Raw genomic sequence first — 72,089 nt, 5'->3', positions numbered from 1 at the left:
CTCCCTATGCATTAAATTTATTTGATTTTTTAAAAACTATGTGCATCTATTACATTGTTTTTTTTAATTAAGGTAAAAATAAATGTACATAAATAAAATAGCCTGGTTACTATTATATCACTTTGTTTTTTTCATTGCAAGTGCCATTATCTCAAATTAATTAATTTATTTATTTATGTGTTTATTTGTTTATTGTCTGTTTCCCACTACAATGTAAGGTCCATGAGGGGGAGAATTTGTTTCAATGACCTCATACCTGCCATGACAAACAGTGTATCCCAGCACCTGCAAGGTCTTATGTACATTGTGACTCTCAATAAATATTTGTTAATTGAGTACATTTCACTTGCCTAAGGGAGAAGTTTTTTCTTTTTGGTTGGGAATGGTTACATGCATTCATTTGGAAAGGGTATTTTAATGAAATATTTTGTTCAAGTTGGGTTCAGTTTGCATATTAAGATACTATTGCTATTACCTGTGCACACAGAATGGTTCTTTGATACAACTGAGAAACTGTCAACATATAGAGCTTATAACAAACTTGTCAAATAGTATCTATATCCATTTCAGCATGCCAATGGTAAGGTTCATATCAAAGTGAAAATTGAAAGCAAACAATGTTGATTTGGTTTTGACAGCTAATATATGAGTTCTGCTGTTTAGGCAGTGGTGAACTGTGTGGAATTGCTGATGCTGGAAGTGAAACCAGAATATCAGGATGCTCTAGGCTGGTTTGCAGCACAGTGAAAATGCGAGAATAAGAGGTAAGAACAGTTGCCTAGAGACTCCAAGCAGGACATGAAGTTAAAAGGAAGCAGTTAGTGCGAGTGGTTTAGAATTAGAGCTTTGGAAAATAACAGTTTTCATTGACTAAGTGCCTACTATGTGTCTATAACCCTTATAGAAAGAACTAACATGGCTATTGTTTCCCCATTTTACAAATGAGTAAGCTGAAGATCAGGGGGCTAAATGACTTACCAATGCCATATAGCTATATAAAAAGTAGAGCAATGACTTAAACTACATTTTTCAAATCCCGAAACGGACATGCTTTCCACTGCGCCACACTGTCTTCTTTGTGATGATACACTCCATTTATTTCTGTGATTCCTGGTGCCAAGTTTAGGGCCTGGGCCCAGCATCCTAATGGAATCATGCCTAGCTGAACAATAAAGGCTTCTGCTACCAGTGGAAGAGCTACCTATGTGAAGTGTCCAAGCCCAGCTGGGCCCAAGGTTTCCTGACTAAGCAAGTTTCAAGCCCGGTGTTCACTGAACCTCCTCACCCTGACTTCCTTTTCCAACATTCCCTGCAGCTCGCCTCTGCCTCTGTTCACTGGGGAAAGCATCTGCCGGGTGCCAATAAGAAAGCTACTCTGGCCATAGCATGAGGGGAAGAGGCAGCTCAGCAACACCACTGCTGAGAGTTTGGGCAAGCTTAGGCAGTGTATTCTGAAGAACTGAAGTGTGCAGCCCACAGAGAGAAGTGGATAAAATGCAAAATTGAAGAGGAGGATAAGTGTAAGAGGAAAATCTCCCTGACAGAGATGAATTAGTTATAGGACTAACTCCCCAAGGGAAGAGATGTGGCTCCATTCCCCAACGCCCACACAGAAAACATGTTAAAAGAGGACAAGCTTTCCACCACTGAGTTTTATGAAGATAAATGAAGCACTTTTAAGTGGAGGAAGAAATAAAGATGGAGAGACAGAGCTGACTAAGGCACCGCAAAGACAGAGGAATGGCGGTGTGTGGCCCTCATGCTGAAGGGGGGAAACATTTCTTCCAACTGGGAGATGCAGAGCTGAGCTGTTCAGACTTTTGAATTCTGAGTTCAGGGTCTCTGCCACTTGCCGATAGTATGAACCTGAGCAAATTAGTTAGTTTTTCTAAGCTACAAAGTAGGAATAATTCCCTATTTTATTGGCTATATTTCACTATAAAATAGGGATAATACCATTGCAAAGGGTTCCTGTGAGAACTGAATGAGATAACTCATGTAAAAACAGTGCCTACCCTATAGTAAGCATTCAGTTCATGACAGTAAGTTTTGGGTCATAGCTTTGTGTGGAGAGGGAATATAGTTGCGTCATTACTATCTAGGTCAGATTATGGGGACAATTACTCTCTTTAAACTTAACAGTAATGCCTCCTTGATTTGATTATTTGCTGTATTGCTAGCTCACACCCTCACTACTGATTTGGGCTTTCAGCTCACAGGAAAGCTGAGCGCGAATATGATAGGTTCCACCTCAACTCTTAGGTGAGCTTGCCAAAGAGCAGCCTAACCCATGTCAGTACTCCATACCACTCTGAGGATAATGCCACCTCCCTGTTGATGAGTGTTGTGCACAGAAGTAATAATAACACTGTACCTTATTCGATCTTTTGCAGTTTACACAATACTCTTATTGGGGAAGAGCTACTGTCTTCATTTTACAGCTGAGGAAACAGAGACTTAGGAGGTAAAGCATCTTGATTAAAGTGACAGAGATTATTGGTTGGGGGATCAGGGATCCACACCAAGCTACCTGGATTCCAAATCTAGAGCTGTTTTATAAGGCATTGTAAGGGATGTGAACAGGTAGCAGATTAAAAAGCTAGTTGCTTCCAATCATAAAAACATTGAATTTTAGAGCACGATGGAGCTTTCAGCTTACCCAATACTTTGTTTTTTTACTGTGTCCAGGGAATCCAGTAGGAGGTGAGGAGAGCCAAGCAGAAAGTTGGGATTGTGTGCAGCTCATCTTTTATCAATTAAATTTACAGCATTACAATTTAAATAAATGCTTAAAACATTAAGACCTTTCTTAGAAAAAAAGAGGAACATTTGAAACACTTAATGTAGTTCAACTCTTTCATTTCTCCAAGAAGGATATTGAGGCCCAGTCAACTTAAGAAACTTGTCAAAATCTCACAATTAGTTGGGGACAAAGCTGGAACAAGCACAGAGACCTAGTTACCTACATATTTAATAAGCATGCTACCAATGTTTCCAGATATATGTTCTCATTCTCCAAATATTTTCCTTTGATTACCTCAGGCAAGTAACTTACTTATGACAATCAAATCACTGAGGAGAAATTATCCCTGGGGATAGTCCCTCCTGATGATTCACTAAACGATGTTGGATCAGTTCATTGTTCTCTGAACCCTCAGCTATTCCACAGGTAAAATGCTATGATAATTCCTGTGTAGGCAACACTTGGAGGGGGAAGGGGGAGTGGCTGTTAGGATGACTATGTAAAAGAGAACATGTGGGGGTTCACAGGATTCTTCCAGGGAAGGAGACTCTCAGCAAGTTCAGGATCTTATTATTTACAAATGCCTCCCAAGTGTGTCATTGCTTCTAAGCTGATTTCTACAATTTATCAGCCTTGTTTATTTGTTGTTCCTCATTAAAGAAGGCAATATAGTTTATTTTTGTAACCATACCAAGTACTACCTGTTTATGAAATAGCCTCAAAGACTTCTTATCACATTGGTTTACTGAAATTTTATGATCTCTTACTACCTGCTTGTGGAAAGTAAATATTTTAAAGCTAAACACTTTTCATACTAGATAAGTTATCATTACAAGGTTCAGCCAGAGCCTGATCCAGATAAGGTTAACGGACTTGTGTGCAGGTTACAGAGTTGGAACCCTCCCACCCAACTGGCAGTTTCTCTTCCTTCAACAAGGAATACTAAGAAATAGCTTTCTTGACCTTCAGGTTAACCTCAAAAGCAGCCTAATTTACTTGTGACTTTGGCAAAGTTCTTAGTCTCTCTGAGCTATTTTCTCACTTGTAAAAGGCAGATATTTGCCTTCCCTTTCTACCTTAGAGGGCTGTCAAGGATCAAAAAAGAGAACACAGGGTGGGTGGCATGACTTTAAAACTGTGAAGTGTATGCTAAATGTGTAAAATATTACAATTATTTATAATGTGCATTTTAACTAAATTATCTCAACTTGTTAAAAATACCCACTTGGAATGATCAACTACTCAGGTTGAGGAAAGATGTTTCAATTTATGTTGATTTCTATGAAAAAATCAAGTGGCAATTGAAAAGGGCAAAGTTAAAACTAGGGAGTTACTTTCTTAACTGACAGTATCACAAACAAGAAGTATTTTTATATTTTCAATTAAGAATATTTTAAATTAAAGAAAGAAATTAAATAGACCTTTATCCAAAATTCTATTCTGAATACCCCAAATTTCTAACTTTATCTCTTAGAGAACAGCATTTCAACTCATACCCATGTTGTTACTTCTAAAAATCTGGACCTTGTTTCCATTATGCAGACAAGCCAGCCACAGAAGCCAACCAATATTTTAAGACTGCAATGTTTACTAATGGATGTCTGGCTAGAAACAGTGTTGGCAGAATTCAGGTAGAGGAATTTACTCCCACTAATGATGTGGAACAGTGCTGCATAATCATGTCCACTTGTATTAAGTCTACCCAAGACTGTCATGATTTGCAGTGGAACCAGAAACAAGCACCCCCCAAAGCCCTTGGATTGTCCTGAAAGACGTACAGACTAACAGAGACCAGAGGGGAGGGGGTAGGGGGAGAAGGGGAGAAAGAAGAGGAAGGGCCTAGTCAAGGAACTAGTATAAATGACCCATGGACATGGACAACTAAATGGGATTGACTGGGGGAGGGCAGTGGGTGGGACAAGGGAGAACAATGGGAGAAAAATAGGACAACTGTAATAGAACAGCAATTAGAAGAAAAAAGAAAAAAAAAGAACTGCTCAGACCCTCCCAAAGTCATCATCAGAGTCATTTATTTCATTGAGGCCTTCTTTACAAAAATGACTTCAGAGTACAGTGGATATCAGACTCTTGCAGAATACTTAGATACATTAATACAGTATAGCCTATATATGGACCATCCCAAGTCAGGAAAAATCAGATTTTTCCTTAGAAATCACATGAAGTACTTTCCTTGCACATGTACTAACAGATCCCCAAGGTAGACGGATACTCAATCCGTCCTCCCACCCCCTGCCCCAAGAAACCTATTGCCAGTTATACATTATCATTTTCATCCCTAGCTGTACCTGGAACTGGAAGCATCAAAAGTTATTCCTCAGTAAGGAAGAAGGACAGTGACATTCATGTCAACTGTCTGAACATTGTTACTGAATCAATTTTCTGGGGGAGAGTAATTTCTGTCTATTAAAAAAGACAGATTCCAAACTTATCATGTGGGAAGTCATCTGATATGTAATAAATTTGAGTCATACACATAGCCCTAAAAATGAAAATTAATAAGGAGTTAGGCAAGAAGCATGAATAACAGCAATTCTTTAAAATGGAAGAATAAAGGAACAGCTGTTGATGCATATTAGTATTACTCAGTAGTAAAATGTCAAGAAACTGTCATCAGATTTCTCTCCCTTTTACCTAGTTTCTAGACCTCTGAGGAATTTTCATTCCATTTTCTGAAATTGGATGCTACTTCAAAGATTTTAGAAGTAAACCATGAAATAAAGATACTAAAGAAGCCTAAATTTTTGCAGATTATTGTTAAATAATATCTTTATCCTATATTAATGATCTAACCACAACATTTGTCAAATATCCCAAAGATATAACTTTAGAAATATCCAGCCCTGGCTGATGTGGCTCAGTGGATTGAGCGCCAGCCTGAAAACCAAAGGGTCACAGGTTCAATTCCCAGTCAGGGCATATGCCTGGGTTGCAGGCCAGGTCTCCAGCCAGGTCCCCAGCTGGGGGCATGTGAGAGGTAACAGTACATTGATGTTTCTCTCTCTCTCTTTCTCCCTCTCTTCACGTCTCTCTAAAAATAATAAATAAATAAAATCTTTAAAAAAATAAAAAAAAGAAAGAAAGAAATATCCAGTATTATCTGAAACCAAATCTGGTTAATTCAAATGTATTATTAGAACTTGGTTCTGGGGTAAGAAAAGGTCCTACATCTCTCCCTTTCCCCCTCCTTTTCTCCTTCCTCCCTTATAACCTTTCTTCCTTCTATTCACCCTTTGTTTTCTCTACTCTTATGGCCTGATCGTCTCCTTATCTATGTCTAGGGCAACATTTCAGTGGAGGGGTACCTCAGGAAACTGTGCTTACATGCTGAGCAGTAGCATTCAGACAAAGATGCATTTGCGCCCTGGCTGGTGTGGCTCAGTGGATTGAGCACCAGCCTGTGAACCAAAGGGTCGCCAGTTTGATTCCCAGTCAGGGCACATGCCTGGGTTATGGGACAGGGCCCCAGTTGGGGGTGCACGAGAGGCAACCACACATTGATGCTTCTCTCCCTCTTTCCCTCTCTCTAAAAATAAAAGAATAAAATCTTAAAAAACAAAACAACTTTATTAAAAAACAAAAAAGATGCATCTGCGAGGCATGAGACTGCTGTCCCTGTATCTCCCATACATCCTCTGACAAGAGGTCTGTGCCTCAGTGTTGAAGCAGATGTACTTAAAGATTACCCCTTTACTTTTTAACATCATCAAAGTTAAATTGTACCCTTTACTTTCCAACATTGTCAATGTTGATACAAACCTTTTAATTTTTAACATTTTAAAAGTTAATATAAACTCCATTAATGCTTCTCAGCTGATCAAACACAGGAATGACCACTATGAACTAGATGCATCTACTTTTTCCAGTGGATAGCCCAGTAAACTTTGTTTCAGTGATGATATTGTCAACAGTCATGATATCTACCCTTATTCATAGTATTTTTCATATAAAAAATACTATCATCCTCAGTACCTCATTTGAGATTCTCCTTGGACTGCTGCCCACCAATCCAGTGCCTCTGCCATCACCTGACTCCCCTCCATGCTGCTGCCTCCACCCCCTGGAGGGTCATACTCTGTGCATCAACTCCTTCCTTTGTTCTTCCTAGTATAGTTAACACAGGCTATTATGTGTTATCCTAGGACTGCCATAATAAAGTACCACAAACGGAGTGGCTTAAACAGCAAAAAATTGTCTGAAAGTTCTGGAAACCAGAAATCTGAAATCAAGGTGTTGGCAGGGTTGTTCCTTCTGAGAGCTACGAGGAAAGAATCTGTACCAGGCTTTTCTCCTTGACTTGTAGATGGCAGTGTGCTTTCCCTGTCTCTTGACATTGTCTTCCCTTTATGCATGTCTCTGGATGCAAATTGCCCCTCTTACAAGGACACAAATCATATTGGATTAGGACCTACCCTAATGATCTTATTTTAACTTGATTGCTTCTGTAAAGACTTTATCTTTAAATAAAGTGACGTTCTGAGATACTATATGTTAGGATTCAACATATATTTTTTAAGGGGACATAATTCAACCTATAGCACTAAGGCTTAAAAATAACACATGGATAATGCAGATAGAAAAGGAAAACAAACTGAATCTCAAGTGTCATTGTGTGGAATCCACTGGCTAAACCTGGTACAGGATCTGATTCTCTTGCTCCTCATGTCCAAACTGCTATCATGTTTCTGGGCCCTATTAACCATATGGGTAGAAATCTTGTTAGGCATATCTTTCACTCTCTGTGATGGTTAATTTTATGTGTCAACTTGACTGGGCTACAGGGTGCCCAGATATTCAGTCAGACATCATTCTGAGTGCTTCTGTGAAGGCATTTTGGAAGAGGTTAACATTTAAGTCAGTAGACTTTGTAAAGCAGATTGCTGTCTATAATGTGGGTGGGCCTCATCCAATCATTTGAAGACCTGAATAGAACACAAGGCTAATCCTTCCCTGAGTAACAGAGAGTTCTCCTGCCTAACAGTTCTAAACCTGGAACATCAGCTCTTCCTAGTTCTACAGCAGCTTCCAGCTTTAAGACTTGAACTGGAACTTTGACTATAGAATGTACACACACACTATTGGTTCTGTTTCTCTGGAGAACCCTGACTGATATACTCCCCAAGACCAAGTCTTATATAATAAATAAAAATCACGCGCGCACGCGCACACACACACACATATACAAAGATCCCTTCAGGATTGCAACCTATCTGTTACAGAGCCAGCTCTTTATCTTACTAAATACCCAACTCCCCTAATCTAAAGCCTTTACATCTGGATTATTCACCCAAGTTTTCAGTCATCTGTGTGACTGAAAATACTCCCCCATTGGTATCTACAAGAATAATGCAAGAGCCTGCCCCCAAATACAAAATTCAGCTGCCAATCTTTGTGCAATCATGAACTGAGAAATTTGAGACCCAAACAAGAGCTCTGTGCTATGTGCACAAAACTTCTCTTGTGTTCTTTGCATACATTTCAAATCATTGAGGACTTGCTCAAGTTCTCATCTGATTTCATCTAGGGTTTTTCATGCATCTTGACCAGTGATTTTCAACATTTTTAATTTCATGACCCACACAAACTAATTATTAAAATTCTGTGACACACACAAAACATATTTTTTGCCAATCTGACAAAAAATAGGTATAATTTTGATTCATCCACACCGGATGGCTATTGTTGTGTTGGCTGTCGTCATTTTTTTAGTTGACAAGCTAAAGGAAATGAGGTCACTGCCCCTGACTAAATAGTCAGGTATTGCATGTTTTAAAATTTCTTGCAGCACACTGGTTGAAAATAGCTGAACTAGACAATTCCCTTATCAACTATCTTTTATAGCTTAATATTGTATATGTGTGGCTCTATAAAGAATTAGCCTTGTGCCCTGGCTGGTGTGGCTCAGTGTATTGAGCACCGGCCTGTGAACCAAAGGGTCGCTGGCTTGATTCCCAGTCAGAGCACATGCCTGGGTTGTGGGCCAGGTCCCTAGTTGGGGGTGCTCAAGAGGTAAACACACATCGCTGTTTCGCTCCCTCTCCTTCTTCCTCCCTTCCCCTCTTTCTAAAAAAAATAAATAAAATCTTAAAAAAAAAAAAAAAAAAGAATTAGCCTTGTCCAATTAGGATTCAGCACAAAACACTCCAAAGTTTAAAGAGATCAGAGCTGAACCAAATCAGACTTTTGAAAAGGTGTCTCTGGGCTGGAAGGGGACAAACAACATTCCCTGATGCTATCACTTGACTTTCATCTTTATTCTGGGTTTCTGTTTTCCAGATTCTCACTGTCACAGCATCACCTGCTCACGCCTCACCCAAAGCTGTGTGGCTCCCTTTCAAAATTTCAGTGTGGACAAAAATGTTTTCTGCTGGCATAACTGAGACAGGCTGGTATTTTAAAGACAGCTTTACTAAACATGAGGGAAAACAGAAAAGAAATAATTACAGAAAACATACACGGTATAAAAATAGCCAAGTTTCCAACTGCAGGTTTCTGCTTCTAAAAATTCCATTAGAAGTGGAAGAGCTTTACTGGACCTCAGTCTCCTTTGCCCTTACTCAACCACAGCCCTTAATTTTGCTGTGTCCTGTCTGAACGACTTCTCTCCCGCCTCCAACACCTCATCTATTCCTGAGCCCTGTAATATTGAGCTGCTACCTTGATTTTTCTGAACCCGTATCTCAAAGAAAAAAAAATACCAGTTAACTTACTTTTAAAACATTCATTCTCCCAATAAAAATATCCCAGACTCCCAAACATCTGCCAAAATACTGCTTACAAGAGATTTTCAAGTTTTGGTATTGAAGATCCACAGGGTTTTAAGCATTAGCTCTTCTTAATACTGATGTTAAACTTGCATAAACCAAAGTATACTGTAGGGGATCATCTCTGGGATAATGAATATTCTTTATAGTGGCAAGTTGGATTCTGTGGTTAAATAAATTTGAAGAATATTGTGTTCAACTAAGTTTCACAGTTTTCTCCACCGCATAATTTCTTAAATCTTTTCATGCTGTTAGCATTTATTGAGCACCTATTATGTGCCAGGAACTACTCTAGGTACTGAGAAAACCCTGGTGAAGAGTGAACAAGATGGATAAGTTACCTGCCCTGCCATCATAGAATTTACTTTCTGGGTATGGTACACACACACACACACACACACACAATAGTGAGCAAGCAAACAAGATTTCAAATAATAGTAAGGACTGTGATGTCCTTGAGAGGTGATATTATAGGGGGAAACTGGAGGTGGGGAAAACCAAGGAGCAGAGAGAACAATGAATCCACAGACTTCACAGGAAAAAGCTTAGCATGCTGTAGGAAGAGAAAATAGCTGAGAAACTGAGAGGGACATTGCATGTAATGAGGTATGATCTTAGAGGCCTCGGTAAGAAGTAAGATTTGATTGTTGGTGCAATGGAAAGCACATTGCAGGGTTTTAAGCCTTGGCACAATCTAATTTACAATTTGAAAAAAAAATCATCTTGGCTGCTGGGTAGAGAATGGAATTTAGAGGCCAAGGTGACAAGTGGAAACCCGTTAGGAGGCTCTTGTAGTAGTCCACCTGAGAGATAATGATGGGGTTGTCAATGCGATAGATGTGGATGACATCCACACGGTCTTGAGTAGAAACAACAGGGCTTTCTGATGTGTTAATGTGGGAAATAGGGACCAAAGAGAAGACAGTGATGACTTCTAGCTCATGAGGTTGAGCTATTAATTACATGGCAGTGTTATCAACTGAGCTGGGATAGACTAAGGAAGCAAAGGCTTTAAAAAGTAAAGGAAATCAAGATTGTTTTATCCATATTAAATTCAAGGTACATATTACATATGTAAGAGGTGCTACCATATAGATAGATCTTATATATCTGAGTCTGGAGCTCAGGAGAAAGGTGTGAGATATAAATTGGACAATCATTAGACTACATATGGCATTTAAAGTCACAGAACTGGATGAGATCACTAGGGAGAGTGTAGAGAGAAGCTGAGGCCCGAAGCCAAGTCCTGAGGAACTTCAAATTTAGAAATTTGTTACAGAGGAAAAGCCAGCAGAGAAGACTTCTGACATGTTTGTGTCCTATTAATGACTATAAGAGGCAATACAGAAGGTGGAGTTTCCCAAGCTTATTTGACCTTAATCCTTTTGTCAAATAACATCTCCCAGGGATAGAGTTCTAAGGAAAATATTTTGGAAAATACTGTTCATAACCTTCTAGCTATGCTCCATTGTGGCATAATATATTAACTTCTAAGATGACATAGGCAAGACTTCTCCTTCTAAGCAGAGAGGTATTGCAGTAAAAGCCCAAGCAACTGTTAAACAAAACACTGACCTGATGATCCAGGCCAAAAAATATACCTACAGGAAGCACACGTGTGCCAAACGCAGTGAGAAGGAAAGGAGAGCTGTTCCACCATCGCCTCACTGAGCCAAATGCAATATAAAAAAAAGGCAGTTTTAGCCTTTTTGTTAATAATGTAAAGCCTTTTACGTGTGCCACCATCGCTTCACAGAGCCAAAGCTCATACACTGGCAGTTTTTAGCCTTTTTACATTAGTAATAGTTATTCTGGTGGAGGAGCAAGATTGAAAGTCTGAGGAGAGACACAGGGTGTAAATGCTCATGTGTGTGTGTGTGTGTGTTAGAGAGAGAGAGAGAAGGAGGGAGAGAGAATGTAACTTTTTCAGGATACTAGCGTTTGGATGTTTCTACACATATATACTATATGGGAATATCATTCTCTGGAAAGAGTTCATTTAGATAAAAATATTTTTCTTTCTAGTTAGGTTTTTGTTTTTTGTTTTTGCTTTTGTTATAAAGAACAAAAACTCAGGTATATTATTGGAATCAGAGATAACTCTAAGAACAGGTTTCATTCTAGGACACTTTCAGTTTTTTCCTTTTTCTCTCTTTTTCTTTCTCTCTCTCCCTCCTCTGTCCCCTTCCCTCTCATACATATATACCCACACCCACACACAGGTTCAGGGGCCATATAGTTTTTCTCTCTAGTATCTCTGAGACCTCTCGCTTTTTACAGTTATGTACCAAGAAATCATAATAAAATCCTCTACATTTGCATACCATAATCTAAGTGGAGCACACATGTGATGGACTAAATGTGTTTCTGTACAATTCTTACATTGAAATCCTAGTCCTCAATGTGATGATATTAGGAAGTGGGGTGTTGGGAGATACTTTGGTCATGAGGGTGGAGCCATCAAGATTGAAGTAAATGCTCTTATAAGGAGAGACACAAGCTCTCTCTCTCTCTCTCTCTCTCTCTCTCCCCCCCCCCCCCCCCCGCCCCATGTGTGGTGAATACAAGAAGAAAACAGATATCAGTGGATCTATGACTGGGAAGAGTTCACTCATCAGACACCAGATCTGCAGGGGCCTTGATCTTGTACTTCTTGCCTCCAGAACTGTGAGAAATAAATATTTGTTGTTTAAGCCACCCAGTCAGTCTATAATATTCTCTTATAACAGCCCAAACTGACTAAGACAATACATTAAGTCTTAGAGGTTTCTTTTATAAATGAGGAGACCAAGGCCCAGGGAGGAGAGACATAACCCAGTGGAAGGAGCCTTAGATGGCTTTGATAAATCTGAATTCTACTCTTGTGTGACTATAGATAGGGAAGTGGCTTGATCTGGGCCTCTAATTTCTCTTCTGCAAGGGGAGGAGGTTGGATAGGGGTAAGTGATTTTCAAGATGCATTTTTCAGTACTTACAGTCTGAGTTCATGATTTTGAGATGAAGGGACTTGGCTGAGGTCATAGAGTTAGGTGGTTCATGACACAGTGGGAACCACATCTTCTATCACCTGGTCCAGTGTTTTTGTTTTGTTTCACTATGCCACAACATATTTCCAGTATAATTTTTTTTTTTTTTTTTTTACGTCAAACCATTTTTTGCATCTATTTGGATTGCTGGGAAAACACTGCAAGAAGACAGCAGCATTGTGCAGGCAAAACAGTAAAAACATTGAAAACAATGAGACCTAGATTTGGATCTAGGTCTACTTTCAGCTTTGTGGCCTTGGAGCAGTTACTGACCAACCCTCTCTCAGCCAGTTTTAGCACCTTTTCTTTTTTTAAGAATTTATTTATTAATTTTAGAGAGAGGGGAAGGAAGGGAGAAGGAAAGGGAGTGAAACTTTAGGATATAAAAGTAGTTGCCCCTTTCCATAAGGATTTCCTTCTTGTCTAAGACTAAATAATATTTTATTGGATGTACATATCACCTTTTCTTTATCCATTCATCTGTCAATGGACATTTAGGTTACTTCTGTGTCTTGACTACTGTAAATAATGCTGCAATGAACATGAGAGTATAGATATCTTTTTGAGATCCTGATTTCAATTCCTTTGGATATACTCATATAGCCAGAAGTAGTACTGTTGTATCATATGCTAGTCTTAATTTACATTTTTACCAACAGCATACCAGGGTTCCTTTTTTTCTTCATAACCTCACCAACATTTATTATCTTTAGCTTTTTTGAAAAAATAAAAGTACAAACTTTGAGCTTGTATTTAAAAAATCAAAGTACTATGCTTAAATTAATAGTATCTTTAGATTTTTTGATAATAGCCACCCTAACAGGTATGAAGTGATATCCCATTATGGTTTGATTTGCATTTCCCTGATGATTAGTGATGTTGAGTACCTTTTCATATACCTTTTGGTCATTTGTATCTCTTCTTTGAGAAGTCTATTCTGCTCCTTTTTTTATCTTCTAGGAAATTTATGGTTTCAAATCACCCATTTTGAGTTGATTTATGTGGTATAAGATAAGGGTCCAATCCCATCCTTTTGCATGTGAATATCCAGTTTTCCTAATACCCCCCAATAAGGTCTTAAGCTCACAGGCTTGAGATTTTAGTTATGTCATATTATTTATAACCTAAGTCAAGGCTCTTGTAATCTGATCCATTTTTTTGCTGTACAAACTTCCTTCTCCAGCTTTTTCCCCCATAGAGACCATGTGCTCCTCTGCCTCTAATTATTATTGATTTCTTCTGTATTTGTCTTTTCTCATTATCATGCCATTGACAGGAAGAGTGGTTGGCCTCTTCTTATATGGGCACTAATCCCATTCATGAAGGTTCTGCCTTCATTACCTAATTATCTATCTCCCAAAGGCCCTACCTGCTAATACAATCACTTCAGGGATTAGAATTTCCACATATGAATTTTGGGAAGAGGCAAATATTCAGTCCATAGCATATTCCATCTCACATTTTACATCTCTTTCCCTCTTAATTATTTGGGGTGATAAGGAATTACAGCAAAGAGTTCATGAACCAAAATGAGGATAAGGCATGTGATGGCTTCATTTTCTGTATAAGTAATATTTATTCACGCAAGCATTTTAGTTCAATCCTTCTTGTTGAAAGCCTTTTCAAAACATTAATCCATACTTCTCCTTTGGAAATCACATAGTCTGAATATACTTGAATCTTTCTTGGTGATTGAAGACCTTGCCATGCCTTAGGCTTATAATTCAGAACTTGAATTCAAATTATTTAATTACTTGGATAAATATGCAGAAGGTGCAAAACTCAATTGGAATATGTTGAACGCAAGAAACTTTCTAAAAGTCTGTTGTTTGTTCTACATTGAAATCTTTAACAATTTTTATGTGGTTCAGACTTCAAATACTGTAAACATTCCATTTATAGATGAGGATCATGGATACTGTGTTCTGGTTAAAAAAATAATCGACAGATTTTTTTTTAATGCCTATTTTCTTGAAGGATCTGAACCAAGCATCATTTTGAAAATTAGGAAACATAAAGATAAGTTTGAGGCCTTAAGAAACATATTCTCATTGGGGATGCAAAACATAAACTCATAAAGATGTAATTACAGCAAGAGCCAAATAAATGAGAGTGCTCTTCATGAAGAAATCAGTACTTGAAATGTAATTATAGTAAGATTTGGGCCAGCAGTACTCAGTGGTAGGAAGAATGTTTGATAGGGAAGGGTCTTTAAAGTAGAGGGAATAGTTCCAATAAATACCCAGGGATGGGAAAACTTGGGATATATGTAAAGGACCATAAGTTTTCCATTTCAGAGATAATTAGGGCTAACACAAGATATTTAGTTGGGATTTCCAGTCAAGATGGAGGTGTTGGTAGACACACTTTGTCTCTTTGCACAGTCATAAGAAGGATCACAACTAACCTCAAAACAAACAAACAAAACCCCAGAACTTCCAGAAAATTGAACTCTATAGAAGTCTGACAACCAATGATTTAAAGGAGCCATATTCATCCAGACAGGTAGGAGGGACAGAGATGGGAGTGGGGGCCTAGAGGACACAGCATGCTGGTGGCAAATTGGCAGCAAGGCATCTGTGGTGGCAGGTGGAACGGACAGTCCCACATTCATGTTTGGTGAATAAAAATCAGGAGGGATGCCTTGGGAGTGAGTGAGTGCAGCCCCAGGCCAGAATGTGCAGCCCAGGATTCCAGTGCTGTGAAAATAAAGCCTCATTACTTCTGACTGTGAAAACCAGTAGGGGTTGGGGTGGTGGAAGAAACTGTTGATGTCTCAGGAGAGTCTGTTTAAAGGGCCTGCATAGTCCTAGAACATATGCAAACCCACCCAGTCTGGGAACCACCACCAGGGCAACAGCCACATGGTGCCAGTTGCATATAGGAGTAGGGTGAAGTGACTGGAAATGGGGTGAGCACCTAGCAAACCTCCAGAAGCCAGGCAGTGGCATTGTACACTTTCCGACCCCTCCCCTACATACAGAACCACAAAGTGGTGAAGCGGGTTGCCCTGCCCTGCTGAATACCTATGGCTCTGCCCCATACAGCTTAACAGGTTCCCTACAACAGGGAGTCAAAAGAGCTCTACCTAACAAACAGAAACAAATACAGGAAGGCTTCCAAATTGAGGCAATAAATAAATATGGAACAAATGAAACAACAGAAAAAAAACAGAAAGAAAAAATAAACAAAACGGAGATAGCCAACCTATCAGGTACAGAGTTCAAAACACTGGTGATAGGAATGCTCAGAGACCTCATTGAGTATGACAAACATATAAGGGAAGAAATTAAGGCTACACTAAGTAAAATAAAGAAAATCCACAGAGAATCTATAGTGGAGGGAAGGAAACGAGGGTTCAAGTAAAAGATTTAGAATATGAGGAATAAATAAACATTCGACTAGAACAGAATGAAGAAACAAGAATTCAAAAAACAAGGAGAGAATAAGAAGACTTTGGGATATCTCTAAAAGTGCCAACATCTGAATCAGAGGGATGCCAGAAGGAGAAGAAGAGCAAGAAATTGAAAAATTATATGAAAAAATAATTAAAGAAAACTTTCCTAATTTTCCAAATGAAATAGACATACAAGTCCAGGATACACATAGAGTCCCAAACAAGCTAGACACAAAGAGGACCACACCAAGACATGTCATAATTAAAATACCAAAAGTTAAAGATAAAGAGAGAATCTTTAAAGCAGCCAGAGAAAATAAGAGAGTTACCTACAAAGGAATTCCCATAAGACTATCAGCTGGTTTCTCAAAAGAAACTTTGCAGGCCAGAGGGACTGGCAGGAAGTATTCAACGTAATGAAAAGCAAGTACCTACAACCTAGATTACTCTATCCAGCCAAGCTATCATTTAGAATGGAAGGGCAGATAAAGTGCTTTCCAGACAAGGTAAAGCTAACGGAGTTCATCATCACCAAGCCCTTATTATATGAAATGTTGAAGGGACTTATTTAAGAAAAAAAAGAACATCAAAACTATGAACATTAAAATGACAACAAACTCACAATTATCAACAACTAAATCTAAAAAGCAAAAACAAAAAGAAACTAAGCAAACAACTAGAACAGGAACAGAACCATAGATACAGAGATCATGTGAAGGGTTATCAGTGTGGAGGGGGAAGAAGGAGAATGGGGGAAAAGTTACAGGGATTAAGAGGCATAATTCATAGGTACAAAATAGACAGGGGAATGCTAGAATAGTAAAGGAAATGGAAAAGCCAGAGAACTTATATGCATGACCCATGGACATGAATTAAGGTGCAGGATTGCTAGAGGGAAGGTGGGTCTGGGTGGAGTGGGGCAAAGGAGGAAAAATTGGGACAACTGTAATAGCATAATCAGTAAAATATATTTTAAAAAATATGTAGTTGGGACATTTCTAGTTTTGATAATATGTACTGAATATTCAGATTCTTGAAAAGTACTATACAGTACATTCTTTTGTAAATCAGTTTATCTCTGTGGGCTGACAATCTATAGGTCATAAGAAAATTTATAGGGTTTCCAATCTGCTTATTTAGAGGCCGAGACCCATCTCTTAGACACCAGGGATATACAGTTCACCAGACAGCCGTACCAAGTTCTAGTCCCTTTGTAGAAAACAACCTTTGGATTGGTCTGCAGGATTGGTCCTGGGTTTGGATCCCCCTCCTTAAACATCTCAAGCCAGCAGTGTGGAGGAGGGAGAGAAACAGGTTTCTCTAAACTTCCTGCTTGCCTCACCTGCCCCTGGCTGCCAGGCCAGCCCTGTGCCACTCCTATCCCACACTGACTCCTTAGAAACAAGCTCACTTTCCTCAGAGGGTAAGATGGCCTTCACCTACAGTCAATGGACTTATACTCTCCTTCTTTGTGAAAGTGGACAATGAGAGAAAGAAGGGGAAAGTATGTGAGGGATGACTTAGCTTCGTGGAAGCCATCACTCCCAGCAGAGGTAAAAAAGCCTGACATAGCAATGTGTATTCCACATTGAAGTATCTAGACAGAGAGCCCCTTGTTAAAAATTGCTAGATGGATAATCTCATGAACATGTCCATGAATTGATTAATTCTGATAAGGAGGGAAAAGAAAGGTTGATACGATTCTCAAACTCATCAAGTAAAGCACATCTACACTGCACCAAATAATTTGGCTTTTTTGCTTCATAAGGAAACAGACATGAAGAGGGCATTTGGTGTTACTCCTTGTCTAGGGCTAAGGTTCCCTTCTATTTTTGTTGTAGTCTTTCAATATCTGGCCTCTTTGTTCCTGCCCTTCACCTTTGATCACAATGCAAAACTGCTTTCCATATAGTGAAAAGCTCCTTTCCTAACAAAGCACAGGGCCAGAGTGGTAGAATTGGAAGGGAATTTAGGTGCATTAAATTCACCCTTCTGGCTTTTGAGATAAGGAAAATGAGACCCAGAAAGATAAAGTGGTCTTGTCGAGTGTAGGGATGGAAGCAAGTGCTGGAAGTTTATAAGATCGTTTATATAGTATTTGACAGTTTTATGGAGTTCCGTCACACATGGCATCTCATGAAAACCTGTGATGCAGGTGGCATTATGATGTCCATTTTACAGGTGAGGAAACTGAGACCCAGAGAATTCTCCTGGAAGGTGAAAGAGCACATATCTTTTCATCAGGGAAATTGCCCATGACAAAGCCTAGTGACACTGAAGTGTTAAACTTTTCTAAACTTTTCTCTGAAGGGCTAGGCATTCAAAGATGAATAAGATATTGCTTGTGCACTCACATCTGCTCGGGGAAGGTTGTCAGTGTCCCCCAAAGCCACACTCAGGGCACCCTAATGCTGTCCAAAAATTACTTGAACCCTAGAGGAACTGAGTCCCATGTAGTCATTTAATTTTCTCTGAACATGGCTATGCGGAAACTTTGGGAAAGGCCAGCTCTTCTGCAGAGGAGTCTACGTTTTAAACAGCACAAAACTTAGAGTCTCTGTAATATGAAAAGTAAGTACATAAGTTGGTTCAAGATTACAGAAGTATTTAGTGTTTACTTGGAAATAGAGGTGGGGTGGGGATGATCTAGGGGTTTTCAGGCCTCTTATATTTTACTTTCTTTTTTTTTTTAATTAGAACTCACTTCTGTCACCCTCTCTTTTCAGGGTGACACTGACAAGCATATACTCTTTTCTCCCCCTTTTATGTGGGCAACAACTAGATCATACTTCCATGGATGGTGAAAAATTATTTGGAACCTCTGTACTGGCTGCAGACTAAATCCAGTCTGCTGCCTGTTTTTGTAGGCTCGTGAGTTAAGAATAGTTTTATATTGTTAAGTGGCTGGGAAAAAATTAAAAGAAGAATAATGTTTCATGTCATGTGAATATAATATTCAACTTAAATTTCAATGTCAATAAATAAAATTTTACTGGAACATAGCCACTTTTATTATTTATACCTTATTTATTGCTGATTGTGTGCTACAACAGTAGTGTTTAGGAGTTGTAACAGAGACTATATGGCCCACAGAGCCTAAAATATTTACTATCCAGCCCTTAATAGAAAACCATTGCCAACCCATCTCAGAGCACTGACCATACTGCATGAGAATTGGTTCTATTCGTATCTATCTTCTGAGCTCAACTTTGAGCCTTTGAAAGACTCCAATAAAATGAGGCTTTATTCTTGACTGGCACTCTGTAAGTGTTTGTAAGATGAAAGGGAAAATGATGTGTGTTTGGGCAAGTCAATTCTCCTTTCTGGGCCTCAGTGTCCCTTTTTGTGCAATGAGAGAGCAGGCTAAGGTGAACATGGTCTCTTCCAGCTCCAACATTCTATATTTTCTATTAAAGTTACTGTAGCCAGAAATAAATATCACATTCAGTTCACTGAATCTTTTTTTTCTCCAGCTGTGGGTTTTCTCTTAGTGGCCTTCTGACTGTTGGTTCGTTTCCCAGGTCTGCAGTATTATGAAGGGATGACCTTGCTAGCTATCTTTACTGGAGGATATGATGTTAGTGTGTGCATTTCATGTAGTATGAAAATTTATTATAAATCAATAACTTCCTTTCTTCATGTCTGCCTGCCTGGTATAAGTCTAATAACATGAACACTTTTCTCAGAGCCTGGTCACCATTAAGAATCTGCACATGTGGAGTCCAGAGACTTCACTCTGGATTTATGGTCACCCCCCACATCCATCAGGATGCATGCACATGGCCCAGAAAACAGCCATCTGCTCTTGCTTAGAAAATCTCACTACTTAGAAAGCCATGGCATTTTCAAACCACATGGATATAAAGTTCTCCTCCAAACCTCATAAATGCATAGGGCCTTGCTCTCGTGTGCTGTTTGGTAAGACACCTTCGTGGCACAAGGATATGGCCTGATGTCTATCAATGGGATTTGATTTAAATCATTAGCCTGCACTCTTTCCTCCTAGAAGGGTTGTTGTCTCTCCCCACCCCCATGAATGTTAAGGGGACAGAATCTTAGAATTAAGGCACATGTGACATTGTAGGAAACAAGGAAATAGTGACTCCCAAACCAGTAGAAAATCATTAGTAACAAAGAGCAAATGTAATTAAAGGGTCTTAAGGGCAAATGTAATTAGAGGGTCTCAAGGGAAAATGTAATCAAAGGATCTCTGAGAAGGGAGTTGACAGCATTAACATATTTACAAATCACAATAGGGGCATTTAGATAATCGTGTTAGATTGTAACTCCGGAATAACCAGTAATGGAGAAACTTGGGAGAAGGAGAGCTGTGGGGGAGCTAATCACATTACTATAAAACCAGTTTTCTTTGTCTACTTGGCGCGCACATTCTCCTGGCTGAGGGTGCGTCTGACTCTGCAGACTCATGAATAAACGCCTCGCTTTGCTGCTCAAGTCCTGTGTCCTGGTTTTTATTGTGAACATTTCTCACAACATGAAGAAATGTGTTTGCATGTAAATTTGGCCTGATGAAGGTTTTCTAAGCTAAAGCCAAGACCAACCCTCATACAATAGGTGAAATTTGTTCTCCGGACTCTTCTGTTCCCTTTTATACTCATTCCTCCAGGTTTCTAACACTATCCACTCTCTGTCCTGGGCCTCCGCTATGATGCATCAGGAATGGGAAACACTTTTCAATGAAAGGTATTGAGGGAATGTGGAAAAGTATAAAGCACTTCGAATCAAACCAGTCTGAGACCCAGTTCCTCCACTCATTGGTTCAGCCTCAGTTTCTAAGGCCCAGAAGGTATGATCACTCAATACCCAGAGATATCAAGGAGGGTTTAACTGAGGAAGTAACTTCTGAACAGAGTCTTTGAAAAGAGTCATAGTCCTCCAAAGCAAAGAAGGAAAGTGTGTTCTATCAGAAGAAATTGTGTACCTAAGGGCACAGGCCAGAAAGAGCCTGACACAGGTAAGGGACCAGCAAGAAGTTCTGCATGGAAAAACACCAGATGCTTGGTGAACCGGGGGGAGGAAAAGGGAGGGGAATCGGGGCAGTGTCCAGGGAGGGATCTGAAGAGATAAGCTAAATCAGCTTGCTTTGAAGGAATCTACATAGGCTGATAAGACATATAGGTAAATAGGAGGGGATTGTCACCCAGTTTGGCAGGCGAAGCTTGGGTTACCCCTGCAGTGATGCCCCCTGCTCCCACCCATACCGCTGCTGCTGCTGCTGCCCCGTCACTCCTGGGCTGCACAATGAGCACAGTGACCACAAGTGACTGCCTCTTCGAAGCTGTCCTTGTCAAAGATTCTGGTGTTGGAAAGAGCAATTTCCTGTCTTGATTTACTCAAAACAAGTTTAATCTCAAACTGAGAGTATCACTGGAGGAAAGTTTACAACAAGAAGCACACAGGTTGATGGGAAAACAATAGAGGTACAGATGTGAACAAGGCAGGGCAAGAGTGATACCAAGCTATAACATAAGCTTACTATCGTGGAGCTATAGATGCCTTTCTGGTTTATGACAGCAATTTTGAACCTTTTTCATCTTATGGCATATGTAAACTAATTACTAAAATTCTGTGACACACCAAAAAAAATGTTACTTTCTGCCTGACCAAAAAAAATAGGTATAATTTTGATTCATTCACATCAAAAGCTATTGTTGTATTGGCTGTTGCCATTTTTTTATTTGACAGTTTAAGGGAAAAGAGATCAGTGACCCTGACTAAATAGTCAGGTATTGCATGTTTTAAAAATTCTTGCAGCACAAAGATTGAAATCGCTGGTTTAGGACACTGTTAAACATCTCAGATGTGAAAATGTAGAACAATGGCTGAAAGAACTGAGAGATCATGCTGATAGTAACACTGTTACCATGCTTTGGGGAAATAAGTGATTTGTGTTATCTCAGGGCAGTTCCTGGAGATGAAGCAAGACCTTTTGCAGAAAAGAATGACTTGTCATTCATTGAGCCATCAGCTCTAGTCTCTACAAAAGTGGAAGCTGCTTTTTAGACAATTCTGACAGAGCTATATCTCACTGTTTCCCAGAAGCAAATGTCAGGAGGAAGTGAAAATGACGTCTCTAAGCAACAATGTGGTTCCTATTCATGTTCCACCAACCACTGAAAATAAGCCAAAGGTGCAATGGTTTCAAAACATATAAGACATTTCTGTTCTCCCCTAGAAGGCTGTGTGTAGGCCATTTCCCAGGAAGGAGATTTAAATACATTTGCAATTCTTATAGTCACTTTTGTGTTTTACTACTTCCTCATACTTAACAAATTTTCCATGTTTTAAGTCTTTCGATTTTAGCTTTTCTTCATGCTATGATTTTACCAGCCTTAGCCTAATAAACTGAATGTTTGGATTCCTCATTTCTTATTTACTTTTCTACATGGAAGCCTGTTACCATAGGCATAATAGGACTTGGTCACTTGAAGCTCCAACCTGTTGGTTTTGATTAATTCGAACTAAGAAGACTTTAGAAATAAGCTATCATTTTGCCACACAGCAGCTTATAATGAGCAGCTTATAATTCATACACTCTTCTCTCAGTGCAGAGCTTGAAATTTTTCCATTATTCTGGAAATCACTTTCTAAAATGCCTTCACGGGTTATGGAGTTCAGTAAATTTTGTTTTTTAACTTTTGTAAGCATCAAAGTTGATTCAAAGAGGGGGCATTTTTTTCTGGACAAGGATTATCTTAATAAACACAAAAGACTGTTTAAAATGACATACATAAATAATTATAACACATGATAGAATGCCCCAGTGCTTTCAGATGATCAAAGGAAGTGCAGGGCAGCTCAGAAAAGAGAGAGAGATGATTTCCCACTGGAGGTTAGAGACTATACTGATGAGTCAGGCAGGGTTAGAATTGGTCCTTTTGAACTTTGGGCATTCAAGTAGAAGTTTAAAATCTGCATTATAATTACCCAATCGTGTTCTTTTGAATATCTTTAACTTAATGGGCCATATCTTAAATCTCAATGCACCACTCAGTAGGGGGCCCATTCCAATGATGTAATGCGCCTGTGTTGTTCTGCACTCAGTGCCTAGAACCCCAGGTAGGTGCAAATAAATATTTGGGGAATCAGTATTCTAAATGATGGCAACCACATACTGTAGATATTTTCAAAGTGTTTAAAAAATATTCTGTCTCTGTCCTGGCTGGTGTGGCTCAGCTGGTTGGAGCGTTGTTCCATAAACCAGAAGGACAAGGGTTCTATTCCCAGTCAGGCACATGCCTGAGTTGCAGGGTTGGTCCCCCAGTCACGGGTACATGAAAGGCAAGAAAGCAATGTTTCTCTATCACATCAATGTTTCTCTCCTTTTCTCTCTCGTGCCCTTCCCCTCTCTCTAGAATCAATAAATGAGTCCTCAGGTGAGGATTTAAAATAAAAAATAAAAAATAATTCTGTTCCTTTGTTGCCATTAGTACAACTCTATTTGTCATGCGTCTGGAGTTCTGGCTTTAAAAATATGATAACAGAACCCACAGACACAACATAGAAGCTTCATTCTCATCTTCTAAAACCCTCCCCATGCCAGCTGGAGTTTTTGTGAGGGAGGCGGGAAGGGAATGTGGTTTTGTGGAGAGCACACCATTTCTGGGCTGGAAGCCTCAGCCACACCCTTCTGCATGGTTGGCTGCCCGTGTGGTCTCAGAGCAGGGCAGTCCCTTCATCTTGTGCTTTGCTGTCTGAACACAGGCTCTGGGAGTCTTGGATGAAAATGGAAAGTATTAACATCTTGGAAATGATGTTGTTGGGGTGCTTGTGGCCTTGTTTCAGTCTTTCCAAACTAGTTTCTGGCTCTGTTGGAAGGGGAAAACTTCCACATCTGCAGAGATGAAAGAGTATGTTGTTTCACAGATTTAGCATCTGCCCAACACCTCTGGAATGTAACATTTGATGTGCTTAATTATCACTGTCAAGTGGATCATCAGTGAAAATGATCAACCCATTCCATTTTTTTCTTCCTTCCTTTCTTTTCTTTCTTCTTTCTTCTTTCCTTCCTTCCTTCCTTTCTTTCCTTTCTTCTTTCTTCCTTCCTTCCTTCCTTCCTTTCTTTGTCATTCCATTTCATTTAGTTATAGTTTAAATGTCAAAACTACTAGGTGCACATAAGTTTTGTTTTTGTTTTTTTTTTTTGAGTTGAGGAAGGGGCTTGCATTATATTCTGACTTTTCACAGACTACCTTTATCTCTATGTGAAATTTTTGGATCCCATCTGTATGTAGAAAACAATAGAGAAGGCTGCTTTTCTAAATGGTTTCATTATCCTCCCATTACCCCAAATAAAAACTTTTAGAATTATCTCCTCCATTCTTGAGTTCTCCTAATTCTACCCCCCAAATTATTCTCACAAGTAGCTCCTCTTGTCTGGCACCTTAATTGAGTCTCTCTGTCTAGGTCATTCCAACAGCCTCTTAACTGTCTCCCTGATTCCAAGATCTCCCATCAGACCAGCCTTTGCACTGCTCTCTGAACCAACACTTAAACGATGACACTCTGCTTCTCTAAAGCTGCAGACGGCTCCTCATCACACAGGGAATAAAATACAAATGCTTGGCATGCTATTCAAGACCATGTTGAGTCTTGACAATGCTTTAGCAGCCAAACTTTGGAAGTAAAAAATAAACAGAAGGATAATAAATTTATAAAATAAACTAGATATATTACATAAAAGCTGTTCTCCAAAAATATCACTGCAAAAATAATGTGTTGGGGTGTGTGTGTGTGTATACATACAGATAGTTGTGTATACACACATGCACAGTGTTATAAGTGGTTATTAGCGTTTCTAAGCAAGCCCACAAAAGTCTATTCAATATATAATTCTAAACAAACTATTGTGCATGTGCAATTTTTTAAATTACAGAGTGATGCCAATAAATAAAATAGGAAAACCATTAACATTCAAAATTATTTTAAAATAAATATATCTTGACTACTGGCCCTTGAAATGACAAGATGGGCAAACAACTCCATTTGCCTTAATAGCTTGCCCTTTTACTACAAAGCTAACATTTACTAGTGCTTATAATATGCCAGGTCATGTTTTAAGACCTTTACAAACATTAGCATTAAATTATTTGATCTCACAACAACCTTATAAAATAGATATTATTTTTCCCCACTTAACAAGAAAACTGAGGCACAGGGAAGTTACATAACTTGTCCAAGGTTAGACAGGGAGCTGTAAAGGTGGGATTTGAATTGGGGCATCTTGGTTCCAAAGTTTTCACTCTAAATGACAACCTTAGGTTAAGAACCACTGGAGAGTTATTGGGAAGAGTCAGGGCCAATTAATAGTGGAGATGCATAAGAAGTGATAGGAAGTGTCTAAAGCTGTCAGCAAGAGACTGGGGACAAAGCTGGGTAGTCAGGATTGGGTACTGGGAATATGATGTTTTGCTGAGGTCATTTTGATGCTAGTGATATTTCGACATTCACGCTCAATTCATTTCTTTAAAGCAGTGGTTCTCAACCTCCTAATGCCGCGACCCTTTAATACAGTTCCTCATGTTGTGGTGACCCCCAACCATAAAATTATTTTCATTGCTACTTCATAACTGTAATTTTGCTACTGTTATGAATCATAATTAGCCCTGGCTGGTTTGGCTCAGTGGATTGAGCGTTGGCCTGCGAGCTAAGTGTCGCTGGTTCGATCTTCCAGTCAGGGCACATCAGAGAAGGAAAACTCTGACTCCAAAAAACCTCCGCTGCCTTGTGGCATACCTCTTCAGGGGAAAGGCTAAGGGAGTAAACCCCGACAGAAAATCCGGAGCCGGAGTCCCTAAGGCGGTTTGACGTTGTAGTCAACACCGGCAACTCCTGCGGCGCACCTGAAGCCAAGCTGTATTGACTCCGTCTTTCCCTTGGATCCTTCAGCTGCGAAGAGGGGGGGGGTCTGCTGCATGGGCAACAGCAGACCCTCCATATCACCCTGCCCAGGCTCTGTAGCTTCAGCTTCACTGGAGAGGACACTCCAGCATCATCGCAAGATGTCGATTCAACACGGGAGGAGACAGATACCGTGTCACTCCCAAGTCGGACTGCACAGCCATTCTCGGCGGTGCAGATAGACTCTTAAGAAGCTACACCATCGTCTCTCGAGACGGACGGCTGCCGACGACGACGACGATGAATCATAATGTAAATATCTGATACACAGAATGTATTTTCATTGTTACAAATTGAACATAATTAAAGCATCGTGATTAATCACAAAAACAATATGTAATTATATATGTGTTTTCCGATGGTCTTAGGCAACCCCTGTGAAAGGGTCGTTCAACCCACAAAGGGGTCACTACCCACAGGTTGAGAATCGCTGCTTTAAAGAATAAAGCATTAAGTTTTTTAGTTAAAAAATAATCATATACTTGAAACCAATATAATTTTATTAACCAGTGTCACCCCAATAAATTCAATAACAATTTTTAAAAGATAAGGAATTTTATCAGACAAAATAAGATTATTTCGTGTTGACAAAAGGCCATTCATTAAGAAGACATACCAGTGCTAAATATGTTTGCATCTAATTAAAAAGGTTCAAAATGAAAATTTAAAAATCATCAGATACTTCGTGCAGAAGAAACTCTCCTTAATGTCAGGTTAAAGGGGGGGTCTTGTGGGGGATTCAAAAATGGGACTGGAGCCAGAGATGTGGTGAGAGATGGTGAAGCTTAGATGCTTAGAAATGGGGTGTTACATTACTTCTTCATTTTCTTTAGGCTATTGGCTTGATCTTTAGGGTCACAGAATGTCCATGGTGTCAAAATGGTCAAAACAAAATGTTCTGCTTCAAAGAGGGGCTTGCAGGAGGAAGAGGTTAAGCAGAGAGTGCTAACCACAGCCTGTCTTAGGCAGAAGCAGAAGGAAACATCAATCCGAGTAAAGCAAGAAAAGTTGCTTTCTGTTCTGGTTGTTAGAAAGGGCAAAGAATCAAAACACCACTTTAGCAATGGATGAGTTTATAAAATTGCAGGAAGTGTTTCAAGACCTAAAAGATAAGACACATTTTGGAATCATCTTCATGCAGTATCTTTTTGTTGTGGTGTATTTCCCATCTGTAAATTGGGATTATTTGACAAGGTGACATCACCTCTGGTATTATCCATGGATCAAGACAGTTCAAGTATTGTGAGAAGATGGGATACAGAACCAGACTCAAACCCAAACTCCACAACTTGCTGGCTGTGTGTCTTCAGACAAATCTCAACTTCTCTGAATCTGTTCTTTCATTGATTAGGAGGAAATAATAATACTACCTAAATCTTGGGGCTGTGTGGGCCTTAAATTGTGCCTCTACTAGTCAGCATTCAGCAAATATGCATCAAATGACAAGAGTGGTTAGTGGGATTATAGTTGAGTCTTTATTTTTCTTTACTGAATTTCTTAAATTTTCTACCATGAGCATATATTGTTTTGGTAATTAGAAACAAAAATAATAAAAGTTATTCTCTACACAGCGATATTCAGAAGATGCCGTGGGGTGCTGGTTGTTGTCTACACCCCGCGTGGCTTTCCTGGGGTCAGCTCACTGTACCAGGCCGCCGGCACTTAATGAGACCGAGAGCAGTGGTAGCTCAGTGCCACGGGAGCTCTGTTCTCTCTATCACACATTGATTTCTGTCCTGCCATTCCCTCAGTCTGCCACTCAGCTGGATGTTCCCAGCCACCCCCAGTCCTCAGGGAGTTCCATTATTTTATCCTTCTATTTGCATTCATTCAGCACCAAGGCCTGGAAGCACCAAGAGGCTGCAGGAGTCAAGTCTGCTTTTGATTTCTGGAAACCAGGGAGAGTGTGGGCAAGTGCATTAAACGAAACAAAGCTCTAGCAGGAAACCAGCTTCTAATCCTGAAGCTTCCCCTGGTTCTCTTCTTTTTCTTTATAAGTTTAGGTTTGTGGGTCCCAGAACTGCCTTGGTAAAAAAGAAAAGATGAATATAGGGAGTTAAATCTGAGTTTCACCATCCCTGAAGCATTTCCAGCACCAGGAAGTATAACCAGGGGGACTCTGTCACATCTGAGTTATCAGCACTGCCCACCCTTTCATGCAAGGGGCCCACGCATGATCACTCAAGGAGGTAAGGAAGAGCCAAAGGGCCAGGGTCTTTCTGAGTGCGTGGGCTCCTGGGAGCACAAAGTGTGGTTCATTAGCTTCCTCTCAAAGCCACTCCTGCTTGCTTGTTCCTGTATCAGTACACATCGCTGCCATCCACCCAGCTGCCTAAGTCAGAAATCTAGGAGTTGTTCTTGACCACTTCCTCTCCTTCACATCGCACATTCATTATAGATGCAGTCTTACTCTACTCCTTTAAAATGACCCATGTAGCTACCAACTTCCACTGTTACCAACTAGTTGAGACAATCATGCTCTCCTGCCTCTATCACAGCTATTCCCCAACAAGGACATTGGTTTGAATGCCATGTAGCCCCAGATGACAGCTAGCGAGGATAAGGAACATGTAAGGGTCACACAGGCAGTGAGGGACAGACAGATCCAGAAGAAAATCCAGGCTTTCCGGCCCCAAGTCTAATACTACTCCTGGACACCAACCTGCTCCATTTGTTCCTTTATTTGCTGTATTGCATTGAGACCCCAATAGTGCCAGTCACAGCACTAGACACAGTCATGGTCCCCCTCTGGGGTTACTCCAACATGGGGTGGCTCCCATGTTGGATAATGGTTTTCTGCCTATTAATTTATGTCCCCATCATTCCTGCAGATAGAGGAGGGCATCTCTCAGGCCCCTGCCTGTCCTCTCAGTCCAGTATTCCACGAGTTGACTTTTGTGTGGCCTACTTGCAAACAGTTTCTGATCTATTGAGGCCAACAGAAAATGTACACATCAAGGCAAAGACTCGATGTGAGTCCAACGTTCAAAACACAAATAAGCAGAAATAGTCCCTCTGGACCAAACTTATAATCTACACAGGAAAGGGGGACAGGAAAGTTGATCCGGTTCAGTTTTCATTACTAGCACAGTTCATACCTTCTTGGGACATTGATGCTCAGAGCAGGAGAAGTTGGTTCCCCACCGTACCCAAGATTGCAACGGATTCATTTAGAGCATGTTAATAAGTGCAAACTATGTGCCAAGCACAGTGATGGGTGCTGGGAACACAGTGTTGTTTCACGTAGACAGAAATCCTGCCCTAGAGGACCTTAGAAACTAATGGAATCTGACCTCATCTACAACTTAATTTCCTTTTAAATACGTTTATTTCTGGATACCATCTTTACAAATTTCAAATGTAGGATTGTAGAATCATAGATTTTAGGGGACATCAAGAAGATACTCATTCAGCCCTTTGCCTTTCCCCCATTTGCCAATGTTTAAATCCCTTTTATAATACCTTTGTCAAGTGATCGTGTAATCTTACTATGGACATCTTCAAAAACAGGGTATTTACTGCCTCCAAGGTGGCATATTCTATGTTTAATCCACAGAAGGAGTTAGAATGTTCTTCCCTGTGTTGAACCAAAACTGGTTTCCCTAAAACTTGCACTGTGTTCTTCCCCCTCAGCCTCCATAGGTCAGGACAGTCTTTCTGCTCTGAGTCGGCCCTGGGCTATGTGAGGATGCTTATGTCCCCCAAGCATTCTATTCCCCAGACCAAACATCTCCACTTGATTCCACCTTTCCTCATAAACATGGTTTCAGGCTCCTTCTCTAGTCAAATGGCCAACAGAGTGACTCCCTCCCACTCTGTGAAAGCATAAACAGAATCTTCACGTAAACAAGATTATTCTCTTTGGTTCTCCCATATTACACTCCAAGATTATGTGATCATGGAGCAAATTTCTCCCACCCCTGCAACACCCCATTACCTAATTCTGTAGCTTTGAAACAAGCAAGTCAACTTTATTGTTCACAAACTTGAACTAATAATATTGAGCTTTCAGGGTTGCCCTGAGTATTTAGAGATAATAAATTTTGAATTAAATATTTCAACAATATTAATGGAATACCCATTATTACACCCATGTATTGGACACTGTTCTGGGCTTTGGGTAGGATGTAGTTCTGAAGATGATGGATAAGGCCTCCACCTTTATGGAGCTTAAAGCCTGAAGATGGAATATAAGCATCTATTCGAGGATCATAGAGTTTGAATTGAAGCCCAAGAGTTCCCATGACCTAAACTGGAAGCTTAAAAATGGTACCCACTGTTATGATTATCATCATGATGAACATAGATACAACCATATTAATACCAATGAAGCCTTTAGGTGTTATAATTTCTTTATGAGAATAATGCTTTTAAAAACAGAGGAAAAATCATGGTGGTATTTCTGATGAATAATAACTATTATATCACAAATTGTCTCATTTCCTCCTCCTAGAAACCCCATATTTCCCATAAATCAAGGAGTTTTATAATATATGAGCTGAGTTAGCTTTTATACAGTAGTCGTTTATTTAAATCTGGATTACTGGGAAACTGGGGCCATCAGAACCTCCATGTCAACCATGGGCAAGAGCAGCAAGATGCTGCAGCCCATCGACTACAGGGTGAGGTGCATCCTGCAAGATGGTCATGCCTTCATTGGCTCCTTCAAGGCTTTTGACAATTGTATAAATTTGATCCTATGTGATTGTGATGAATCCAGGAAGATCAAGCCAAAGAACTCAAAACAAGCAGAAAGAGAAGAGAAGCATGTCCTTGATTTGGTGCCTCTTCCAGGTGAGAACCTGGTCTCAATGACAGTAGAAGATCCTCTTCTCAAAGATACTGGTATTGCCCTAGTGCCACTTACTGAAGATGCTGGAGGCCCAGGGATTGGCAAGGCTGCTGGCAAAGGAATCCCAGCTGGTGTTCCCATGCTCCAGTCTCCTGCAGGACTTGCTGAGCCAGTTTGTGGGGTTGGTGGGCCATTCCAACAGGTGATAACTCCACAAGGAACAGGCACTGTTGTAGCTGCTGCCACAGTCAGTATTGCAGGGGCCTCTATCCAGTACCCACCTGACAGTGGGGGTCCTCCTCTACCTATGGCCCAAGGGACACACCCTCCAGACACAATGGGCCCACTACCTGGTATGAGGCCTCCCGTGAGTCCTCCATTGGGGACCTCCCTGGATGAGGAACTCCCATGGGCACGCCTCCTCCAGGAATGCCAGGCCTTCTTTGACCCATGGCCACAGTTATAGAAATAGCTCCACAGATGCATGTGCCCAGTTTCCCAAGGCCACATTACCACAGACCTGTTTGGTAGGCCATCTGAATCTCACCAGATTGCTTACCTTGGTCCTTCTCAGATCCCTGCCTATTTCCTGAAAGACTATACATAATTCTTTTATTTCCTTGTGGCCCGTGAAACAAATTTATAATAAACTCTTAATAGGATATTATAAATACAAAAAATAAATAAATAAAATAAACCTGTATTAATTCCCTAAACTGGTCAAATCAAACAAGAGGTTCTAGTGCAGAACAGCAGCTGCATCAAGGAAGGTGCCAGCTCCCTTCCTCCTTCGATCTGCTGGAGCAGTTGTTCTGTCCATAGAGTTGTCTTCAGCCATCACCTTACTCAGCATGCTGTGGGCCACATGATGTGCTTCCAACATCCAGGAGGCTTTTGGCTTTTCGAAAAGATGTGTCTTGGCTTCCTTATTATTTCACATCACAATTTGCTCAGTGTTTGGTCAAAGAACTGGTAAAAATGAAAGAGTTATTTACTGAAAAATACACATCTTTGCTCAGTTTGAAACCACAGACCTTCCTGTTTCTGTTACCATCAGATAATCCACCTTCTTGGGTGGGGTGTGATGAAACCACCACCTAACATCTCCTAGGAGAGGGGAGTGACCACAGAGTGTCATCATCTGTGTCAGAAAAGGGGCAAATGCATCAGTAAATGAGTGAGTCAAAAACCGTGGTACATTCACACAATGGAATACTACGCAGCAGAAAGAAAGAAGAAACCCCTACCTTTTGCAACAGCTTGGATGGAACTGGAGAGTATTTTGCTAAGTGAAATGAGCCAGGCGGTGAAAGACAAATACCATATGATCTCACCTATAACAGAAACTAATGAACAAAACAAACTAACAAGCACCATAGAACCAGAGGCTTGGAAACAAGGAACAGACTGACAGTGACCAGAGGGGAGGGAGGAGGAGGAGGATAGAGGGAAGAAGGGGAAGGTTTGGTTAAGCAACTGGTATAAATGACCCCTGGACATGAACAACAGGGTGGGGATTAACTGGGGGGGGGGGCAATAGAGAACAATGGGGGAAAAGGTGGGACAACTGTAATACAACAACAATAAAAAAATGAATTTAAAAAGTGATAAAAAGAAAAAAAAGGGGCAAATGTTTAGCAGGAAGGACTTAATGTACACATATCTGAGAAGACACTCCATGTCCACCATCATGCGAAATGAAAGTTAAGATCTCTTTCATTAAGCCTCCTCCACTGACCCTCTATGCTGAAAAGATTTTTAAATACTATCTATGTCTTGGTGTATTGATAATAATGAGATTTATAGTGATTAATATTTATTACCTACAATTAGCCCAACATGGTGTTTGGTAGGTACTTTATCTCAGTCTTCACAACAATCTTCTGGGGTAAGCATTATTCTCTTTTCTCACATGAGAAAATTGGTTTAGAGAGAACAAGTGGCTTGCTCGGGGTAGTTTAGTAAGTACAAGTGCCAGGATTTAGGCCCCGTCCAGGGCCCATGATCTTTTAAGCCCCTTACTCCACCACCCTGTACACATGAAGCCCAGTTCAGAATAGAGGGCATCCCATGCTCAGGCCATTCTTCCTCCTCTACTTGCTCAGTCCCTTCCACTGTTTGTGTTCTTTTCTATCTCCTTCATAGTATTTAGTTTCCTCTGAGGGAAAGATAATCTATTCATCTTTGTATTCCTCCCCAGAAAACAGAATACAGTCGTCGGCAGCCGTCCGTCTCGAGAGACGATGGTGTAGCTTCTTAAGAGTCTATCTGCACCGCCGAGAATGGCTGTGCAGTCCGACTTGGGAGTGACACGGTATCTGTCTCCTCCCGTGTTGAATCGACATCTTGCGATGACGCTGGAGTGTCCTCTCCAGTGAAGCTGAAGCTACAGAGCCTGGGCAGGGTGATATGGAGGGTCTGCTGTTGCCCATGCAGCAGACCCCCCCCCTCTTCGCAGCTGAAGGGTCCAAGGGAAAGACGGAGTCAATACAGCTTGGCTTCAGGTGCGCCGCAGGAGTTGCCGGTGTTGACTACAACGTCAAACCGCCTTAGGGACTCCGGCTCCGGATTTTCTGTCGGGGTTTACTCCCTTAGCCTTTCCCCTGAAGAGGTATGCCGCAAGGCAGCGGAGGTTTTTTGGAGTCAGAGTTTTCGTTCTCTGATGTGCCCTGACTGGAAGATCAAACCAGCAACACTTAGGTCGCAGGCCGACGCTCAATCCACTGAGCCAAACCAGCCAGGTCTATTCATCTTTGTATTCCTCCCCAGAAAACAGAATACAGTAAGGTCTCAGTAAGTGCACAAACCAAAATATAATGTTATGGCTAGAATCTCTTTTTAAAAAAGATTTTATTTATTTTTAGAGAGAGGGGAAAGGAGGGAGAAAGAAAGGGTGAGCAATATTGGTGTGAGAGAGAAACATCAATCGGTTGCCTCTTGCATGCACCCCAACTGGGAGTGAGACCCACAAGCCAGGAATGTGCCCTGATTGGGAATCGAACCCATGACTTTTAGCTTTGCAGGACAATACCCAACCAACTAAGCCACATTGGACAGGGCTATGCCTAGAATTTCTGACTTTGGCTTCAAAATTACAGAAAGGCTCCTGTTTTAAAATTAATGATGAATCAAATCATTTATATAGCTGATGTAATAGCAGCCATGAAATGACTGAACAGTAAAACTTCCTTTTTCTGCAGCTCCAAATCATACATTAATTTGTTGTCCAAAGCTAGAGAGAATAAAATTTTTCCTCATGGTGCAGAGTGCATGGGAGGAGAGATCTCCCCTTTATATGTTTGGCTTCACTGGGAGCAGTTGCAGACTGAGAGGCAGAGTGCCTGGCATTTGCACTTAACACTCTGATACCCGAAAGCCATCATTCCAAGCAGAATGGAAGAAAAAATGAAACAAACAGGTGTATAGGGATCAACAAGCCAGGAAAGAAGGCAGACTGAAACAGTAATAACACTTCTTTACATTTACAGAGCATTTCCTATGTTCCAGGTACTTACTTGCATTATTTGTTTTAATCTTACAACAGTCTGAGGGGTAGGTACATTTTAAAGATGTACAAATGAAGCTTAGAGAAGTTAGGTAGGGAAGTTGCCCAAGGCCTCCTTGTTGGTAAATGTAGAGATGAGAGAATTGAACCCAAGTTTCTTTGGCTCCAAAGTCTAAGCTCTTAACCATTAATGCTAATCATTAACTATTCTTGCCTAACCATTATATATGTTCCTTGGTGAGCAAGGACTAGAGGTTAAATACTAGAAACACACTGCATTTTATTTGTTGTCTTTTATTTATTTTTATGTAAAAACTAAATGTATAGTTCTAGTCTTGTAAGATGAATGTTATTCTAAATTAATCTTTTAGTTATCAATATAAGCCTGGGCTAATAACCATCTCTAGATAACATACAGGGACATCTGGACTCAGTGTCTCCAAACTGACTACTTTATTCAAGATACTGATACCCAGAGTGGGTGGACCTGATAAGCAGCAGCTGTTACCAACTTGAGCCTGATGAAAATGCTGCTTGTTTCACTTGTATTTGTGGAGTGAATTATGGTCTATCAGCCAAAACACATATATTATTTCAGTTGATCCTCTAAGGAAAATTATGAGGTAGGTAAGGTAAATAATACTTCTACCACACAATTGAGGAGACTCACCCAGAATTAGAAACCTACTAAGTGGTAGAACTGAGACTCCAGTTCAGGTCCTGAGGATCTCAACTCCAAACAAATAAACATCTAGTGCTTTTAATCCCTCAATAATGCAGATGTTAACTGTGTTCAAGACTTGACTATACCACACATCTCTGTCAAGTAAGGCTCTCTACCTCTCAGAATTGTGACACTAGAGAAAATAATGTAGGTAAAACCCCTTCAATAAAGTAGAGAACAAAATAGATGCACATTCTGCCTGTCTCATAGACCTTATAGTCTTGAGTTAGAAGGCGGGAAGTGAAAAACAAACATTCAGTAATTACACACTTAATGGTCAAGTACAATAATAAGTGTTATAAAAGAAGAATACAAAGCACTATGCAAGCATACAATAGGTTGAGCTAGCCTCCTGTGAGGATGAGGGAAAGTTTCCCAGGCAGTGACAGCCAAGCTCAGATCTGAAGAAGGAGTGGCAATTAACCAGGTGACTGAAATGAGGTGGGAGGTGTGTGTGGGGGTCATCCTCGATGAGGAAGCCTGGTGCCCTTGAGGAACAATGAAATAACTGTGTAGAGTTCCAGGAAGAATGATGTGGAAAAATGCTAGTGAGGTAGGCAGCTCCAGGCCATACAAAACCTTGCAAGTCAAGTTAAAATACTTGAACTTTATTCTAAGAGTCCTAGGAAGTGCTCAAACGGCTTTAGGCAAATGCCAGCTTCTCCCACTATTACCTTCAGGATGTAGGACAAGTCACCTCAAAGATTATCTCTGTCCCGGCCACCTAATACAGTTTCTTCTTTCTCTATGCAAGAATTAACCTCCAAATTCTAAAAGTACATTGAAAACCAGTGTACACATTTCTGGGAAGCTTGTTTATTCATTCTTTGAGTTGAGCAAACATTCATCAAGCATTAACTATGTACATATTTGGTGCTGGGGGTACAGAGGTAAATAAGTAATCACAATAAAAATAAGACCTATCACAAGAAAAAAAGTGGAGTGGGAGTAACTCACAGAGCCTAGAGTCAGGAGACGTTTTTAGAAGAGGCAATCAGCCCATAGTATGTGCTCAATATATGTTGAGTGATACATGTTGTGTGAATGAAAGTTTGAGCTTTTTTTTGAACTTTATTGAGATATAATTAACATGTTACAATGTGTGAGTGTGAAGGATACCACGTGTTAAGTTCGTCATCGTCGGCAGCCGTCCGTCTCGAGAGACGATGGTGTAGCTTCTTGAGAGTCTATCTGCACCGCCGAGAATGGCTGTGCAGTCCGACTCGGGAGTGACACGGTATCTGTCTCCTCCCGTGTTGAATTGACATCTTGCGATGACGCTGGAGTGTCCTCTCCAGTGAAGCTGAAGCTACAGAGCCTGGGCAGGGTGATATGGAGGGTCTGCTGTTGCCCATGCAGCAGAGCCCCCCTCTCTTAGCAGCTGAAGGGTCCAAGGGAAAGACGGAGTCAATACAGCTTGGCTTCAGGTGCGCCGCAGGAGTTGCCGGTGTTGACTACAACGTCAAACCGCCTTAGGGACTCTGGCTCCGGATTTTCTGTCGGGGTTTACTCCCTTAGCCTTTCCCCTGAAGAGGTATGCCACAAGGCAGCGGAGGTTTTTTGGAGTCAGAGTTTTCCTTCTCTGATGTGCCCTGACTGGAAGATCGAACCAGCGACACTTAGCTCACAGGCCGACGCTCAATCCACTGAGCCAAACCAGCCAGGGATACCACATGTTAAGTTGATACTCTTATATATTACAAATCATTACCACCATAACATTATTGAGCTGAGTTTTGACAAATGAGGGAAAGTTTATCAGGCAGAATAAGAGAAAGAAATGAACAAGGTCACCAATACCATAAAAGTGGTCTTTTGACATTAGTTTATCAGCAGTCAACTGGATTGGGTTGAAGGAGAGAGATTATAGGTGAGGAGACCAAGTAAAAACCTGGGGCAATAACCCAAGTGAAAGTTGCAGAAGACTTCATCTTCACTTAACAGCACTTCTGAATGTGTCCAGCTTGCCCGACACTATCACTTGGTAGTAGAGTGTATGGCTTATAACTGTTATTGAATCTCTCCATCAGTGGATGCCTGTTCTCCTTCATTAGAGCAGAGACTGTGTCATTTACCAAAATCTTTATAGCACCTAATTCTATGCTCTGTACCCCATGTGCACTCATCAAAAGTCGAGTTGAAAATTGGACTCACTGAGCTGTATGCAGTGAGAGTGAGGCCACCTGAAAAAGGGAAGAAGGACAGGACTTTCCTTCTCCCTTGCACCGCAGGTGCTCTTTCCACTGGTAAGAGAGTAGGCAGATCTCAACCAGCCAAACCTGCTTCCTCCTTTTCCCGCAAAGCCTGGCACATCCTTTTTCTTTTTTAATTGCACCCATTCACCCTAGCTAGAAACCTCAAGATAATACTGGAAGCCAAAGACAAAATATGGGGGGAGGAGGATTCATTTTTCAGGCTTCTATGACTATACTTTTTTCCTCCAAGATCTTCAGAGGAGATTTCCTCTCAGTCACATGTAGAAAGAAGCAGATGATCCTAAGATCCAGCAATGCCACTTTTCTGAATCTACTCTACAGATACACTTGCGCATGTAGACCAAGAAAATGTATAAGTGCACTCTTCCTATAAGAGAGGAAAAATGGAAATACAACACATTCTCAATAAACCATGGTGAATTCATAACACAGAATATTGTGCAACAGCTAAAATGAATGAAGTAGAGCTATAAGCATTAATACAGAAAACAGTCCAAGACTGATTGTTTAGTGAGAAAGGCAATTTAAAGAATGTTAGGTATTATGCTATTGGTGTACAAAGTAACCAACGACAAATTGACAACCTGAAATAGTAATTTGTTTCCTATGGCTAGATACATATGCATTAAATGCATAGAAACTGGTAATAGTATTACCTCTGGAAAGAGAGGAAGGGAACTAAGGCTGGGAAGAATTGTCAAAAAGAATTGAGTGTTATTTGTATCTAAATTTTTTTCACAAGTGTAAAAATGCATTCATATATTCAAAATTTAATTTAAAATGCAAGGAATATTTAAGGTAAGAAAATTATTAATGCTGCACTATTCTATTTTTAATAGTGAAGTTTGGGACTTCCGGCCAAGATGGTGATATAGACAGGCACGCTGCATCTCCCTCCACAACTAAAAAGGAATACAACTACCTCAAAACGAGACACAACCAGAAGTTCCAGAAAATCTAACTGCATGGAAGTCCAGCAAACAAAGATATAAAGAAGAAATACTCATCCAGACCGATAGGAGGGGCAGAGCCAGGGTGGAGAGGACATGGTGTGGTGGTGGCAGTAGGGGCGGCAGTGGCAGGCCAGTGGAAAACACAGTCACACATTTAAAAAGTCAGGAGGGACACCTGGGGAGCGTTCCCAGCTCCTCACCAGACCCCGAAGCTCACTGTCCTAGCACCAGAGAAAATCAAGCCTCATTGCTTTTGACTGTGCAGACCAGTGGGGGTTGGGATGGAGGCAGAAACTGCTGGTCTCTCAGCAGAGTCCACTTGTTTAAAGGGCCCCCACAGTCCTATAACATCCACAAACCCACTCACTCTGGGAATGACAGCCAGGGCAGCAGCTACAGGGGCGCCAGTCCGGTGCAGAAGAGGGAGAAGTGCCTGGAAAAGGGGCGAGTGCTGGACAAGCGGCACTGTTCCTTCTCAGACCCCTCCTCCTCATACAGCACCACAACGTGGTGAAATAGGTCACCCTGCACTGACAAATCCCTAAGGCTCTGCCTCTTACAACATAGTGGGAGTGACAGCTCTACCTGGGACATGGAAGCAAACAAACACAGGAGATTTCCAGCCAAGATGGAGGCATAGACTGACATGCTCCATTTCCCTCCACAACTAAGAAGGAATATAACTACCACAAAACCAGAAATAACCAGAAGTTCAAGAAAATAAATGGAAGTTTAACATATGAAGTTATAAAGAAGTGGTGCTCATCCGGACAGGTAGGAGGGGCGAAGCTGGGGAGGAGAGGTCAAGCTGTGCTGTCCAGTGGCGGCAGCAGCGACAGACGGCGGGATGGCATTAAGCACAGACACCCATATTTAGGGGGAGGCAAGAAGCGCCTGGGGAGCACCCCTGGCTGCAGACCAGACCCGTCAGCTTGTGATTCCAAAGCCTGGGAAGGCAGACCTCCATTGCCTTAGACTGTGAAGCCCAGAGAGGGTGGGGATGGAGGAGGAGGCTCCTGGTCTCTCAGCCGAGAGTGAACGGCAGGAAACCATCTTGGACCCCCCACCCCACACAAAGTGCCACAGTGTGGTGAGAAGGGTCGCCCGGTAGTGATGAGTGCATGGAGCTCTGCCACCCTATAGCATAGGAGGTGTGACAGCACTGCCCAGGGAAGCAAAGGTAAACACGAAGCGGTCAGGATGGCACAGATCATGATAGAGATCCTGGTGATGCAGCTGACCAGACAGCAAATATCTAATCTAACGAAGCAGCAGATAGGAAATCTTTCTGAGGCTCAGTTCAGAGCTTTGCTTATAAAAATGCTTACAGACATAACAGCAGATCTTAAACAAGATGGGGAAGGAATGAAGGCTAGTCCTGCTGAAATGAACAAAAACACATACGAAACTAGTGGTGAGGGAAAGAAAACCAGGGATCAAATCAACAAATCTGAACATAGGGAAGGAATAAATAGTCAACCAGTGCAAAAAGAGGAAACAAAAGTGAGGAAAATGAGGAGAGGCTCAGAAACCTATGGGACAGCTATAAGCAGGCCAACATTCAAACCATAGGGTTGCCAGAAGGTGAAGAAGAAGAACTAGAAATTGAAAAATTATGTGAAAAAATAATGAAGTAGAACTTCCCTAACTTGGGGAAGGAAATAGACTCACAGGTCCAGGAAGCACAGAGAGTTCCAAAAAAACTGGACACAGGGAGAACCACACCAAGACACATTATAATCAAAATGTCAAAAATTAAGAATAAAGAGAGAATCTTAAAAGCAGCAGGGGAGAGGAAGAGAATTACATAGAAAATGGTCCCAGTAAGACTATCAGCTGATTTCTCAAAAGAAATTGCAGGCAAGAAGGGACTGGCAAGAAATATTCAAAGTAATGAAAAGCAAAAACCTACAACCACGATTACTCTATCCAGTGAAGTTGTCATTCAGAATAGAAAGGCAGAGAAAGTGCTTCCAGGACAAAGTAAAACTGAAGGAGTTCATCAGGTCCAAACCACTGCTATATAAAATGTTAAAGGAATTTGTTTAGGAGAAAGAGGATCAAAACTATGAACATGAAAATGAAAACTGCATCACAAGAACCAACAACAGAAGCCAGGGAATTGAAACAAAGGCAAAGTAAATAGGCAACGAGAGTGGGAAAAGAATTATAGGTATGGGGAACATTATGGGGGGAGTTCAGTGGGGAGGAGGAAGAGGGGAAAGGGAGGGAGAAGGTACAGGAATTAAGAAGCATAGTAGGAGGGAGTGGAGTAGACAGGAAGATGTTGAGAAGAACTATATGCACAACCAATGGCCAAGGACTAAACTGGGGGGGAGAGAACTGGTGGGAGGGGGTGTCACTGGGTGGAAGGGAACAAAGGGAAAAGAAATTGGGAAACTGTAGCAGCATAATCAATAAAGCAAATAGTGAAAAGTTTGAGCTACCTAGATATTCAGCAATAGAAATATTATTAAATCAATCATGGTACTGCCCATGTGGCAGAATTTAATAAAAATGATGCTGTTTTATGTTCACAGATGTAAAGAAATTATTAATCTATACTGCCATTTGAAAGGAAGTAGATACTAATTAATATGTTCTGAATTATTTCATTTTTGTTAACAAGTATTGCATAAAAATGTTTAAGATAATTTTATATAAAAATTTACAGTTGTTTCTACATCAATGGGACTCTGGTTGTGTTTTCTTTTCTTTTTTTTTAATTAAAGATTTTATTTATTTATTTTTAGAGAGAGGGGAAGGGAGAAAAAGAGAGGGAGAAAAACATCAATGTGTGGTTGCCTGTTACATGCCGTCAACTGGGGACCTGGCCATCAACTGGGGACCTGGCCCACAACCCAGGCATGTGCCATGACTGGGAATTGAACCGGTGATACTTTGGTTCAAAGACTAGTACTCAATCCACTGAGCTACACCAGCCAGGGCTCTTTTCCTTCTTTATTTCTTAATTTCCAATAAGGAATAACTAATAAGAAAAACTCTGTTTTAAAAAACAAAAATGAGATGAGGAAATTGAACTAGGAATAATGAGAGAGAGAAATGTAAGAGGAAGACATGCATGGTGATGGATAATAATGTAGGGAAGAGATGTTATTGGTACTCTTCAAAAGAGATTTTCTCATTTTCCAGAAAGTGAAGGGGGAAAATATTTTTGTTCTCAGAGTTTTTCAATATAATTTCCAAGCTATTGCGTTCCTAAATATAACCAAAGATGACGATTTTACAAGCAAGCCAATATAAACATAGTAGATGTTTATACTTCTACATTAACAGCATGACGTTAGACTGCAAAAGTTCTTTCAAATTGGCTATATTTTTATTTTTCTAAAAAATTTCCATGAGTCCCCTTTAAAAATATAACAGCTCCCCTGCCCCCAGCTTTAGATCTCAAGGAAAAGCAGAACTAGATTAACAGAGCAATATTTAGGAGTGGTACAGTGGGTGGAGGAATGAAAAGGAGGTGGGAGGGAGGAAGTTAAGCATTTGGGCAGGACCTGGACAGGGAGGACTTTTTGCAGAGCCTTACCTTAAACTGGCCCTACGTTAGTGTGCTTTCAGGTCATCTGGGGATCATGTGAAAATGCAGTTCTCAAATCAGCAAATCTGGGGTGGGACTCCCATGTGATACCTATGCTGCTGGTCCATGGACAAGTTTGAGCAGCAAGGCCTCAGAGTCAGGAAATGTGCTTTTCCAACCTGGTTGCACTGCATTTCACTTTAGAAACCTCTGGCTCTTATAACCACTTTCTTTCTAACCTAATGGGCTTTTTGGTCAAAATACCAAACAGCAGAAACATTTCAGGAAGTCACTTTACCATATTACAAGGTACAGTTCAAGGCCTTGTGCATGGAAGTGAGTACAATAGGAAGCAGAATATGGAATGGGCAGGAACTCCCGATACACAAATGTTATTTGGCATATAGGGCGTGGTATTCTGGAAAAAGCCCTGGACTGGATGTCGGAAGACCTACTTTCATTAACTAGCTGCATGCCTTTGTGCCTGTCTGTTATCCCAGGTTCTGTTTCCTTTTCTGCCAAATAAAAGAAATGGTCTACATGGCTTCTAAAATTTTTCAGCTCCAACACTTAGGAAGCTGTAAAGGAGAGCCTATGTCAGCAGACAAGGACAGAAAGGAGGAGGATGTGCCGCCACACACACAGCTGCCAAGGGGCCTGAACGTGTGATATAATGATGGAGGGATTTTCTTCTTGTCTGCCCAGACGCAAAAAGAGAGACTGGGAAACTTGCCTGGTATGAAATCCTAGTACCGCGACTTCCTGGTCTTGGCAATTTAGACTTTTGGGAATCTGTCCCAGCGCCTGTAAAATCAGGCAGACCATGTAAACAGGCTCTCCAAGAATCTCAGTGTGGCTCTGGCAGCTTTCAGATCCTAAGGTCCTCGATCCTTAGGGCCACGCTCAGGTTCTACCTCATTCCTCTACACTGATGAGCAGCCAAATTCTGAAGCCACTTGAGCTTAAGGTTTCAGCCAAATGGCCCTACTGCCTTCCTGTTTGGGAAAGCCTCCGATTTCCAGCCACTCGCCAAATCCCACTTTCATAGCAACTCAACCATTCTCCCAAGAGCAACCGGGAGACCCTGAGCCTCCCAGACGCTGCAGACTCTATGTGCAGAACTGTAGCAGCCAAGCCTACGGGAAGTGGGCAGGGCAGGTAGGGACACTTCTTCCTCCACATCTAAGATAGCCCACTCTTCAGCATGGTGATCAGCCCCCAGTCTGATAGCACGGGGTGGGCAACGGATCTGCTGCAATGAGGTTACCCAAACTGAGGCAGTCTCTGCCTCACACCTCAACAGACAGGTACTCCTTACCCTTTAAATTACTAACCAAGCCTGTGGCATTTTTAGCAGGGATTCTTAAGTCACCTACAAACATGCCAGCTTCATGCAGTATCCTACAGTCTGCCTAAGCCAACCAGGAAGGGTAGCCACACTCCAGCCATGATCCTGAGACCCCTGTCTCCCAGCAGACACTCACTCAGGGCCTGGCCTCCTGAGAAGCCCACTTGGGAAAGTGACCTGCAGGATGCAGGAGTTGTTTTTCCCTCCACCCCCAGCCTGGGCTGAGCTGAATGATGGGGCTGGCTGGTACAAAGGATGCTTTTTATAATGTGCTTCCTTGGTATTTCTGGTGTCTGGAAAGGGCCTCCTTTCCTCCCACAGTTAATTAGCAGCATCAGACCACTTCCCTTTCCTCAACAGAAAGTCTGTTCTCACCCCTGAGGCCAGGCAGAGGTGACAGGTGTGGCTAAATGCTGAGGTTCACCTCAAACTCAGATTTAGAGCCATACTTGGTGAGAAGCAATGTAAAATGCAGAGTTAGCTTCCATTTGGGCAGAGGCAGCAAGCAGGCACAGGTCCCTGGCAAGCCAGGGCGTTTTCTTCCAGCCTCTGGATCAGGTGAAGAGATAGAATAGGGGGGTGGGAAACCAATGTGTGTTTGACACGTTTGTGAATTGTTCCTACAACAAAGGCTTTTTTGAAAACAACAGAGGAGAGCTTTATATGTTTGAATGAGAAGCACACAGAAGAACCCTATTGTCAGGAGGAAAAATTGCATGAGTAATTGTGCATGACTTCAGTCTTCCCAGTTGAAATGTTAGGCGTGTTAAGGATGATTGTGGACATTCCAATGTTTTCCGTTTTGGAAAATGGGGGAAGGAACTCCTGGGAGGTGAGAAGGCAGGTCGTCTAGCAAGACAAAGAAGGCAGGAATCTGAGAAGCTATTCCCCCACTTTTCCTTGGTGGTTCCCATTTTCCCTCTTCTTAGTTGAGGTACCACCTCCTACAGGAAATCTTCCTGCCCCTACCTCCTTACTCCACCGCCCACTTTCATTAGGTGCTAGACTGTGATACTATTGATAGGCTGTAGAGCTGTGAGCATGGACCCTTCAGCCAGACTCCACCAGTTCCTAAGTGTATAACCTTGGCAAAATTGCTTATCCTCTCAGTACCTCAGTTTCTTCATCTAGAAATGGGAGTAATACATAACTTCTGGGGTTGTTGAGAGGATTAAATATTAATTCATACAAGGCACGTAGAACAGTGCCTGACATATAGTATCCACACAATAAATATTAGCAATTATTATTTCTATTTGTATCCCCAGTAGTTAGCACAGTTTATAATATATCATGAGTCAGTGGTTTTTCAACCTTCATATGCATCGTAATTGCTTAAGGAGCTTGAAAAATATATATAGGCCTGGGTTCCATTGCTCTAGGAATGAAATCTGGTCATGGAATTTTGGAAAACTTCCCAGCTGGTTTTATCATGCAGACAATGTCATAGGTGCTCAATGAATAATTGTTGAATGAAGGAACCAAAGGGATCGAAATGAACAAACTCAGGTTACTCCATCCTTAGGAACGTCAACCTAATTCTATTTCCCAGAAAGTTGGCTTTCTGGGGCAGGCTTAAAGAGAATAATATGATAGTAAATATAATGGAATACATAAAAGAATTGTAATTCTAGGCATCTCAACGTATTGCAATATTGAAGAAATAGAAAGAAAAGTGATTAGCTACAACTAGTATTAGAGATTAATAGGTATTTTCTCTTGTTCTTCCTTCTTTTTAGGCAGACTTACTCCTCAGAGAGTTGCCATAACAACTCTAGCCAGAAGCTGAAATTCGACCTTTGCAGTTTTCATTTTGATTTGCAACCCAATTTTAATTTAGTGGACATAATAAAACATTTAAAGAGGGAGGGGGAGGTGGGTGGCATAGCGGGGAGCCATGGGAGGAAAATGGGACAACTATAATAGAAAAACAATTTTAAAAAAAATTTAAAGAACTCAAATAAAGCATTTGTACCATTCTAATATATAATTCTGTGCATAATAATAGCATAATTGTAATCACTGCTTACCTAGTTGGTTTACAAAATTTAAACTGACTGCTGCTTATAGAACATTATCAGGGACCTCACAATAGAAACAAGAAACTATAGCTAGATCCCCTACTTTCAAGAAACTTATATTTTATGGAGGAAATAAAGATAAACCTACTTAAAACTAAAGAAAACAAATATAATAGAAACATTTAAACAGTATATGGAAGTATAAAGTGGGCTTTGGAGTCAGACTTTAAGTCTATTTTTTATTAGCTGTATGACATCAATTAATTCAATTAACCTCCATAAATTTTAGCTCCTTCATTGACCGAATGTGTATTTTGATGCCTCAATCACAGTTGTTGTGAGGCTTCAAAGCAATAATATATGTACATGTCTGGCACTTTTTATTAAAGAAATTATTTTAATTAACAAAGAAGCTGTATTTCAACAGCACACTTTGTTGTCAGAAATTTCATTAGCAAAAGGAGAGATAACATGGACTAGGAGGAAGCAAATCAAGATGGAGAACTGAGCACATTACCTGCCTGCCCTTCCACCATAAATCCCTTCAAAGACAGAAAAATAGCTTTTAAAATCAGTAAGTCTTTACCAGCACCAGCAAACAAGAGAGGAGGCAGAAGTTATGGGAAAAAATTTGGATAGAAAGCAGCTGGGATCAGACTTAACAGAGAACCCAGAGCAGATATTAACACACTCCAAACAGTCTTAAGAGAAAATTACTTTGAAGGTAGGAACGGAGAATCTCCTAGCTCAGAGGAAGCCAATAGAAAGAACAGGAGGAAGGGTGTGAAGCAGTCATCACGGTTATTAATCTTTAAACTACTCTCTGAACAGCAGACCTTTCCCTTCCCTCCCCTTAAGGGAGCTGTAGGGGTGGGGGTGGGATAAAACATAGACCTTCACTCTCAGGAAGGAAACCACCTGTCTGGGGTGGGCGTCTGCTGGGATATAAGGGCTTATGAGAAAAGCAGCCTGGAAGTAACCAGTCACCTTCAACAGACATGGAGAGAGGACAAAGGAAAAGCTGTTCCTGCCCAGCCTGTCGACTGTAGCTACATCAAAGTAAAGGTCTCCTTATTTTGACATTTGGGGATGGACGCAAAGGACTGAGCAGGGATGAGCATGGTCCCCACATCTGCTCTCTGCCTGCCCCAAGCACCTTACAGGGAAGCCTGCAGTCAGTATCCTCCTCACAGAGTCCCAGCAACCCCTCCATTCATCAGAGGAGCTGCTCCTTTGTAGGGGAAATGCATAGCTCAAAGCCGAAAAGAAAACTTCAAATAGCTACTCATTAACCTGTTCTTCAAATGTAAATGTGAATGGAAAACCAAGGATCACCAGGTCGTTGAGGAAATAACTCTTAAAGAAAAGAACTATGATGAACAGACTAAAAATTGACGTTAGAGAAAAGACAGCTAAAGGAACATTAAAAATGTATTAAAAATTCTAAACAGCATCATCCTTGGAAAGATGCTTGAGGATGTGGCAGGAAACTACCATGAAAAAGGAACAAATAGCTGCTATGATCAAGGAAAAATAACAACAACAAGGAAATTTAAAATTATGACAGTAAAATGAAAAAATAGACGGAGTGAATAATAGAATGGATATGACAAAAATGGGGTGTGTTATCCAGAAGCTAGTTGTGAGGAAATCTCCCTGAACATGCAAAAAAGACAGGGAATGGGAAAGGTCAGAGAAAAATGAAGACACTGTTGTGGTCTGAGTTGTGTTCCCACCCTGCCCTCCAAATTCATATGTTGAAGCCCTAACTGTGACTGTATCTGAAGATAGGGCCTCTGAAGAGCTGATCATGAAAGCTTAAATGACGCTTTAAGGGTGGACCCCTAATGCAATAGGGCTGGTGTGCTTATAAGAAGAGAAAGAGACACCAAAGATCTCTCTCCTCCTCGTGAGGACACAACGAGAAGGCAGCCATCTGCATGCCAGGAAGGGAGCCCTTACTAGAAACTGAATTGGCCAGCACTTTGATTTTGTCTCCAAAAATGTGAAAAAATAAATTTCTGTTGTTTGAGCCACCCAATTATGATATGTTGTTGTTACAGTCCAAGCAGAATAATACAGAGACACAAAGGATGTATTCAAAAGTGCCTCCATTCATTTGAAAAAAGTGCCAGGAGAACACTGGGAATTGTGGAAAAGCAATCCATTATGAAATAATAAAAGAAAATTTCCCCAACCCAAAGAAAGACTCCAGACTCCACGAGACCTGCCAAGTGTGAGACAATGCAAATTTTTAAAGAAATTTTTACTTAGACAAACCCAGGGATATTTCTGAGCCAAAAAGACAGAGGAAAGACTAAAAGTATTTAGTGAAGAAAAACAGCTTACCTAAAAGGAGCAAAAATGAGATTGGCTTTCAGATTTCAGAAAGGTAACTCTAAATGCTGGGCAGCAATGAAGCAATAACTTCAAAATTTGAAAGGAAATAATTTTGAACCTAGAATTATGTGCCATGCTAACCAAGTTAGCATTCAAATGAGAGAATAAAATGAAGACATTTTCTATTTATCCTTTAGGTTGCCAAATATGGGTAAATTTGCTAAAATCCAGCACTAGCAAGGTTTCGGGGGCAATGGCATCCCCAGACCCTGTGGGAGTGCCAATCGGAAGTAGTTATCAAAAGTTTCCATGCCAGGACAGCCCGTCCCTCCTTTCCCCAGAACCCCTATCCCTGTATGCTACTTAATCTTCCTAAGTGTATTAGCAAAATTATGGCAGAAACTTACAGTACTTACCAAATAGGAAAATACTTTACAGAAAGAAATGGGGGTATGTAAGGATTTTACTTTTTATTAGTTACATTTCATTTTTCTTTATATTTTTTTACAAAGACTACATTCACTTATTTGTAATTACTTGCTTGCATAGTTAAAAACTTCTTCAATTTGAATAAAGAAATAATATGGTAGACAGAAGGATTTATTCTAGGGAGTCAGAAAAATGGGGTACAACAGCAGCATATAGCCATTTCCCCAAATAGTTTAGATTATGGAATATGGGTTAGGTATTTTTCAGAACTAAAAATCAGGACCCAGTGTCTGCCAAAGGATTTCTGGTGCAACTTCTGAGTAGGAGAGACAGCCTGGGACATCCAAGCTAGATGCCAAAATAATGGAATGTCTGGGACATTCTGGTGGTTTATTATTACAAATAGACTATTTGAAACTGGGCCCATCCATAAATCCCCAATACCACTACATTTTGGATCTGCTGAAACTGAACTTCTCCTGATATGATATCAGTTTAAAACCTAGCATTCAGTGTGCCTTATTCTAACTCCCCCAAGCCCAAAGCCTTGCAAGTCCAAGGTCCTGAGATCTGCCAGGAGCCCTGATAGAGCACTTTGCACTTCTCAGTTGCCTCTGCAGCATCCACAAGTACACTGTCTGCCCTTGCCTGAGGGAGTAGCTGTTTTCCTGACTCTCTATCAGCCCCTAGTTCCAACTGGCCTCCTGCACCCCCAGCTTGGTCACCTGCGCCTGCCGCACACCCCACTATCCCTCCCACGCTCCCCTCCCCTATCCCACCCCTTGTGAGCAGCTGAGCCAGCCCTGCCTGAGCCACTGATACCAATCCTGCTGAGGCTAGCACAGACAGCCCCAGGCACAGGGTAAGCTGAGGCCACGGAAATGACATTGCTGTATACAGAAAGGCGGGGGTGGGGAGTTGGAGGGGGGGGGGGGTCAGGTGACAGACCCAGAGAAAGAGGAAAGAGTTTGCCAGGAAACCAGACTGACACAGGCTGAGTGAAAAAGAGAAGTTGGAGCAATACTCACAGACCGTACTGGGGCCAGTAAAGGAAGTGGAAGAGAGGTAAGAACTAAATGCACACAGTAGTTTTAGCTCTAAGTATGAAAAAGAGTGCAAGGTAAATGCATGGATTGGTCACTGAGAAGAAGAAAATGAAAGGCTCCCACGGGCCCCAGATCATTCTGTTGGGGAACAGGGAAAGAACATGTGTCAGGAAAACCTGCCCTTCACACTGGCTACGTGACATCGAGCCAATCATTTGCCTCCTGAGCATTACCTGTAAGTTGGGGGTTCTTCTAAACATTAAATGAATTCAGATGAATTAAGCTTCCAGGCCAATATTCAAGAATTGAATTTCTTTCTCTTCTCATCCAAATACAGGTGGTGATGATGAAAACCCACCTGTAACCTCTACTACCCACCCACTCGGTCCTCAGTGTGTGCAGTGGACACACCAAATAATAGCTAATATCATAGCTAACATTTATTGTGGGCATGTTATTTGCAGGCTCTCTTCTAAGTATTAACTCAATCCTCACAACAACCCAGTGAAGCAGACAATTCTATTATTCCTAATTTACAAATCAGAAAAGTAAGGCCTAAAGAAGTTAAGTAACTTGCCCAAGAGGCATAGCTAATAAGAGGCAGAACCAGGATGAAAATCCAGTTCTAACTGCAAAACCTTTGCTCTTTTTCATTGCACTGTATTCCCTCCCAACAGTAGGGCAGAAAATAGAATAAAGGTTAAACAAGTAAAGGCGCTATCAGGGGCGTCGATGGAGACGAGCAGGTGGGCTCCCGTTACCCTGTCTCCCTGTGTAGCAGTTGCCGTAGGAGGCTTCTTAAAGAGCTCCCACTTGACAGTGGGGTCCAGGGGAAATGCTGTTGCCAAGGTGAAGTCATAAGCCTCTCCCCACTGCCAGAGATGGTCGATGGCACCCGAGAGCCAGCCAAACATATGTGTGAACAGTGCAGAGGAAGCTATAAGCAGGGGCATTGCCTCATGTTATAAAGGTGTCTTGCAATAAAGAATGTGTAATGAGTCCAAACAGAACGGGGGTGAGTCGGCAAGCAGTCTGAAACAAGCAGAGTCAAAGTTCAGCCCTGTGTCTCCAGTTCAGTCCACTCCGATTCCACATGTTCCATCTGTCACTGTGGACAGAAAGCCTGGGGCCGAGGAGAAGGGCCTGAAGGAGATGCTGCCTGGCGAAGGTCACAGCACCAAACAAGTAAAAGGAATTACTACTGTTGATTTAATAATGCCAACGATAGTAGAGGTTTTCATTAAGATTATAGTCATCACCACCACTTCATTTATTTACTCACTCATGTATTTATCCAGAAACATTTATAGAGAGCCTGCTGTGTTCCAGGTCTGTGCCAGGTGCTGGGACACAGTAAGGAGCCCATAACTGCTAACAGGGCAGTCAGGAGACAGTAGAAACAGGCTCTTTCAACACAATCAGGTAAAAGGTCTGCTCTCAGTGAGGGCCTTCCATGTACAACCACATGGCTTTCCCTGAAAAGAGGTGATTGTGCCAGAGGGGAGTCAGGAAATACCTCCTGCAATGTACATGCCAGAAAGGGCCTTTCAGAATGAGTCCAACTCCCTCCATGTACAGAGAAGGAAAGCATGACCCTGAGTTATAAAACAAACTGCAAATCAAGACTGCATTGACTATCAGCTGAACAACACTATCACAAATACCCTTGGAGTTTAAGGGCGACAGGTATCACTGTGAATCAAGATGGCTTCCTGGAAGAGGTGGGACTTAGGTTGGTCTTTCCTGGAAAAATAAGAGGTGTGTGTGTGTGTGCGCGCACATGAAGGGTAAAAAACTTGTCTTTAGATATTAATAAAATTGTTTCTTAAAGCTATCTAATTTTCTTTTATCTGGTTAACACCAAAAGTCCTTCAGCTCTGCAATTTGTTGTTTGTTTGAGAAGATCTGCTACCAGATGTGATATGATTTGTTGCACAGGCTTCGGAGTCTGACAGTCCTGGGGTCAGATCCAGGCTCTGCCATTTTCTAACTGTGTGACCTTAATTTCCTCATCTGTTAAATGAGGCTGTAATACCTGCAATGTGATTATTGTAAGTATATAAAAAATAATACATGTGAAGCATGTAGTATGGGGCCTGACACTCAGGAAACACCTAGCATAGCTCCTTAAAAGTTGTGATAATTACTCACATGCATGGACTCTATGACTTTTACAGTGTGCCCTATGTACATTAAGTTTCCATGAATTTTATCAAACAATTAGGCACAGTACCAGGCACCATGCTAGATGCTGGACACAACCAAGTACCAGACAGACAATCTCCCTGCCTGCTCAGGGCAGTCCAGAGAAATATCATACATGCAAACACATGCCTGGTACACAGTAAGGTGTACTGTTAATAGGGATAGGCAGTGGTTATTGGTTGTCAGCTCTGGATGCACTATAACTTAGAGGGTCATACCAGGACCTGTGGGGCCTGACCTCTCGAGAGAGCAGCTGCCCTGGAGACCCAGCTGGAAGATGCTACCACCAGCATGTCATTATCACTTCTTTTTATTATTATTGTTTATTCTATTACAGTTGTCCCAATTTTTTCCCCTTTGCCCCTACCACCCAGCCCACCCTTCTTTCCCACAGTCCATTCCCTCTCTGTTGTCCACGTCCATGGGTCATTCATGTTATTTGACTAGTCCCTTCCTCTTTCTTCCACCATTTCTGTGCCCACCCTCCTCCCCTGCTACAGCTATCAGTCTATTTCATGTTTCCATGTCTCTGGTTCTATTTTTCTAGGCAGTAAAATTTCAGACAGCCCATGAAGAAATATTTTTACCAATGTATCTCCTAGGACAAGGGAAATAAAGAAAAAATAAATAAACAAATGGGACTACATAAAATTTAAAACTTTTTGCACAGCTAAAGAAACTATCATCAAAATGAAAAGGGAACTGACTGTATGGGAAAAAATATTTGCCAATGATACATGGGACAAGGGTTTGATCTTTAAAATGTATAAAGAACTCATATGACTCAACACCAGGAAAACAAACAACCCAATTAAAAAATGGGCAAAGGACCTGATAGACACTTCCCCAAGGAGGACATACAGATGGCCCATAGACATTATCACTTTTTGATAGCTCTTAACTTGCTCTATATTACCTACAGTATAATTTCCACTTAATAACAGAAAAAACTGAGTAGAAAATAACATTCTTTCTTACTAATCCAACATCCAAAAGAAACTACGAGAAGCAGTAAAAATGCATCTGAGCGTACGCTTCAGAAAATTTTCCTGGTTCCTCTTTTCTTCCAGTGTGCACCCAAGATGGCTCCCAATGATCCCCACCTCCTGCAATTCACGCTCTTCTGTATTTTCCTCCTTCGTTGCACCATGGTTGGTCTTTGTAGCCAACAGAAAATGATGAAAGTGATATCATTGCCCTTCTTTTTTATTTTAATTTTATTTTTCAATTACAGTTTACATTCGATATTATTTTGTATTAATTTCATATATACAGCGTAGTGGTTAGACAATCATATACTTATCATAGCACTTCTAAGGTTAGGTAATAATCTTGGGTGCTCTCTCACATACACTCTTCCTCTTTCAGATGATGCTTTTGGGAAAGTCATGACTTCAGCAGACCCATAGAGAGGCCCACATAGCAAAAACTGAAGCCTCCTGCTGACAGCAATGTGAGTTAACTTGGAAGTGGAGTCTCCAGCCCATCAGATCTTCAGAGACTACAGCCCCAGCCAACAGTTTGAGCCATGAAAGGTCCTGAGCCAGAATTACCTGGCTAAGCCATTCCCAAATTCCTGACTCTCAGTATGTATGTCAGACAATAAATGCTTGCTTTAAGCCACAAAGTTTTGAGGTATTTGTTTTACAGCAATATATAACTGATACAGGGCCTCTCCTCTGTGCTTCAAGCATTCTGCTCCTCCTCTGTCATGGCACTTACCACACTGTGTGGTAATTACCTGTTTACATGTCAGTCTCCTCCTCAGACTGTGAGCTTGAGGGAGATCCTGTCTTAGTGTCGTTGCAACCCCAGCACCTGGCACATGCCTGGCCCATAGCAAATGGTCAAAAAAAGTTTGCTAGGTGAATAACTTAAATTTGTGTAGCATATTAGAATTGACAACGCATTAGTGTGTTCATTTTCTCATAAAGCCTTCATGAAAACACTAGGATATAAGTACTAATATCATTCCTAGTCAACAGGTAAGGAAATTGAGGCTCAGTGACTCACTTAAATATCTCATAGCTAGTAATTAATAAAATCAGGACTCAAATCTAAGTCATCCATTTCCTAGTCTATGCTCCTTCCTCTATACCAAACTGCTCTTCATTCAGCTTGGGTTGCAGGAAGGCAGAATGGGGACAGGAGAAAAATTAGTCTGGAGAACGGGGTGCTATCCAATGATGGGGGAGCTTGATAGAAGGGGACAAGAAATAGGCCAGGTCTCTGTGGGTCTTCTCTGCAACAAACATTCAATATTTTATTTAATTCTCACCAAAAAACCCTAGGATAGGAAACCAGTTATTTTTATTCCCACTTTACAGGTAAGAAAACCAAGTCAAGATCTCTCCTATGTTAAGTGATAGAGCTGGGATTTAAGCAAATGTATTCAAACTCCTAGTTCAAGACTCTTCCACTTCCTTTCCCCACCCAGTACCAGACAGCTGGGTTTGGAGTCCAAATAGAATTCCTGATTCCAGCAGGGACCCACAGGGCAAGCTATCACAGTCTCAAACAATGAGCAGACATGACTAATACAAGGATTCTACCTGTGTATCTGTGTGCCACCTCACCCTCATGCTGAGCTCCAGTCACTAATTCTCAGGCCCAAAGTCAAAAATTTCACCATATCCTTTTTATCAATAAAAGGAAATATGCCATTGTGCTTAGAGTCAGTTTCAATTTGCACATCTTTAAAATGGGGAAAATAATTACATCGATGATTAAATGTGATGATGTATGTAAACTGGCTGCATGGAATAGGTAGTCACAAGCATGTAAATACTTGTCTCTGCTCTGGCTCTCCCTTCTCTTCCTATGAGACATCTGCAGGACAGGAGCACACATCCTTCTGTGAGCTTCCCTTCTCCCTTAAGCTGAAGGTTTAGCAGTGGCAGTGGAAAGCAGCAGGAAAAGAGGAAATTTCTGAGGACTCTGTGCAGTCTCTCACTTGAAGGGAGTTCACAGTGGGATTTCTGCTTTATGTCAGCTGTGCAGCAGGGCAGGAAGACCTCCATCCTTGGAGGGCAGGTATCATGCAGAGAAGAAGAAGCTCCAGCTGTTCTGCGGGTCTTAACGGAATGTGGCTCAGGGCTCCCGACGCCTGGCAGCCCCGATAAAGTTTGGGTAAACTTGGCCTGTTCACTTCCATGCAGCAGACCTTTCCCCTTGAGGGCTCAGTTGACCAGAAAAACATCCCAGAAGCCAATAATTTCTCATTCTCCAGGGATCCAGGGAGCAGACAGTTTCTGGGCTGAACATCAGGGAAAAACCAATGAACTGTGAGGTCCTCTGTGCTGAGGGCTCCATCTGATCCCAGGAAATGGACTGCCAGTTCTGTGTGCTAGAAGACAGCTTCCTGCCAGGAAGAGGGTCTGGGCTCTGTCTCTATGTGCACCAGCCACATGTAGACGTGGCTGTCTGGAGTTTCATGGTTGGCTGTGGGGATGACCGGCCTTAGCTGCCTATCACAGTGACCCTGACTCGTGTGGTCCTATTCAATGTAGTTTGGAACAATTAAACAACCGAGCAAGAACCTACCAGGTCAGGCCTTTGAGGAGGCAGGTGATGTCGGGAAAAAGCCATAGGCTTTGAAGTTTGAGAGGCTCCGGTTTAAATCCTAGCTCCACCACCTACTAACTATGAGTTGGGAAAGATATTACTCTCTTTGGACATCAGTTTATTTATCTGTAAAGTAATAGTAATAGTAATGCCTGCTTTGCACGGCTGGGATAAAAATTAAATGAAGTTATTGTATATAAAGGGTATGGAATAATGCATGCTGCCTGATCAGTGCTCGGAAACCAATCTTTATTATTAGGTTTCATGGGGAGATGGAGAAGAGGTGAGTAACAAGCACAGTTATGGAGATAGCACATGTAAAACTTAATGTAACTCCTTTGATTTTTTTTCAACCAGCACATATTGGAGAACCTCCTGAGTGCTAGCAACTAGAGGGGAGATACAAGAAGAGTGACCCCTGACCTAGAAGAACTCAGAGTTTTGCAAGCAAGACGAATGAGTAAGCAAATAATTTCTTTCAGGATTACAAGTGGTCTGAGATAAACAAGTTAATATGCTATGGGAGCAGAGTGCAGGAGGTGCTTACAAATTATTTGAAGAAGTTAGATGAGGCCTTGCTGAAGAAGCACCTCTTGGGCTCCATTGGCTGAGTCTTCAAAGATGAACAAACAGAAGCTTAGCAGGTGAAATGGGGGTGGAAGGTCACTGCTGATGTTGGCGACAGCGTGTGGAAAAAACAGAGGCATGAAAGAGCTTTGTTAGGGGAATTGGAACCATGGAGTAACTGGATATAAGGGACATGATAAAGGACCATCAGCCTTGAGAGATACTAAAAAGTCCTTGCTTGTTTGCTAAGGAGATGAGTCTTCACTCTGCAGGCCACAAAGGGGTTTTAAAGCAAAAATAAGATGATGTATTGTTTTCAGGAGAGGTAACTGGGTGGAAGATGGAATGCAAAGAAGAAAGACTGGCGGCCAGGAAAATGGAAGCATGTAGTGATAAGAAGCTCATCTGGGTTACATCATCAGGAAGCCGGTGGTGATCAGGAAGAGAGGCTAGACCTCCTGGCTCCTGGTTTGGAGTTTTTGATTAGATTGCTCCTCCTTTCACATCTTTGAAACCTGCCTACTAAGCAAACCTTGGCCTAAAATTGCAGTGCTCATGTGAACGGGAAAATAAATCACACAAAATTGCAACTAGGTTTGAATTGGACTGAGGCACCTGTTTCTTATCCATGATTTACCACAGCAGTATTTTTCTGAGCATCCACTCCATGAGGTCTGTATTTCTGAGAAAAATGCAAATCCTTACTGATTTGGGCCAATCATTCGTCCATTTGTTAAATCAATCCACTCATCCATCCACAGAAATGCACTGGCAGCTACTATGTTCTAGTCTGGCTAAGTCCTGGAGGTATAGAGGAAAGGCAATCTGTGCTGTCAGAGAGCTCACAGCCTCGTGGATGGGGAGACAGAAACACAGACAAGGACAATCCGATGTGATGAGTGCTAATCCAATGAGAAGTATGTGCTAATGGCTATGGGCGCTTGGAGGTTACATAAGCAGTAGTCTGAGCCATCATGGAAGGAGAGGTCACTTGTGTCAAGCCTTGAAGGGCGAAGAAGAGGGTGCAAAGGCATTCTAAGTAGGAGGAAGAACATATGCTGGTCGGGTTGTAGTGCAATGGTGAGAGTGATTAGAATTCAAGGAAACAACCGTCTTCCTAGTCCTGAAGCCAAACACTTACTGTGCCTATTTTAACTACATAAACCACATTAATCAGATATAATTTATGACTTCCCTCTGGCATCTCATTATACAAGACTAAGCCAATGCCCACTTTCCCCAAAACTACTGAGTAGGCAAAATTTGCTTGGCATTTTCTGACCTCCTCTTTCAGTGCCTGTCTCAGGGCACCTCAACTTCTGCTGGCCTCAATGTCCTAAATCATTCCTCCAACAACCAAAAGCCGACTTCAGCCCTGCCTGGGCAGTGGCTCAGGTTCCCAATCTCCATCCATTCTGACTCACTTCCCTATCAAGTCTTAGCTTGTGCATCAAATTTGGTCCAGGTTTTTAGATGCCTTTACATTGTTCATAACTATATTACTTTGTTCATATCTATATTACTTTGTTCATAACTATATTATTTTGTTCAGAACTATTGGCCTGCTTAAAGCATTAACCTGTCAGAAATGTCTGCACTCAACATTTCTTTCCTCATCTTACTTGTACTCTGGGGCTTCATCATTCCTCCTCCTGGTTTTCAGTGACACCCTGTTCTCTGGATGTCCCTATATCTCTGGCAGCCCCCTAGGCAAAGCTTTATCAGAAACACAGAGATTTAAGCATCTTGGTATTATGGTCTTCTCTCCAAACAAAAAGCTCTGCATCCTACTCAGTTTTTCTCTCCCCAGTTCCTCCACATAGTGGCAATAATGAATATCTGAAGAACGAAGGAATTACTAAAAGAATGGACTGAAGCCCCTGGAACAAACTCCTGCCAATAGAATGACATGCTAGAAGTAGGAATGGCAAGTGTAATGGGAAGGTTGGAGAACCAACATTTGAGAGCTTCAGCGTAGGCCTCTGCTATAGGCCAGGGCCTACTCTGCCTGTGTCTAAGGTTTGTTGAGAGAAGAGAAATTCTACTCTTAAGAAAGGAAGAAGACAGTATCTTATATCTTAATTTCTTTGAGCCCTGTCTGCCCTAATTTCTCTAGCCCCATTTCTGTGGGCCTGTGCTACTTTCTGTGGTTCTTATTCATGAACTAGGATCTATTAATGACACACCAGGAACTGATATTATACTTGACCTCAATTATGTTTTAACATTAATGCTGTGAAATTTCACAGAAAAGAAGAACTAAGTTGAAGTTAATGCACACTAAAAAGAAAATGCGTAGTCCCTGGTTTATTATTTTTAAAATCCTGGTCCTGGCTGGTGTGGCTTGGTGGATTAAGTGCCAGCTGTGAATCAAAGGGTCTCCAGTTCGATGCTTAGTCAGGGCACATGCCTAGGTTGTGGGCCAGGTTTCCAGTTGGGGGCAAACAAGAGGCAACCACACATTGATATTTCTCTCCATCTCTCTCTAAAAATAAATAAACAAAATCTTTTTAATAATTCTGGCTTTTGGTCTGAATTTTTCTTTCTACTTTTTTATTTTTTTTGTATTAAGATCCAAAAATACTAAAAAATCTGACTGATTAACCATGTAAAACATATGCTGAGAGTCTTCAGCCAAAGCGAAACATTAGAAAAGTCAAACAGTGTATAGAAAACAAATAAATGAGGCACAGTGTTGGGTAAACTGCTGTTTGGCACAAATCCATGAACACAGACCAAGAAGTGCCTCTGCAAAGATGTTAGAAATGTCTGTGGAAAATATCTCCAAAAACAGATCTGAATTTGACCTGAAACCTTGTCTACAATTGAACTTTGTCCTACAGGAATAATCTATAATGTTTTCCTTTAGTACATATTTGTTCACCAATTTGTCCATGGATCCTGAGTGAGGCTGCTCCCTACAGGGTGAACTGCACCCTACAGTGACCTTGGTCATCGTTGTCATATATGGCCAGCTGGAGCCAGGCTGACCCACAGCATGGGAAGCAAAGGTGATAGAATCCGGCTGCTTTGAGATGTGGCATGGGGCCAGGACTAGGAGTTGGGGCCTTGGGTCACAGAGCTATACACCACATGTACCGTTCTTTAAAAAGTCCAGCCGTTAGCATGCAACTGACTACAGACTGTTTAGTCTAATATCCAACTTGACATTTAATTACCGTAGTTTCCTTAACTCATGAAATCCCTCTTTTAATAATTAAAATCATCTTGTGACTATTAGGGATGAAAAAGGAGGAAAGACTTAGGCTTAAGTTTTCTAAAATCTGTCAAATAATTAGTTTTGAGTACTAAGTTCTAGGTACAACAGGAACTACAAAAAAATGAATAGGCACAAATCCTCTTGCTCTCAAGGAATGTAGAGTTTAGGAGGTAACATAAGACAGAGATATTGGACTTCCGGCCAAGATGGAGGCGTAGACTGACACGCTGCATCTCCCTCCACAACTAAGAAGGAATAAAACTACCTCAAAATAAGAAACAACCAGAAGTACCAAAAAACCAAACTACATGGAAGTCCAGTAAAGCTATAAAGAAGAAATACTCATCCAGACAGGTAGGAGGAGCAGAGCCGGGGTGGAGAAGAGGCAGTGTGGTGGCGGCGGCAGCGGTGGCAGCAGTGGCAGCAGTGGCAGGCCGGCAGAAAGTGCAGTCACACATTTTAAAAAGTCAGGACGGACACCTGGGGAGCATTCCAAGCTCCTCACCAGAGCTCACAGCCCACAGTCCCAGCATTGGGGAAAATCAAGCCTCATTGCTTCTGACTGTGCAAACCAGTGGGGGTTGGGGCGGAGGCAGAAACTGCCAGTCTATCAGCAGAGTCTGCTTGTTTAAAGGGCCCCCACAGTCCTAGAACGTCCACAGACCCACCCACTCTGGGAACGACAGCCAGGGCAGCAGCTAGAGGGGCACCAATTTGGTGCAGAAGCGGGAGAGGTGCCTCGAAAAGGGGCAAGTGCTGGGCAGGCAGCATTGTTACCTCTCAGACCCCTCCCCCACATACAGCACCACAATGTCATGAAACAGGTCGCCCTGTACTGACAAATCCCTAAGGCTCCGCCCCTTACAATGTAACAGAAGTGACAGATCTACCTGGGATGCAGAGACTAACAAACACAGGAGCCTGTCAGAATGAGGAGACAGAGAAGTATGACCCAAAAGGGGAAATGGATCAAGGTTCCAGTGGGAGAACTAAGTGATGAGGAGATAGCCAACCTAACAAATGAGGAGATAGACAACCTAAGAGATGCAGAATTCAAACCACTGGTGATAAAGATGCTCACAGGCTTGACAGATATTCTTGAGTATGGCAAACGCATAAGAGAAGAAGTGAAGGCTATGCTAAGTGAAATGAAGGAAAATCCACACAAAACCAATGGTGAAGGGAAGGAAACCAGGGTTCAAATCAATGATTTGGAACATAAGGAAGAAAAAAAAAAAAACAGTCAACTACTGCAGAAAGAGGAAGAAAGATTTGAAAAAAATGAAAAAAACTTCCCAAAGTTTGCGAAGGAGATGGACATGCAGGTCCAGGAAGCACGGAAGGTCCCGGGCGAGCTGGACCTAGAAGGGACCACACCAGAACGCATCATAACTGAGATGCCAAAGGTGAAAGATAAAAACAGAGTCCTGAGGGCAGTAAGAGAGAGGCGGAGAGTTGCCTACAGGGGGGTGCCTACAGGACTATCAGCTGATTTCTCATAGGACACTTTGCAGACATGAAGGGACTGGCAAGCAGTATTCACTGTGATAAAAAGCAACCTACAACCAAGATTACTCTATTCAGCGAAGCTATCATTTGGAATGGAAGGGCAGATGAAGTGCTTCCCAGACAAAGTGAAGCTAAAGGAGTTCATCATCACCAAGCCATTATTATATGAAATGTCAACGGGACTTAAGAAAAAAAATATCAAAACTATGAACACTGAAATGATAACAAACAACTATCAACAATGAAATCTAAAAAATAAAAACAAAATCCAACTAAGCAAACCAGAATAGGAACAGAATTATAGGTATGGGGATCATTTGGAGGGTTATCAGCTGGGGAGGGGGAGAAATGGGGAAATGGTGCAGGGACTAAGTAGCATAATCGGTTGGTTCAAAATAGACAGAGGGATGTTAAGAGTAATATAGGAAAGGCTGAAGCCAAAGAACTTATATGCACGACCCCATGGACATGAACTAAAGAAGGTGGGATTGCTGGAGGGAAAGGGGGTACTGGGCGGAGGGGAGCAAAGGGGAAAATAATTGGAACTATCGTTAACATAATCAATAAAACAGAACTAGAGAGAATTATGCTTAGTGAAATAAGCCAGGCAAAGAAAGCAAAATACCATATGATATCACCTAATACAGGAAACTAAAGAGCAACACAAACAAATGAACTAAATAGGACAAAGAGTAGAATAGTAGTCAGTATGGGGGAGGGGGGAGGGAGAGAAGAGGGATAAGTAAGGGAAGGGTCTAGTCAAGGAACGTGTATAAATGATTCATGGACAACGGGGAGGGATATGATTGTGGGAGAAGGGATGGGCTGGGTAGGGGGAGCAATGGGGGGAAAATGAAACAACTGTAATTGAAAAACCAAAAAATAAAAGACATAAAAAAAAGAAAGAAAAAATTACCTGAAAAAAAATTTTTTTAAAGACGGGTATTAATCTGTAAAGTTAGGTAAAAGGAGCAGAGTAATAATGATAGCCAGCATTTATTAAATACTATGGGTAAGGCACAACAAAAATATCATTTAGAATCGAAGGGGAGATAAAGAGCTTCCCAGACAAGAAAACACTAAAGGAATTTATCATCACCAAGCTATTGTTATAGGAAATGTTAAAAGAACTTACTTAAGAAAAAGAAGATCAAAACTATGAACAATAAAATGACAAAAATACAAATCTATCAACAACTGAATCTGAAAAAAAAACAAACAAACTAAGCAAACAAGAACAGAGACAGAATCATGGATATAGAGAGCATTTTGATGGCTGCTAAATGGGCGGGGGTTTTAGGGGAATGGGTGAAGAGGTGAGAGGATTAAGAAGTACAAACAGGTAGTTACAGAATAGCCATGGGGATGTAAATGAAATAGAAAATGAAGTAGCCAAAGCACTTACAGATGATCCATGGACATGAACAATGGTGGGGGGTTGCCTGAGGGAGTGGGGGATGATGGCTGGAGGTGGGGACAGAGGGGAAAATCAGGACAACTGTAATAACATAATCATAAAATACAATTTAAAAAAACAAATACTGTGGGTAAGGCACTAATGCTATACATTAATTAGCTCATTTAAACCTAACAAAAGCTATATGAGGTAAGTACTACAAAAGTAGTTCTATTTTACAGGTGAGAAAGCTGGGGCATGGAGAAGTTCATAACTTGCCCAAGATCACCAGTAAGATACCAGTCAGGATTTGAACTTGAGCAGTATAACTACAGAGTCTGTGTGCTTAGTCATTGCATTATTCTGCCTGCCAGGGTCTACCTGAGAGGTGCATATCGAAAGTGTTCTCGGGGCTCAGCTGAAGGATATATTCACTGCACTCACACTTTGTAGAGAGGTGACATTTGCATTAAGACTTGAAAGATGGGGAGGGTTTTCACATACAAATGTTGGTGGTGAGAATGGAAGATGAATGCAGAGAAAAGGAGAAAAGTGTTTCCAAGTTGAGAGCAGCATTAGTAAACCTTGAAGCAGTAAACACAGATGATCTAAGGAAACAGCCAAGATCAGGCTGGTTGTATTAGAGTCTGCAAAAGCAAAGTAGTGAGGGCTGGGAGGGTAAGCTGGAGCTCAGCCTGAATGGTTTGCTCATGAAGATGATCCTTGCTAACCTATTCCCAGGTTAAACTCGTTAACTTATCACCAAAAAACACTCACAGAGAGAAACTTTGACAATACAGATGAACAGAAGAGAAAGTTAAAAAGAAAAAAAGTCACTTTTCTTGCAAGGACCCACAAGTCCACGGGGACTCAGTTCTGGTTCCAGTCTTCTGTTTGTCACATGTGACTATCCTTCCAGATGTTGCAGATCAGCTGTACCCTTTCAAATCATTAGATAAATTAGTGCAAACATCTTAAGAGATGGTAGTCAGATTCTTGGCAATAATCCTTGATAATCATGAAGCTTTCTAGAGCTTCTTTAGAAACGTTGGGATTTGACTTATTCTTACAGCTATGCAAGTCATATATAATTAGAGTGTAAAAGAAATCTATATATTTATTTTAGAATTGGCAGGATCTTGAAAAGCCATGTAGTATATTATTTCGCAGAGGAAGCAAAAAAAAAAAAGCTAAAAAGATTAAGTGGAGTTACTTGAAGTCATCCAGTAAGTCAAGAGCGAAATCATGTTTTGAACACAAAATTTGTGGAAAGTAAAGCAAATTCTTTTATTGCACATATAAAATCTACTTATAGTTGTATTCATTATTCTTTTAGTCCACCATTTCTTCATGAATTTTTAAGTTTTGGTTAAAACACAATACAAAAGGGAGGCTTTAAAAATATTGAATACAATTCTTTTAATGTTCATTTAGAAAGTGAGCTTTTAAAATTACATAGCATGCTACAAAATAATTTTGTAGAGTTATTAAAATTAGCAACAGCTGACACTGCTTGAGCTCTTGCACAGTGGTAAGCATTTTGCTGAGCACTTAAAATGCTTTATCTCAAACGTTAGGACAACAAGCCTCACAGTGGTACTACTATTATGCCCCCTTTATGGTTGAGAAAACTTAAAGACATTTAGTAACTTGCTCAAACTTACACAGCTAGTGAGTACCAGTCTGGACTCAGACCCAGGATCACCTGACACCAAATTCCACATTATTAACTATTACAATATATGACCTTCACAGCTAGTAGTGGGTGAAACTTAACTTTTTACCAGGAAATATTAATTATCCAGCCAAAGTATGGAAATAAGAAGTCTTAATTTTTAAGCATTTTTACCCTTCCTGAAAGTTTCTAGGTAAGTAACACTTCTAACAGGAGTTCCTATGATTCACAACCAACCATCCTTGCTGCACTTTTTATAACCTATTTAACATTTTTAATGTTTTAATTAAATGAATTGGAGGGATATTGGTTAATAGGGTCATATAGGTTTCAAGGGTACAATTCTATGATACATGATCTGTGTATTGCACACAGTGCCAAAGTCAAATCATCTTCCATCATCATATATTTGGGCCCTTTAACCCTTTACTGTCCTTCCACCCCCTTCCATCTGTCTGTGTCTGTAAGTTTCAGTTTTATATCCCACATATGAGTGAAATCATATGTTTCTTAACTTTTTATGACTGACTTATTTCCCTTAGCATAACATTCTCAAGGTCCAGCCATGTTGTCGCAAATGGCAATATTTCATCTTTTCTTATGGCTGAGTAGTATTCCATAGTGTATATGTAGCACATCTTCTTTATCCAGTCCTCTATTGAAGGACTTTACTGCACTGCTGGGAACACACACTCTTAGTTTATCACAAAGTCAAAATTTCAGTGACTATTTATGACTCTTAGTGACTGTTAGCAGCCTGGGGCCTGCCCGATGCTTGGCTGTCAAACAGTTGCCCTGCCGTGAGTGAAACCTGCTTGGTTAGCCTGGGACCTCGGGCAGAAGTCTAAAGGTCTTGAGAAGTTGGGCTTCAGTGAGCCTAGGGCCCAGTCTTCTGCTCAGTCTGGCCCCACCCGTCGTTCCACTCACCATAGGCCACATTAGCTGCACTAAAGAAAATGCCTTTGGACTTCCAGCCAAGATGGTGGCATAGGTAGACATGCTGCATCTCCCTCAAAACTGGAGACAACCAGAAGTTCCAAAAAATTGAGCTGCATGGAAGTCCAATGAACAAATACATAAAGAAGATATACTCATTCAGACAGGTAGGAGGGGCAGAGCCAGGCTGGAGAGGATGTGGTGTGGTGGCAGCAGTAGCTGCAGCAGTGGCAGTGGGGAGGGACACCTGGGGAGCAATCCCAGCTCCAGACCAAATCACATAGCTCATGGTTCCAGCACCAGGGAAAATAAAGCCACATTGCTTCTGACTGTGAAAATCAGTGGGGGTTGAGGAAGAGGAAGAAAATGCCAGTCACTCAGCAGAGTCCACTTGTTTGAAGGGCTCTCATGGTCCTAGAACATGAGCAGACCCACCCATCCTGGGACCACAACCAGGGAAACAGCTAGAGAGACACCAGTCCCTTATGGGAAGTGGGAGAAGTGCCTGGAAAAGAGACAAGTGCTGAGCAAGTGGCATTGTTCCTCTCTGACCACTCCCCCATATACAGCACCACAACGTGGTGAAATGGGGCTCCCCATATTGATGAATACCTAAGCTTCTACCCCTTACAACCTAACTGGTGCAACAGCTCTACCTAAGACACAGAGGCAAACAAACACAGGAGCCTGTCAAGATAAGGAGACAGAGAGATATGGCCCAAAAGAAGGAGCAAATCAAGGTTCCAGTGGGAGAACTAAGCAACGAGGAGACAGCCAACTTAACAGATGAAGAGTTCAAAACACTGGTGATAAAGATGCTCACAGACTTGACAGATATGCTTACATATGGCAAACACAGAAGGGAAGAAATAAAGGCTACACTAAGTGAAACAAAGGAAAATCCACACAAAACCAATAATGAAGGAATAGAAAGTGAGGTTCAAATCAATGATTTGGAACATAAGGAAGAAATAAACAGTCAACCAATACAGAATGAGGAAACAAGAATTAAAAAAAACAAGGAGAGGTTTAGGAACCTCTGGGACAACTTTAAACGTGCCAACATTCGAATCATAAGGGTGTCAGAAGGAGAAGAGAAAAAGCAAGAAATTGAAAAATTATGTGAAAAAAGAATGAAGGAAAATTCCCCAAATTTGGAGAAGGAAATAGACATACAAGTCCAGGAAGCACAGAGAGTCCCAAACAAGCTACACCCAAAGAGGACCACACCAAAACACATCATAATTAAAATGCCAAAGGTGAAAGATAAAGAGAGAATCTTAAAAGCAGCAAGAGAAAAGAAGACAGTTACCTACAAAGGGGTTCCTGTTAGACTATCAGCTGATTTCTCAAAAGAAATTTTGTAGGCAAGAAGGGACTGGCAAGAAGTATTCAGAGTGATGAAAAGTGAGGCCCTACAACCAAGATTACTCTATCCAGCAAAGCTATCATTTAGAATGGAACAGCAGATGAAGTGCTTCCCAGACAAGGTAAAGCTAAAGGAGCTCATCATTACCAAACCATTATTATATGAAATGTTAAAAGGACTTATTTAAGAAAAAGAAGAAGATCAAGACTATGAATACTAAAATGACAACAACTATCAACAACATAATCTAAAAAATAAAAAAAATAAAAAAGCGAGCAACCAAAAGAGAAACAGAATCATAGGTATGGGGATAACTTGGAGGGTTATCAGTTGGGAGGGGGAAGGGGGAGAAATGATGCAGGGATTAAAAAATATAACTGGTAGGTACAAAATAGACAAGGGTAAGTCAAGAATAATATAGGGAAGGGTAAAGCCAAAGAACTTATATGCACGACCCATAGACATTAACTAAGGGGGGTGGGATTGCTGGAGGAAAAGGAGTACTGGGTGGAGGGGAGCAAAGGGAAAAAAAATTGGGACAACTGTAACATCATAATCAATAAAACATATTTTAGAAATAAATAAATAAATAAGGCAAAGAAAGAAAGGAAGGAAGGAAGAAAGAAAGAAAGGAAGGAAGGAAGGAAGGAAGGAAGGAAGGAAGGAAGGAAGGAAGGAAGAAAGAAAGAAAGAAGAAAGAAAGAAAGAAAGAAAGAAAGAAAGAAAGAAAGAAAGAAAGAAAGAAAGAAAGAAAGAAAGAAAGAAAGAAAGAAAGAAAGAAAGAAAGAAAGAAAGAAAGAAAGAAAGAAAGAAAGAAAGAAAGAAAGAAAGAAAGAAAGAAAGAAAGAAAGAAAGAAAGAAAGAAAGAAAGAAAGAAAGAAAGAAAGAAAGAAAGAAAGAAAGAAAGAAAGGAAGAAAGGAATGCCTTTGGGTCTCTTGCTTCCTCCATGCCATCACTTCCAGTGCTCTTTAGATCGCCATAGGTCATCTCTTGCCAAGACTACTCTAAAAGCCCCCATGTCCTGGTGATTTTAACCTGACACCTTCCCATCCATCCTCCCTCTGCTACCAGAATGAACTCTCTAAAACTGATCATGTTAGCCCTGATCAGGTAGTTCAGTTGGTTGGAGCATCATCCTGTACAACAAAAGGTTGCAGGTTTGATTCCCAGTCAGGGCACATACCTGGGTTGTGGGTTTAATCCCCAGTCCAGTGTATATGGGAGGCAGCCAATCAATGTTGCTCTTTCACATTGATGTTTCTCTCTCTCCTTCCCTTCCTCTCTCTATATTCAATAAACAAACAACCAAAATACTGATTATGTCAATCCTTTACTCTGAAGTCTTTGATGGCTTTGTGTTGCCGACAAAATAGAATTCACACCCCTAAGCATGGCATTCAATATCTTTCACAATTTGGCTTTTCCTTACCTTCTCAGATTCAACAAGTATTTGGTGAATTAGTGAATGCTCTCCTGTTTAGGCATCCTTTTAGCAAACATTTCCTTCACTTGTTATTCAACTATTGGACCTACTGAGTGTCCACACATGTTGAATTTTAACAATCAATATTATTTCACAAGATAATGAACACAGTTATGGACATGGAATCTAGAGACTTGAGTTTAGGTGAAGTTCTGGCCCTTTCTATGTGACTTTGGGAAAGTCATTTTTAATTCTGGCCTCAGTTTCTCCATCTGTGTAAAAAAAGGTGGATCTAAGTTATCTCTAAGGCTCTTATAAGCCATATCTATACTGGTTCCTGATATTAGAATCCCTTTGAGAGAAAAACCAAGAATGTTAAACCCTAGCCAGGCAAAGATGCGTGTCCCACATCTATATCCTGTGCTCAGCAAATTGGAGACATCCTTTCTTTAACCACTTCACCATTTCATCATTGTCTCTTGGAATCTCATGACCAGCCCTGCACTGAATCATTGCACTGGCATATTCATCTTCAATGCAATAATAGACCCTAGAGCTGAGACAATGGTGTTCTTAGAGCCTCCAGCTATGATCTCATCTACTGATTAAGATTTTTCTTGGCTCAGCCCTGAAAACAACAATAAAAGCCCCTACTTCAGAAAGTGCTGGAACTGACTCAGCATGTTCAGGTCTAGAATTGGAGCAGGAACTTGTGTGGACCAGCACAGACCTTGTAGGCTCCAGCAGGAAAGAGAAAAAAGCCAAGCAATCCAGAAGAAGACATCCCAAAGGCAAAGAGACTTCCAAAGGTGGAAGGCAGCAGAGTTGGTGAAGGGAGAACTTTCTTGAGAACCTTCTGTACAACAGGCATTTTCAATCTGGGCTACAACTTTGCAAGGCAGGTATCATCCTATTTCCAAATCTCAGAGAAATTAACTAACTTTTCTGAATCACATGACTAGTAAGTAGCTGTGAAATTTAAACCTTGGTCTCCGAAGACCTGTATTCTTCCCTTCACACATCATGAGAAGCACCTGGGAGAAATTTAGGAAGTCTTGAAAGTAAAGCCAGATGCATAGGAAAAACTCACTGGATGCCTATTTCAAGAAATCAGGCAAAATACTAATGAAATAATACTGAATCCAAAATCGCCAACACTAACCATGAGAAAAGCTAGAATGACATTCAGGACACTAAAATAGCTTTAGGTCATAAATAAATGTTCTCTTTGTGGGGGGTGGGGCATAAAATGATAGTTAATTCCTTGAAGAGGCCTGTGACTAATACATTGGGTGTGGCACCAGGCATCTTGTCCACACAGCTGTCTGGATAGCTAATCTGTGGCTGGAGTCTCTACTGATGTCTGCCCAGAGGCATGCTGCACTCTAATCTCTGGGCTTCCAGTTAGCTTGACATTTTTGCTGAGTCTGACTCAGTCGCTCCCAGCCTCAATTGTTCTGTGCCAGTGCAGACTTCTTTTACAGTTGGCCTACTTAGAAACACAGGATGTTAGTGTTGGAAGGGAGTTACCTTAGAAGTTACCTAGTATAACCCCCTCATGTTACAAATGAGAACATGGGCCCCAGACAGGCTTTGGTGGTGTCTGAACGCAGGTGGGTTTGGGTGTGAGGCACGATGGGACCTCAGCAACAGGGGCCTGTCAGGAGGAGGAGGAGAAAGAGGAAGCTGTGGTGAAGCCACACTGAAGCTGGCAATACTAACTCCCCTGCAGGATTACGAAGGTTGTGGTGAGCTCAGGGAGCAGACCCAGCCTCCTGGAAGGTTGCATTGGGATAGGGAAGCAGAGTGTCAGGATTCCAGCCAAGCAGTCTGGAGTTCAGGGCAGGGCTTCTGTCTCCACAGGAAAACGCAGGGCTGGCCAGGGGAATTGGGCTGAAGGTCAGTTGTGAGGACTGAACCAACATGCCCAGGCAGGCAATGGGGTGTGAAGAGAAAAGTCCTAACTCAGAGGCTATCAGGATGTGCAGAGGTCACCAGAGGCATGATAACATCCAGATTAATGGCAGCATACTCCACCCTCAAGGTGGGGGTTGTGGCTGATGCACTCCTTGCCCTTCTTTGGAAGGCTCCAGCCTACAGCTGTAGGGAGCAGGTGACTCCAGACCATAGAAAGGGAGTCAGGGAAGGCATTGCTGAAGTAGTCCATCCATTCTGCCTCCAAAGTGTCTCTTGAATGTTCCTCTCTTCCATTTCTGTTGCCATCATCCTAAACCCTGGTCATCACCCACACAAATTATTGCAACAGATTTTTGGTGCATTTCACTCTCTCTCTGCCTGTAATAACTGCGTTCTTCTCATTGTCACCAGAGAGATGTTTCTATGATATGTGAGCATGTCACTTGCTTTCTGTAAGTGTTGGCTGCTTTACCATTGCCTAGCAGCCTTTCTCAATGGGGCTTCCATGAATCAAGCCCTACAGAAAATTATTTGAATGACTATTTTCTCAGTTCTTTCAAGGATGATGCATAGCTAGTATCTTTCTAGGTGTACAGAAGAGAAATTGATTTACGTATGAATAGCATTGAGTCAAGAGAGTTTAAAACCCAAATGTCTACGCCAAGCATAATAGGGCCCACATAACCTCAGCCCTAACTCCCTCTAGTCTCGTCTTCTCTCCTTCTTAGCACACATCTTATGCTCTTGTCACACCAAACTCTTCATTTCTTCATCAGGTTTTTTTTTTTAATTTATTTTTACTTTTTCTATCACCATTTATCCCCCATACCCTCTTCCACTTCCACCCCCTGCAATTACCATGCTATTGTTTGTGTCCATGATTTAATTTTTATTTATTTATTTTCTTAGAGAGAGAGAGAAAGAAACATCAATTTGTTGTTCCACTTATTTATGCACTCATTGGTTAATTCTCATATGTGCCCTGACAGGGGATCAAACCCACAACTTTGGCTTATCTGCGTGAGTCTCTAACAAACTGTGCTACCCAACCAGGGCCCATCATGCTATTTTTTTTTCATGTCTTAGTGTTCTTCCTTCTACCTGGCCTCCTTACTGGTCTTGTAAAATCTCAGTCATCCTTCAAGGCCTAGCTCAGATGTTACCCCCATCTCTGAAGTAGTGCCTTTACAACATTTGAAAATTGATTAAATTGTTCCTTCCTCTATGTACCCATATTATTTGTGTGTGTGTACCACTGTATAGCAGCACATGATTCAGAGTTTGGAGATTTATTTATCTGTGTGACACTCAAAATTTTGATCACAGCAAGCAACATCCTCCCCTCATCCTATGACCTGAACAGATGTTTATCAAACTGAGTGGCCCCAAACTCCCTGGACAACCAAAAAACAATGCTAATTCTGGTACACAGGACTTTAGACTTTTAGTCCATCATTATTTAGGTTTCTACATGACAACAACTAGATCAAAAATTAAATATGACGTGTCAGATATACAGGTGTGCATGGTTATAGGGTGGGCTAGAAGAAACCTTCCTGAATAATTACTGAAAGAATGAGGGAGTGAGAGCTGGCAGGGCCACTGGGAAGGGAGAATGGAGCTAAAAAAATGTTTGGGCCCTGGCTGATGCAGCTCAGTGGATTCAGCACCATCCTGCAAAACAAAGGGTCACTGGTTCAATTCTCATTCAGGGCATGTGCCTCGGTTGCAGGCCAGGTCCCCAGATGAGGGTGCAGGAGAGGCAATCACACACTGATGTTTCTCCCCCTCTCTTCCTCCCTCTGTTCCCTCTCCCTCAAAATAAATACATAAATTTTTTTTTAAATGTTTGGTAAGGTGTTGGAGTAGACTTTACCAGGAGTTTGCATAAGACCAACTTTATAATTTTTCCAGGAAACGGAAAAAAGAAAATAAGGAGAAATAGTTGGTAGTAGTGTTACAGAAACAAGGGAGTCCAAAAACAAACCCCAGAGTTTGCGGCTGGGAGATAGGGAAAGGAAGCATCTTTCAGGATGCCCTTGCATGCCTGGGGCTAGTGGCTGGAAACTTTGTTGCACAAAGATCCGCTTTGAAACTTCCAAGTCTCAGGAAGGTGGGAGGGATCTTGGACTGTGGGATGGTACGGAAGGAGCCTACAGAGCCTGTGTAAGGTTCTCTGAATGGTCAGAACTGCTTGCAACACACACTGCGGCAGAGGACGCAGTCAGGGATATATAAGCAGCTGCGGACATTGTAGCTGGTGTGCTCCATCCATGTGGCTTAGAAGAGGGGGTCTCCAGGCTGCTTCAGGAGGCTCTCACCAGGTGGTTTTGAGAAGGAGAGGAGATCCACACAGTTTGCAGGAAGAAGGCAGTTTACAAGGAGGCTGAGAATCCAGGCGGTTGTGCATTGAGAGCTGGAGGGCACCACAGCACAGAAAGGACCTCCCCAATCAGAACTGAGTGATTGGCAGCTGCTGGTAAAGCTGAACTGTGCCTGGGAAGTAGGGAAACGGTGTTTCTGACTTTCCTAAGACTGGCCAGGTCTGAGATGGGGAGGCAGAACTATGTGCAAATAAAAAATTCTTTTTCTTTTCACTAAACTCTGGTATTGAGAGTTATAATTCTGGCTGCGGGCAATCGGGCCCCTAACTAAACAACCTGTGGGTTCTGTTTCAATCGGAGCAGCCCAAGGGTTCTGTTACAGTAGGGTTAAGTGAAGGACACATATGTCAGGAACTGATGTCTGAAATGACTCATCAAATATGAAATTTGATTTTTAAAAAAGAACTTACATTAGCATAATGCAGAACATCATCACATAATCTCATTTAATTCTTAGAATAACCAGGTGGCAGGGGTTGGGTTGGGGTTAGGGTAGGAGTGGTGTGTGTGCGTGTGTATGTGTGTGTGTGTGTGTACTGTTGTTGCAGCCTTTTCTTTACAGAGGAGATGATTAAGGCTCAGAGATGAGAAATAATATGTCAAACACCCACTGTCGTGACATTGAAACTAAAAGACAGACTTGCCTGTCTCGGGTCCAGAGCCACATGCATTTTATTTAAGAACAGGAGGCAGCTCCTCTGGTCTATAAAATCAAATAGGATGACATGTAGAGGTTGTTCTGAGTCATGACTCAGAGGGACTATCCATAAACTCAAGACTTTTCTAGACTGTTGTAAAAATGAAGATAGAAAACCATTAGTCAGAGCCAACTTGCTGGGAGTAGCTGATACAGAGAGATTCTTGGCTTGAAGTGGGCAAAAGTATGACTTGTCTAAAGAATCTGGGGCGGGACAGATGAGCAGAGGGCAGTTTGTTTTTTATTTGCCTGGGGGTCTATAGGACAGCAGACGAATGCTGGTTGCTGCACTGGTTGGTTCGCTTAGGAGGGAGAAAAAGTGTCAGGAAGATGGAGAGGAAGAGGTGGGACCACAAGAGTTGCTCAGAGAGTTCGCTCTGTCTCAGATTTATCCATGAACCTTGGAAACTGTGAGACCTTAATATAAGAATCCACTAGCCAA

At 41.4% G+C, this 72,089-nt stretch overlaps 2 pseudogenes; both read left to right on the top strand.

Annotated features, from left to right (window-relative positions):
• Nucleotides 1–21,147: 21,147 nt before the first annotated feature.
• On the top strand, nt 21,148–22,123 carry LOC150018653 (ras-related protein Rab-11A pseudogene; annotated as a pseudogene).
• An 8,326-nt stretch (nt 22,124–30,449) lies between these two features.
• Nucleotides 30,450–31,108, top strand: LOC150018652 (small nuclear ribonucleoprotein-associated protein B pseudogene; annotated as a pseudogene).
• The last annotated feature ends 40,981 nt before the right edge of the window (nt 31,109–72,089 follow it).

The sequence above is a fragment of the Furipterus horrens genome, unplaced genomic scaffold, assembly GCF_987537825.1.
Source record: "Furipterus horrens unplaced genomic scaffold, mFurHor1.1.pri manual_scaffold_2, whole genome shotgun sequence".
Lineage (NCBI taxonomy): Eukaryota > Metazoa > Chordata > Mammalia > Chiroptera > Furipteridae > Furipterus > Furipterus horrens.
Note: the sequence above shows the minus strand (reverse complement) of the source record. Positions and strands in the feature narration are given on the sequence as shown.